The 72,089-nt window shown below is 42.8% G+C and overlaps 3 protein-coding genes and 1 long non-coding RNA gene across 5 annotated transcripts; 3 read left to right on the top strand and 1 right to left on the bottom strand.

Annotated features, from left to right (window-relative positions):
- Positions 1 to 27,495: 27,495 nt before the first annotated feature.
- LOC117263742 (uncharacterized) lies at positions 27,496 to 44,579 on the top strand. The gene is made up of 4 exons (XM_078175514.1): positions 27,496 to 27,979; positions 37,592 to 38,760; positions 41,903 to 42,140; positions 42,956 to 44,579. The coding sequence occupies exons 1-4, from the start codon at positions 27,745 to 27,747 to the stop codon at positions 43,948 to 43,950; spliced, it is 2,637 nt and encodes an 878-aa protein (XP_078031640.1). The 5' UTR covers positions 27,496 to 27,744; the 3' UTR covers positions 43,951 to 44,579.
- A 2,991-nt stretch (positions 44,580 to 47,570) lies between these two features.
- Positions 47,571 to 56,048, top strand: LOC117263726 (uncharacterized). The gene is made up of 2 exons (XM_033637344.2): positions 47,571 to 48,100; positions 54,639 to 56,048. Exons 1-2 carry the CDS (start codon positions 47,866 to 47,868, stop codon positions 55,643 to 55,645), a joined length of 1,242 nt encoding a protein of 413 aa, XP_033493235.1. The 5' UTR covers positions 47,571 to 47,865; the 3' UTR covers positions 55,646 to 56,048.
- On the bottom strand, positions 54,457 to 59,988 carry LOC144467445 (uncharacterized). The gene is made up of 2 exons (XR_013493644.1): positions 59,739 to 59,988; positions 54,457 to 54,830 (listed from the first exon to the last, which is right to left on the bottom strand). It is a non-coding gene; the product is annotated as an uncharacterized LOC144467445 (long non-coding RNA).
- A 7,218-nt stretch (positions 59,989 to 67,206) lies between these two features.
- LOC117263723 (uncharacterized) lies at positions 67,207 to 71,492 on the top strand. 2 transcript variants are annotated; one of them, XM_033637341.2, is made up of 3 exons: positions 67,207 to 67,359; positions 67,532 to 67,714; positions 69,240 to 71,492. In XM_033637341.2, the coding sequence occupies exons 2-3, from the start codon at positions 67,537 to 67,539 to the stop codon at positions 70,769 to 70,771; spliced, it is 1,710 nt and encodes a 569-aa protein (XP_033493232.1). In that variant the 5' UTR covers positions 67,207 to 67,359; positions 67,532 to 67,536; the 3' UTR covers positions 70,772 to 71,492. The 2 variants fall into 2 exon arrangements, with proteins under 2 accessions (XP_033493232.1, XP_033493231.1); XM_033637340.2 differs by having other exon boundaries at positions 67,207 to 67,714.
- Positions 71,493 to 72,089: the final 597 nt, after the last annotated feature.

Here is a 72,089-nt window from a genome sequence, read left to right as displayed (position 1 = left end):
GTCAACAAGGGGCTGGAGATCAACACACAGGGAGGGTGTGTGACGTCATGCTATACTCCAGATTAGGGATGCACCGAATATTCAGTAACCGAATATATTCGGCCAAATATTGCAAAAAAAACACACATTCGGTATTAGATGGAATAAGTGAAAAGCAAGGCCGAATAATAGCAGCGCGTTTTGATAACGCAATCAAACAGCGTGCGGTGACGGACGGAGTAAAATGTCGGCAGTGTGGCGATATTTTACTCCGTCCATCACCGCACTTGCATTTGCGACTAAATATGTTTTGTGCGAGCAAAATAAATCATTAAGCACGCTGTGCAAGTACAGATTTCAACCAGCAGCAGCAATACGCAGCGCAAGATAAGGCTTACCAGCAACGGAGAAGTCCGGCTCCAGTAATGTCCTCTTCTTGGCGTCATGACTGCCCAAAAGTACCTGGACAGCCGAGCTGTGGCGGCACACAGGTATGTGACGTGTCAGAGGAGAAATTAGCCGTTCACATTACTCTTTGTGGCAGGAAACGGTCCACAAACCTCACCGCACTTTAGGGACTGTTCATTACTTATGAAGGGACTGTCAGAGGAGGAGGGTGGCTGGTTGATTTTTATTTTATTAATTTATTTTATTTTGATCCCCCCCTATGTTAATCACTTATTGATGCTGTTTTTGAAGTATGAATAAGTCAATAAGTAATTTATTCCATTGAAATATCAGTGATGTATTATAGAAAAGTGATTTATCTTTTAATAAATGACAAAAGGCACATCTGCCTCATTTTCGTTGTGGTATCGTGATACTACTCAGAACCAGAGTTGGGTATAATGCGTTACAAAGTAACGCGTTAGAGTACTTTGATTACTTTTTGCAGTAACGAGTAACCTAACGCGTTAGTTTGCTGTTTGAGTAATCAAATACTTAAGTACATTTTCAAACAAGACATCAGTTACTTCTGTTACTTTTAGAACGCTGGTCCTTCAGCTCCGAAACAGCAACGGCTGTTGTTTGGTTCTAATAACGGAGATAACATTAAACCTGTCAGTCCGAAAGAAGCCATGTAGCTTGTGGCTCACTACGTGGTCGGAGAAATGCTGCTGTTGACTACGGTGGAGTCTAAATAGGTGGAGTAGGACTCGCTGACAGACATATTTCAGACACAGGACTTGCATTATGCCTGGTACATGCTACACGCTGGTAAGGCAATTTGGTACTCACCAATTATCCCCGGTCGTCTTTTACAGCATGTGTGATGTCATCGGGTTATTCTTGTCCTGTTTTTACTACTTTCACTATTATTTGAGTCACTGCCAGAACTGTGTCTGTTCATGTGCCAGCCGACATGTTGTTGTAGTCACCTAAAAGCGTCAGCAGATGGCAGGAGCTACATTTGAAGCGCCATATGTAAACTATCAAGCTACTGTATCTTCCACAGGAAGTTCTGACAAATGTCTCAGAATAAAAGTCTATTTAGAAAATGGAGGTATTCTCTCAGCCGAAGTTATAAGGGGCTTTTAATTTGAAACAAGTGTTGAGTTTGAAATGACGGTGCGATATGTTAACTTTACAAAGACAACGGAGCGGATAAAAAGTAAATATATAAACACACAGAGGGATTAATAAATAACGGACCGTCTATAATATAGTTTGTTTCAAATGAAGCTGGGAACTTCTGCAGTTGTGGTGAGTAAAAGCCCCGCCGCTATTTGTTAATGTTATTACTTTATGTCCGACCATGAGGATGTACCATTGTTTGCTAGCTTGATGCTAATGACAGTACGTTAATTCAGCGGGTTGACAAAGTGCCTCTGTTGTTTCACACCATCATTTCCCCCTTTTACTCTGTGTGGTAACATCCCTAGAGGAAGTATTAAAAATGCTGGGGTGTTGTTGTCATACAGTTGACTACAGCAGCAGATCGTTCTGTGTTTCTACTGGTCAAAGTGACTGCTGTGATGGGAGAATTGGATCTCAGTGAAGGGCAAGTGGTCCATAACTTTAATTTTGGAGACAAAAAAATGTAGGCTTGGCGCCCTGTGGTCCATTGCCCAATAGGAAATGTAGTATACTCAAAAGTATTTTAAAAGTGCTTGAGTTACTTTTCTCAGGGAGTAACTTTGGAAGTACTTTTAAAGTAATTGAGTAACTTTACTCAGGGAGTAACGCAGTAAAGTAACTGTTTACTTTTTTAGAAAGTAACGCAGTAACGTACTTTGATTACTTTTAAAGTAACCCTTACCCAACACTGCTCAGAACCGTGATACTTTCACTGGTATTGTACCGTGGGTCCCAATTTTGGTACCATGACAACACTAATCTGGAGGGGGTTCATCTGCAAAAACTAATGAAAAACTAAACAACGGTATTCGGTATTCGGCCGAGCTTTTAATTTTATTCGGCTTCGGCTTCGGCCACAAATTTTCATTTCGGTGCATCCCTAATAAAACCCATAAAACAGGTCTCGAAATACCAAAATTAAATTGTTTTTACCCGGTTTCTGTAGAACAAAAGAATTATACTCAATTTTCAAAAATACAAATACAACAGTAATCAGTTTCAAGAAAGTATATATTTTTTTCACCAAAGAAAAAAAAATGTTCCGTTTGTTCAGTCAGTTCAATCCAGTTCAGACAAAAAACTCCACTCTGGAATTTCTAAATAACACACAGTTCACAGTTCAATTCAGTTCAATCCACATAGTTCGCTAAACAAAAGAAAACTCCACCCCAGGTTTTCTCGTAAACAAGGATGTACAGAAAATCCACTGTTCGCTCTGACTCAGTTCAGTTTCAAAACAATAAAAAAACCCGGCCCGAAGGTTCCAAATAAGGAATAATGAAACGGAAAGTAACCCCCAGCTTTTGCCAATTCAGGGGACTGTGGGTGAATGCCGTAACGCTCCGGCGTTGTTTCGGGCGTGGAGGCTCTGTAGGATCCCTTGATATCCGTGCCGGAATCTCTGAGGTGAGGCCGATGGCCGGATGGATGATATTCCACGGGGAAGCGCACCTATTTCATGGACTTTGAGCGGTGTAAAATGCCGTGGTAGGCCGAATGCACAGAGGACTTCTGGCTCATTTCTCACTCGCTGGCGACTCTCGCCATACTGCCAGGAGTGGCATAATGTAGGGGCCGGTCTACCTGGGCTCAGCTGATTGAGCCATCCCACTGGTGATAGCACCAGTGGGTGTGTCTGGAGGTACCTCAGTGTCTGGAGGTGAGCAAGCCATCAGCTGACTGTCTATAAAAAAATATATATTTATAAAATATATAGGATCGCCACACTTTATACATTGGAAAGCGGAGGCAACAGTGAACAACATAGTTGAAAAACCTGGCCATTGTTGTTGTTGTGATTCCTTCCATCTTTTATTACCGATTCTGATTTTGTAAAAATAACGTGATCGGTGCCAATACCCGAATTGGATTGGGACATCCCTACTCGTAATTACATATAGACCAGGAGGGGCTGGCACTCAGCTATAAATGCACAACAAACTTTCAATCTCATTTTTGATACTGCATGTCACTATTTATTACACGTTTTTCAATCTTTTAACTTTTTGTGTAAGAAAGTTTGTACAAACTGGTTCCTTTTCTTTCCTTTTCTTCTCCTCCTCTGTCCTCCTGGTCCTGACATTACTTCCTGTCCAGCCATTGAGGAGGCAAACTGAATCACATCTGATCAGAAATCAGTTTGTCTCCTTTTTAATTATTATTTTTCCCCATCACCCCCCTGCCCTCCCTCCTCCCTTACAGCGTGATATCATCTGTAAGCGGAGCCTTCATCCCCATCCACCTCATCCCCTCTGGTCAGACCTCCACCCAGCTGTCAGTCAAACAGCTCACCTCCCCCACCCCCCTCTCCTCTCTCCCCGCCATGAGCATCAAGTTCCTGGGGCCCCGTCTACAACCTGACCGGGTGAGCACTGATGATCAGCTTCAGATTTTTGTTTACAGTCATGTGTTTATTATATGATTCAGTCAGTGGAGCTGAATGAGAAACTAACTGGAGATCAGCTGATGTTAATGATGATGATGTCTTCTTCCTCCTCAGTGTCCAGCCTCACCTCTATTGGCCAACCAGCTCTCGGCGGTCCTCTCCTCTTTGTGTTACGGCCTTCCTCAGGCCTGCCGCTGTCACCAGACGTCTCCTCTGGCCATCCAGTCATGGATTCGGCTGCAGGAGCATCACCTGTCGGACAGGAAGTGGTGCTGGAGGACGGACAAGCTGGCGGAGTGGGTGTTGAATCAGAGGGAGCAGCAGTTTAGTCTGAGCGAAGACGTCCTGCTGCAGACGGCGAGGACAGCTCTGGGAGAGGACAGTCAGCTTGTGGACTGTTACAGCTGGATCGTGGACTTCATGCTGAGACACGAGCTCAGTTTGCAGCCCACAAACAACAGCGACCAACAACAACAACATTACCGAGGAAGACTGCCGAAGAGTGTCAGAGACAACAGCCGCACGTTCATACACTCACTCTCCACACAGGTTAGTTAGTATTTACCACTGTGTTTGTCAGTTCATGGAGACCTTCAAGGTAGGAATAACATGCTATTATTCCACCTCGCCATTCTGTATAAAAAGGTAGAATTGTGGAATGGGTGGGGGGGCAGAAGTTGTCACACCTTTAAGCAGGCATCAGAGGTAGTAACAGTGTCGCAACAATATCTGTATAAATAGAACAGCCAGCAGGACAGGGGAGTGACATTTGGACAACGTGTCATGTGGGTAATGACGGGGAAACCTGGAGGGGGCTGATTGGGAGGAATGGCCTGCCTGTTCTGAACCCGAGTGGTGCTTTGTTTTTGGACTTCTGTGCGAGCCATGGACTGGCCATAATGAACACCATGTTCGAACACAGGGAGGTTCATAAGTGTACCCTGTCCATGGGGTCTTCAACTCCCACCTCCAGCAGAATTTCTTGTGCATCCTGGGGGAGGTTGGAGACATGGAGTCTGAGTGTGCCATGTTCAAAGCCTCCATTGTGGAGGCAGCTACTAGGAGCTGTGGTCAGAAGGTTGTCGGTGTCTGTTGGGGCAGCAACTGAAGAACCTTCTGGTGGCGTCCTGCGAGGGGTGCCAGCTGGGGACTCCATAGTTCTAGTGGGGGACTTCAATGCTCACGGGGGCAATGACAGAGAAACCTGGAGGGGGGTGATTGGGAGGAACGGTCTGCCTGATCTGAACCCCGAGTGGTACTTTGTTACTGGACTTCTGTGCCAGTCATGGACTGGCCATAACGAACACCATGTTTGAGCACAGGGAGGTTCATAAGTGTACTTGGTACCAGAACACCCTCGGCCAAAGGTCAATGATCGATCTTGTGGTCGTATCAGCACATCTGTGGTCGTGTGTCTTGGACACTCAGGTGAAGAAAGAAGCAGAGCTGTTAACTGATCAACACCTAGTGGTGAGTTGGATCAGATGGCGGGGGAGGCTGCCGGACAGACACGGTAAACCCAAACGTGTAGTGAGGGTAAACTGGGAACTGTCCATGGGGTCTTCAACCCCCACCCCTCGGAGAATTTCTTGTGCATCCCGGGGGAGGTTGGGGACATGGAGTCTGACAGGTACTGGTTAGCCAGAAGGGCTGCAGCTGTGGCGGTCGCTGAAGCAAAAACCCGGGTGTGGGAGGACTTTGGGAAGGCTATGGAGAAGGACTTTTGGTTGGCCTCAAGGAAGTTCTGGCAGACCGTTAGCCGACTCAGGAAGGGAAAGCAGGGCTTGTCTCAGGCTGTGCTCAGCAGAGAGGGAGAACTGCTGACCCGAACTAGCGACATCGTCAGGCGGTGGAAGGAGCACTTTGAGGACCTTCTGAACCCGGCCATCACGTTCACTGAGAACGAGGCAGAGCCTGAAGACTCGGGGAAACTCTCGCCCATATCCCTGGCGGAGCTTGCTGAGGTAGTTAAAAAGCTCCCCAGTGGCAAGGTGCCAGGTGTGGATGAGATTCACCCTGAGATGCTGAAGGCTCTGGGCACTGTTGGGCTGTCTTGGCTGACATGCCTGTTCAGTGTCGCATGGTGGTTGGGTACGGTGCCTGCAGAGTAGCAGACCGGGGTGGTGGTCCCCATTTTCAAAAAAGGGGACCGGAGGGTGTGCTCCAACTATCGGGGTATCACACTGCTCAGCCTCCCGGGTAAAGTTTACTCTTGGGTGCTGGAAAGGAGGCTCTGACCGATTGTCGAACCTCAGATTAAGGAGGAGCAGTGCGGATTCCATCCTGGCCGTGGAACAGTGGACCAGCTCTTTACCCTAGCAGGGGTGCTGGAGGGGGCGTGGGAGTTTGCCTATCCAGTCTACATGTGCTTTGTGGACCTGGAGAAAGCTTACGACCGTGTCCCTCGGGGGGTCTTGTGGGGGGTCTTGTGGGGGGTACTGCGGGAGTATGGGGTTCCAGGCTCGCTGCTACAAACCATCCGGTCACTGTATGACCAAAGTAAGAGCTGTGTCCGCGTACTCATTCTCGGTGGGTGTTGGCCTCCGCCAAGGTTGTCCCTTGTCACCAATCCTGTTAATGATCTTCATGGACAGGATCTCAAGGCGCAGCCAGGGGGAGGAAGGGGTCCGTTTTGGGGACCTCAGAATTGCATCCCTGCTTTTTGCAGATGATGTGGTTCTGTTGGCTCCATCACACCGTGACCTCCAGCATGCACTGGAGCGTTTTGCAGCCGAGTGTGAAGCAGCTGGGATGAGAGTCAGCACCTCCAAGTCTGAGGCCATGGTTCTCTGTCGGAAACCAGTGGATTGCCCTCTCCGGGTTGGGGGAGAGTTACTGCCTCAAGCCAGGGAGTTCAAGTATCTTGGCGTCTTGCAGAAGTAGAAATAAAAAAACAGAGCGAGCTTACCGGAGCGAAGGGAGCTTAACGCACAGCTCAAACCCAGTCACCGTATTGCAGTGAGGAAGAGCAGACACCACGCTTTTCAAAGTCCCCTCCGAAGCTGCACACAACAGGAACGGCCAACGCCGCTGTAAAGCGAAGGGTCATGGCAGCTGTGACATCATAATACGCTTTAACAGTACAAAAACATTGCAGCACCCATGCCTACCTTATGAGTCCCAAGTTTGGGTACAGAAACCGGAGCATGACACACACAAAGCACGCCAACCGGAGCACGCCACACACAGCCCTCGCCACGTAAACGCCAGGTAGAAGTGAGCGCGCCCGTGAGGGGAAGACCAAATAACACAGGTGCCACAACTGCACAATTAGGCTCCGACAACTGGAAATTAGGCCCAGCTGATGCCAATTAAGGGCGGAGGTATAGCAGCGCTCACCCTGCCACACATGGAATGTTGGAAGAGAAAAGCACCGTAGTAAAGTAACGTTAATGGGATAACCTAGCTAGATGTAAAGTTAAAACTAGCTGGCTAGTGCAGTTAATAACACAATCTCTGTAAAATAACGTTAGGTGAGAAAAGGTATTCATTATAGGAATGATTTTGATAACCAACTTGCTCAGCTAGCTACCCATCAATTGTGTGTGTCATCATCTTACCCAAACATTGGAGTCTCAGCTCCCAAATAATGCAGCGCATCTGTGCCGGTGAATCCACCATGGTGGATGAATGATTCAGTTGAATTCGACTCCCAAGACAATCCTCACCTAGCTGTCAATTCGATTGAGACTGGCCAATAGGAATGTGGCTCCGTCCATGACATCATTTTCACAGCGAAAGCAAAATCCTGACACGAGAGCAAAGACTTAGGTTTTGAGAGAGACAAGAAAAATGTTTTGAGAGAAACTTTTTTTTTTGAGAGAGAGAAAATGTTTTCACACTGAAAGCAAAAAATAATATTTGAGAGTAAAAAAAAGTTTTTTGAGATAGTTTTTTTTTTCCTCGGAAATCATTTTTTAAATCTCACATTTTTTTTTTAATATTCTATGACAAAATATTTTCTCTCAAAACTTTTTTTAGTCTCAAATATTATTTTTTGCTATCAGCGTGAAGACTTTTTCTCTCAAATATTTTTTTCTCTCATATCATTTATTTTCTCGCATGTAATAAAGACACAAATATAGCTCCATATACAACAGGAAATACTTTCTCCCTAACCTGATATGAAGTGTGTGCTGCACATACGAGCATTTTTGATGATCGCCTCTGTCCAGTCCTTTCGTCTTATCGCATTTAACCATAGTTAACCATAGTAGGCTCCCAATAACACAAGACCATATTTTAAGACTCTTATGTAGTCTGCAGCCCTGTGGTGGAGAGGCAGGTTTTGCTTCCAGCTAACAAACTGACGTCATTGTGACATTGGCCCTAAAAGGGTCTGTATGTCACACTAGAGACTGACGCTGTTGTGTTACATGTCACACCCGTCATGCCTCTTTTGATTCCACGATGGCAGCATGCTGTCTAACATCACACACTGGAGCAGAATGGCGCAGCTGTATGGCTCTGTGTGAAAATGCAAAGGAGACATAAAGAAGGTACAGTAGTGGCTCTACAGCGCCACCTGTGTGGCAAGGGCTTAAAAGTACTAATACCACAGTTTAGAAATACTTTGTTACAAGCATATATATTTCAAATTATCATTTTGCGCAACAAGATTAATCTTTTTGTTTTTAAAGACTTAATTTTTGATACAAGTGGACTAAAATTTTTATTTACAACTTTAGAGAAGTATTTCACTGCTGAAAAAATGGCCTTTTCCGAAAACTGGGCTGTCTGCAGTAGAAAGAAATACTGACGTTGCAACATGAACCGAGATGATTGTTTTGATTGAGAGACCCCTCCCAGCAGAAAATTACATGTACAAGTGATTTTTACCGATTGGTCTTCAGATCCAGAGCCGACGTATTCCTCCTCAACGTGTGGGTTCCATGGACGAGTTCTCCATCTTCATTGACCCGGAGTGCTTCTTAAAGCAGAACCCCCTGGCCCTCCAGCTCTTCGGCTCACCTGAGCAAGAACCCGTGTTTGACATCATCCTCTCCGGTCTGTTCGAGGGGACGTTCCTGCCACCCCTGCTGTTCTTCAGAGGAACCCCATCACACGTTCCTGAAGGGTTCCCAGAGAACATTCTGCTGGAGGCTCGACAGGAAGGATTCACCGACCAGGAACGCCTCGACATCTGGATCGACAAGGTCTGAGAAGCAGTCTGCTACATCCATCCATCATTGTGAGTTTCATCTCTTTCCTGTTGGTCACATAACATCATGTTTATCGCTTTGTAGGTGTGGCGCCCCCATTTGGCCTCACAGAGTAACAGTGAGTCTTTGTTGATGGTGGACATCCATCATGGTCACCTGACAGACGAGTTCAGGCGCAGTTTGACCTCCGTGTCCACAGGCGTTGCCTTCATCCCGTCAGGTTGCTCCTGTCGTTTGCAGCCAATTGACGTCTGTGTGATGCCTGTGCTCAGAGACTTCCTACAGGTACATGTCTCAACTGTCTGAATCTGTCTCATCTGTCTCACCTGTCTGAACCTGTCTGTACCTGTATCACCTGTCTGAACCTGTCTGTACCCGTCTCACGTGTCTATACCTGTCTCATTGGCCTGAACCTGTCTCAACTGTCTGCATCTGTCTCATTGGTCTGAATCTGTCTCACCTGTCTGACCCGTCTCACCTGTCTGAACCTGTCTGGAACTGTTTCACCAGTGTGAATCTTTCTCACCTGTCTGAATCTGTCTCACCTGTCTGAACCTGTCTCACCTGTCTGAACTTGTGTGAACTTGTCTCACCTGTCAGAACCTGTCTCACCTGTCTGGAACTGTTTCACCAGTGTGAATCTTTCTCACCTGTCTGAATCTGTCTCACCTGTCTGAACCTGTCTCACCTGTTTGAACTTGTCAGAACCTGTCTGACCTGTCTGTACCTGTCTGGATCTGTTTCACCTTTGTGAATCTGTCTCACCTGTCTTTACCTGTCTGAACTTGTCTGACCTGTCTGAACCTGTCTCACCTGTCTGGATCTGTCTCACCTGTCTGAACTTGTCTGAACCTGTCTGACCTGTCTGTACCTGTCTGGATCTGTTTCACCTGTGTAAATCTGTCTCACCTGTCTTTACCTGTCTGAACTTGTCTGACCTGTCTGAACCTGTCTCACCTGTCTGAACTTGTCTGAACCTGTCTGACCTGTCTGGATCTGTTTAACCTGTGTGAATCTTTCTCACCTGTCTGTACCTGTCTCACCTGTCTAAACTTGTCTGTACTTGTCTTACCTCTCTGAACTTGTCTGAACCTGTTTGACCCTGTCTCATCTGTCTGAATCTGTCTCACCTGTCTGAACTTGTGTGAACTTGTTTCACCTGTGTGAATGTGTCTCACCTATCTGAATCTGTCTCACCTGTCTGAACCTGTCTCACCTGTCTGAATCTGTCTGACCTGTCTGACCTGTCTGTACCTGCCTGAACCCTCTTGGGGGGCATGCTATTTTGTATATATTTGATTTAAAGGCATCAATCTGGTGAATTCTGAGAGCCAAGTTATGATGGCAGAATATGCCTAGATTTCAACATCTTTGTGCTTTTTATGTGTGAAAATGTTCTATTTTTACTGATAAAAACACTAGTGGTATGTTATGGTGAAGGGTTACTTAAAATACGGCTAAGGATTAGTGGTTAAACATCTTTCAAAACTCTCTCTCACACGTCACAAACACAGTTACAGATACGCAACATAATACAAAATACGCAATACAAAAAGAAAACGAAAGGTAAGACTCAATTTAATTACACACAAACAGACACAAATTACTGCTTTCTTCCTTCCCTTTCTCCCTCACGATTTGCAAGTACAGCACCCTGAATCAGAGCATTCAATTTTACGCAGCTTTGAAAACAAGATTTCATAAGCCCTCTGGTAGTTTGCCTCAGGGACAGGCCCATTTATGGAAACCCACCGGATCTGTCGCAGGCGCAATCCAGCCAAGGTGCAAGTGCTGGAGCTAATCGCAGCCATTCAAGTCAATGTAAGCTGCTCCACCAGAAGCACCGCGGCGCATCCTAGCCATGGCCTAGAAGTGGCTTGGCACTCTGCTCCGCTTAAAATACATGCGGGGTCTATTTTTGATGGATGCCACGCGACAGCGCATCAATTTGCACAGACCAAATGAGTCAAACAGGAAGTCAGGCACAGAAAAGACGAGAGTATCCGGTCAATTTTCAAAATAAAACACTCATGAAAACTGGGTGGCCCCAGGCCTGAAGTCAAACACGAAGGGGGGCCCAGAGGAGATTTCCGCGGATTATCATGTGACATTATGATCTCGCGATCCGCCAATTCCAGCCACTCGCGTGCACGCCGCTATAGTTCCAGAAGGCGCCCCAGCCGGTGCGCTGCAGAGTGACGTTCATTTACCAGAGGCATTTTTGGAGAATATGGCGGGCCGCCATAGTCTCATCAATGTATGGGAAACACTGGAATCTGTCTCACCTATCTGTACCTGTCTCTCCTGTCTGAACCTGTTAGTGTGATGTACTGATACTGATGTTTAGTCTCTCATCTCATCCTTCAGGCCCAGTGGACTCAGCTGGTGTCTGAAGGAGGTCTGGATGGTCTGGGTCTTGATCAGCTGGCTCTGACTGTGGCCTGTTGGCTCAGTGAAGTTTCCTCCACACTGAACTCAGAGAAGCACATCCTCCGCAGGTCTGTACACCACTTAACATATTCATATACAGAACAATTATAATTTTTTTTTACTTTACATCTTGATGTTTTTGTGAACTGTCGAATGAGTTAGAGTCTTAAATAATAACTGGTGGCATATAAAAGGCCGGAAACAGAGTAAAGTCAGTATCATGTTAGGATAGTTTCAGTATAATTTCCTTCCAGGAAAGGCAGAGTCTTGTCTGATAAAAGAAAATAAAAAGCTGATGTTTTCTCTGCTTTTTGAGTTAACTCTAGACCAGTTAACTTAACCATACAATGTTATTTTCTGCCGCTAGGGGTCTTTCAAGCAATTATGTCATTGCAGTCAGTTTCTGTTGTTTGGAATTCCTTCAGTGTTCATCATTCAGGAGATTTTTACTGGGAGCCGAATTATCTCTTCCTCTCCAGAACAAACGGACCAGGTGATTTAAACCAGTAAAAGCACTACACAAAGCAGTTCCATATTAAAAAATGAGTGTTTCTCAGATGCTGCTTGGTATGGCAGGGACTGAGGCTGAGCTGCTGCTAACATTTGCTCAGCTTGCTTCTCTGAAATCTTCAGAAGCCTGATGACTAAAATCCTTCATCCTTTCAAAACAGAGTTAAAAATGACCAAGATCTATAAAGTGTGTTGTTAAAATGTGGCTTTAAACTGGATGAAAAGTTAATGTATGATTCGTTTTAAACTTCAACGCTAATGCACCCGTCCTGTGCGCTGTGGTCTACCGTCTGCCTCAGCTCAATAAGGATTTTATAAAGGACTTCACAGACTTTGTAGCAGGACTGACAGTGAACTATGATCGGTTTTTAATTGTTGGGGACTTTAATATTCATGTTTGCTGTGAATCCCGTCCATTGTTGAAAGACTTTCTGAATCTCATTGACTCTTTTAATCTTACTCAGTCCGTGTCTGGTCCGACACATGAGAAGGGACACACTCTCGACCTTATATTACTTTGGTTTGCAGATAATTGTCAGTGAGATTTGTGACACACATATTTCCGATCACTTTGCTGTTTTATTCAACATTTTATTGCCTCACTCCCATGTCAAACCGTGTGCCACGGACCGCCAAGTGCACACAGTTAACTCCTTAACTGCCTCTGAATTTTCTACAGCATTCAATCAATCTGTGCTGCATACGCATGATTACTATAGGAGTCTTACTCCTGATGAGTTTTTGATGGCGCCGCTCCACTTTAAGGTGTGTATGTAGACGTGCCGAAAGAAAGCGGAAGAAGGATCATCTCCAAACAGTCTGTTGGAGTATCAGAAAGCTGTTAAAGCTGCTAAAAGTCAGTTTCTCTCCAATCTTGTCAGTTATTAGCCATAAACCTCAGATTCTTTTTAATACATTGAATACTCTTTTAAACACCTGTGACCACAATGGTGTTGTTCCTTGACTTCAACTGTGTGAAGATTTTTTATTGACAAGATCTTTGATATTAGGTCTTCTCTTTTGCTGTCTGTATCAGATCCTGCTGTCTCTCCCATATGTCCTGTTGTTTTTTAGAGTTTTGAGCACGTCTCTCTAAGTCTTAACTAATATTGTTCAGCACCTCAGACCTTCCTACTGTCCTCTCGACAGCATCCCGCCTCATCTTTTTAAGGATGTTTTCCATATCATTGGGCCCTGTGTTAAGGATCTGATTAATTCATCTTTGTTGACTGGCTGTGTTCCAGCTGCATTTAAACATGCTGTGGTCTAGCCCCTCATTAAAAAACACAGTCTTGACCCCACAGTCTTATCCAACTTTTGGCCCATCTCCAAGCTTCCTTTTTTTCCTAAGGTCTTTGAGAAGCTGGTATATGAACAGCTGCAGTCTATTATTGATCTAAATGGCATTTCTGAGAAGTTCCAGTCTGGTTTTAAACTATGCCATAGCACAGAAACGGTGCTTTTAAGAATTTAAGATGACCTTCTTTTAACAGTTGACTGGTAACTCTGCTGTCCTGGTCCTTCTGGATCTGACAGCTGCTTTTGATACAGTTGATCACAATATTCTCCTGTCATGCTTAAATACTTGTGTGGGCATTAGGGGTACTGTTCTGAAGTGGTTTTGATAGAAGCTTTTCTGTCCAGCTGTCTCCTTTTTTTTCAATATACATCCTACCTTTGGGATCTATTTTTAGAAAGCACATCTCGTTTCATTGCTTTGCAGATGATGTACAAATCTATCTGCCATTAAAAACAAATGATCGAGCCTCTGTCCAGGTTTTATTAGACTGCCTCAATGACATTCGGTCCTGGATGGAAGTAAACGTTCTCTCCTTGAACAAAAATTAAACTGAGATAATTTTATTTGGCCAACAAAACCTCTTGGATGGCTTTGACAGTGCCATTGGGACACTTAAAGGAAGTCTTACCTTTCTTGCATTTCACACAGCACTTAGAAAAAATTTGAACATCCACAACTCCCGCCTCCCTCCAAAATCCCATCCTCCTCCTCCTACAACTCTACCTCTCTCCAAAGGCCTACTCCCCCTTCCTCCATTACGTCTATGATAGATGTAGGCGTTGGCAAGGTAACGATAGATACACGGAAGAGGAGAGCGAGTGTAACGTTACAACCAAGACAGTCAAACGCAACCCCGGAGTTTTAAAACTCAACCGGAGTCAGTGATGACTGATAAGATAAGATAAGATAAGATACACCTTTATTGATCCCATAATTGAGAAATTCCAGTGTTACAGCAGTCAAGGAGAAAGATAACTAGGCATGCAAATAAGTACAAAAATACAAGAGATGGCGATAAATAACAATAATAATAATAATAATAATAATAATAATAATAATAATAGGAAGTGGATAATAATGAGCAGCAGTGAATGAAAATGACCAGTGGATAAAGGGAGCACATCTAGTGCAAGTGATTGTATGTGCAAAACAGCAGACAGCTGTGGTGTCCATAAAGTGTCCATAGTGTCAATAAAGTGTCCATGGTCCAGTCTACTGTGAGCAGTGCTGGTTATGTAGCCTGACAGCAGCAGGCAGGAAGGACCTGCGATAGCGTTCCTTCACACACTTTGGGTGAATCAGTCTATCGCTGAAGGAGCTCTCCAGAGCTTTTCTCTCCTCCTGCAGAGGATGGGAGTCATTAGTCCTCAGAGATGACAGCTTGGCTGTCATCCTCCTTTCTCCCAACACCTGCACAGAGTCCAGAGAGCATCCCAGGACAGAGCTGGCCTTCTTGATCAGCTTGTCCAGTCTCTTCCTATCTGCAGCCGAGACGCTGCTGCCCCAGCAGACTACTCCGTAAAAGATGGCTGATGCCACCACAGTGTCAAAGAAGGTCTTCAGGAGCGCCCCCTGCACTCCAAAAGACCTGAGCCACCTCAGCAGGTAGAGTCTGCTTTGGCCTTTCTTGTATAGTGCTGTTATGTGATTAGTCCAGTCCAGTTTATTGTTAAGATGAACACCCAGGTACTTATAAGATGTCACCATCTCAATGTCCTTTCCCTGGATGTTCACCAGTGTTGGGGGAGGAGTCTGCGACTACGGAAATCCACCATCAGCTCTTTGGTTTTCCCCACGTTGATCTGAAGGTGGTTCCTCAGGCACTAGTCCACAAAGTCCTGGTTCAGTTCTCTGTACTCCCTGTCGTCCCCATCTGTGAAGAGGTCGACTATGGCAGAGTCGTCAGAGGACTTCTGCAGATGACAGGTGGGGGTGTGGTATGAAAAGTCTGCAGTGTAGAGGGTGAAGAGGAACGGTGCCAGCACCGTCCCCTGCGGGGCCCCCGTACTGCAGACAACCAAGTCCGATACACAATCCTGGGTCCTGAAATACTGTGGCCGGTCCATGAGGTAGGCCAGGATCCAGGATGTGAGGTGATTAGCCACCCCTATGTGCTCCAGTTTGTCCCTCAGAAGCGCAGGCTGTATGGTGTAGAAAGCGCTGGAGAAATGATTCTCACAGAGCTTCCGGGCTTCTCCAGGTGGGAAAGAGCTTTATGCAGGAGGAAGATGACGGCGTTGTCCACCCCAATGCCAGGCTGGTAGGCAAACTGCAGCAGGTCCATTGAAGGGCCTACTGCGGGGCGGAGATGAGACAGGACCAGGTGCTCCAGAGTCTTCATGAGGTGCGATGTTAATGCCACCGGTCTGAAGCTGCTGAAGTCCTTAGGGTGCGGAGTCTTGGGCACAGGTACCACGCAGGATGTCTTCCACAGCTGTGGTACTCTCCCCAGCCTCAGGCTCAGGTTGAAGATGGTTTCAACTATCCCGCACAGTTGGTCTGCGCAGGACTTCAGGAGCCTGGAGCTGATGCCGTCTGGACCTGCAGCCTTCCTCGTCTTTATCTTCCTCAGCTGATCTCTCACCTGACAGGTAGTGAAGGACAAGCTGGAGCAGGGGGGCTGTGTGCTGGGGGGTGGAGGTGATGAGGTGGGGGGAGGGGTGGGGGGTGGTGAGATGTCCGGGGGAGCGGGGGTGGGGGAGGTGTCGAAACAGTGTGCCAGGAGTGTAGGTGGGGGGGAAGGTAAAGGTGAGGATGAGGGGGGTTGCAGCCGTGATGTCTGGGCCAGGGGAAGGGCAGACTGATCAAATCTATTGATCTATTGAACAGATTCAGATCATTCCCCCACTTCTGGTCGCCTCTGGCCTGGGAGTCTGGTTGTTTGTGTCCTGAGATGGTTTTCAGACCTCTCCAGACTCCGCTGACGTCGCTCTGCTGCAGCTGTTCCTCCATCTTCTTTTTATATCCTTCCTTTCCCCACCTGATGTTTCTCCGTAGCTCCTTCTGCACGGCCTTCAGCTCCTCCTTATTTCCAGAGTTAAAAGCTCTTTGCTTCTCCTACAGGAGAGCTTTTAACTCTGGAGTAAGTCCCCAGAGATCAGAAGGAGGGCCTGAGGGTGCTGTGTCTGCAGCCTACTTGTAACAGAGTGGAGAATGTCACAAGCAGACTCAGCCTTTGCAGATGGGGGGACATACACTGCTACCACAATGACATGAGAAGACTCCCTGGGTAGATAATACGGTCTCGTGCCAACAGCCAGCAGCTCAATGTCCCTGCAGCAATGCTGTTCCTTGATAGTGATGTGCCCAGAGTTACACCATCTATCATTCACAAACACAGCCAGCCCCCCTCCTTTCCTCTTACAGCTGTCCGCTGTCCTGTCGTGTCTGATGAGCTGGAATCCATCCAGCGCGGCGATCGTGTCCGGTACTTCCGCGTTCAGCCATGTCTCGGTAAACACCAGCACGCTGCTCTGCTGGTATTCCCTCTGATGGCGAGTCAGCGCCGACAGCTCATCCATCTTGTTGGGGAGCGATCTTGCGTTCCCCATGACGACGGACAGGAGGACAGGTTTGTACCGTCTCCTCCGTTGTCGGCGCAACATCCCCATCTCCTTCTCCGCAGCTAGCTGGGAATGTCATGCCTCTCCTCGGGCCACACCGCGGTGTGACGCAGCGCTAACAGCTGGTCCCGGGTGCATGGGCGTGGTAGTGGGGGGAAAAGTGGACCTGACTACCCAGGGCCCGAGTAGGGAGAGGGGCCCATGAAAATCCTGATTTATTTTTTTTTTTGTGATGTTTTTATTTCGAATGAATTGGGCCCTCCAATTAATTGGTGTCATAATTTATTTCAAATATATTGATAACATCAACTGAGAGAATGAACTTTATGTCACAGTCCTCCCACATATTGGACATTCTGGGGGCCCCCTCTTGGAGGCGCAAAAAGGTGTAGTCCGCCCGACAGCGATCGGCGACAAGTGTAACATCAGTGAGCCCAGATTGAATGACCTGGGGGCTAGACATCATGCTGCCCAAAAAGCATAAATCGGGGTATCAAAAGAAGAAAGAGAGGAAAGAAAAAGAAAGAAGGCAGAATGAGGGGAGGCAGCTGTTGACTGCTTTCTTTCCCAAAGGTGAACCGAGTTTGCTTGTTGTGCAAAGTCCAATTAAAGTTAAAGTAGTCCACTCCAGACAGCTGCTGCTGATGTTTGTATGCTCACGTGAAGTCTTTAGCTTAGCTAGTTGCCAACCAGGCTGCTTGCGGCTGTAAGTATAAAGACAATTATGGGCCAGCTAAGGTTAGTTGTCAACATTAACCAGTTTCAGAAACAAACAGTGGCGCTGGCGCAGCCGCAGCAGCTGGAGCAGCAGGAGCAGCAGTGGCCAGTCCTGGCGGCTCTTCTGAAGATGAGGCTGAGATTAGAGATGAGCAAAGACAGGGTGAGATCGTTGTTCAAGTAGGCTATTCAAGGGCGAGCTCCCCCCTTACCTTGGTATGTTGGTTCGCGAGGGAGAGAGAGAGAGAGAGAGAGAGAGAGAGAGAGAGAGAGGGAGAGAGAGAGAGAGACAGAGAGCGCTTCCCGACATGAGTGTTGGTTCACGCACAGAGAGAGAGAGAGAGAGAGAGAGAGAGAGAGCGAGCTGCTGACTGGTAGAATTGCTGCCTAAATGCGAGTTGTTTACCTTAAGTTTAAAGTAAGTTAGCCTTTTGGTTCAGTCCGTGTGCTATAGCCTATTGTCTACTAACAGCAGAGCTGAAAGTGAAACTCCGTGCTGAGACTTACTAAATGATCCACCTAGCAATATTTCTGCTGCATATATCAACATGTAAATAGCCTACCAATATCACTGTAGGCTCAAGTGCACACTAGTAATATATTAATTGAGCAATAAAGCAATTTATTATTTTTGTCTGGTAAAAAGCCTTAGCATTGCAGTGCAGTGCTATGCTTAAAAGCTATTGTAATGCTCAATAAATTCACAATGTTACCAAAGCCAATGAATAATCATGTTAAATAACTGTGATCTCAATATCAATCAAAAATAATTGTGATTATGATTTTTGCCATACATTTTTGCCATAGATAGATAGATAGAGAGAGAGAGAGAGAGAGAGGTGTAGGTGGTGAGAAGAACATAGAAAAACAATTAGCTATTCGTCTCAATCTGGCTGAAAAATGGCTTAAAACATTTTTGCCTCTGCAACTTGCTGACCATGATGAATACTGTGTGTTATAGCAAATAATTAGGCTAGTCTAAGCATCTATTGTAGGAAAGCATATCTGATGTTTACTTCACATTTGACTTTTAATGAACATATTTGCAACCTTTCACATTATCTTTGTACTTGTTCTAAATGGTAGATGTCAAGCGCTGTCAAGCGCCCTCTTGTGGATACTTACCAGTTATGACTGTTTGGTTGACAGCCTTAGAGCTCAGCCCATAGCAACACAAAAATGAGCCCCATTTAAAAGACAATTTGTCAACATAATGAGCAATGCTTGGCCATATGTTTTTAGCAGTTTATCTTGCACTGAAATGGCTCTAGAAATACAAAGTGAGCTTGCTTTAAAAAGTAGGTTGGGTTATTTGTATGTTAAGAGGCTAATACCAATTCTTTATTCTTGTAGATGTAGAGAGTTCTGCATCAGTTCTTTATGCTTTTTTAATTTTAAATAAATACCCTTTTTTTTTTTTTTTTTTTTTTTTTTTGCTCATGCGCCTTGTGCACTGGCATGGATAGAGGCCCACTGACATTGAGAGTGTACAGGGCCCAGAATTTGGTGCTACGCCCCTGCCTGGGTGTAAACAATGAAGGCACGGCTGGGCGCCGGGTCCCCGCACACAATCGTATCCATAGCAAAATGGGAGAAAGACTGCTATAAAGACAGCGATCTTTGTCTCCATAACAAAACAGAACATAAGTGCTAGCTAGCCAAACTTAAAAAACTCAAAGTGAGAAAGTTAAATGAAAAGAAATTGAAAAAAAGCTCAGCGGTGTGCAGGAGCTGCTGTAACAGACGTCCGCACTGGGGGCGCCATCTTAGAATAAGGTTACAGTGCTAACGTTAGATAGTAGTGTTAACGTTACTGGTAAGTGGAAATGCACAAGGAAGTTAACATTAATGTTTCAGAGGCTACGCTACAGTAGGCTAACATTAGCCATTAGCAACTGGATGCTGTGTTATCATACATAACGTTATGAACTGAACTGAACTTCTTTATTTGTCATTTTTATGCACAGCACAAAAACGAAATGACATTCCGCATACCCCAAGCAAAAAGAAACATAACATTTAAAAACAATTTGTGCAACATGTAAGAAAGAACATAATGTTGTTAATTTTGGTTATTTTCATTAATTTAATTATTAATCAAAACTTCAAATTAATAGTTTAGCGTATCTTATGAGACTGACATCTTTAACTGGCTGCCAGTTAATAACCAAAATTAACAGTAAAGCCTGAAGGAGCAGAGGTTGACTATTCACTCACTCTTGTGCAGACAGCAGGTATGATTCCAAAGAATTATATTTATTCACAAAGTAAGCAAAGCAAAACAAAAACACACAAACTCTAACTAACTATATACCAGCTTGGTATGTGTGTGTTTGTGTGTGTGTGTGTGTGTGTGTGTGTGTGTTTGTGTGTGTGTGAGAGAGAGTGAGAGAGAGAGAGAGAGAGAGAGAGAGAGAGATGATCAAAGAGCCGTTTGGCCTACAAAACAAAATGGCTGACAACAGAGAACTACCAGATGGCTGAATCAAAGCTGGCTTCAGATCGGGGGAGGTGTTTGTCTGACCGTGTGGTCAGGACAAAGACAAAGGAAAAGAAGCAGGAACTTTGACATGCCTGTTTGGTAGGGATGTAACGGTACACAAAAATCACGGTTCGGTACGTACCTCGGTACACAAGTCACGGTTCGGTTTTTTTCGGTACAGTAATGAAAAAAATAGACAACTATTAAATATCTTTTACTTATTGGTAACCTTATTAAAACATATCACCACAGCACTTCACTCTTTTTACACAATTTTTGAATGAAACAAATATAAAATCCTGCTTTTTCACATTGTTTGAATGAAAATAGAAATATAAAAGTGAAAAATAAAATCCTGCTGTTTTTTTAACACATTTTTTGAATGAAAAACATAAATATAAATTTCTGCTTAAACAATTTTACTCAATTAAAATAAAAAGTATAGTGCAGCTGGTCAGCTTTAAAGCCTGCACAGATTCAGTTTTACTAGGAACTTACTTAGCTTTCCCACTTTGTTAAAGTGCAGTAAACAAAACATGCTTATATCTAAAGTGCAGCTTAAACAATTTTACTCAACTCCAATGGTGTTGGTTATTTCTTTAGCGCGATGGTCAGGGAAACGCTCTTTCTTTTTAAACGACGACGATATCGTAGTTTGCACCATATTGCTTTTTCGAGTCGTGCCGGTTAACGGTAAAACTCGGGTGGTGTCGCTTTAGATGCGTTAGCATGTTAGACGTGTTTCCAAGTACGTACCCAACCGCTGTTCTGCAGTGTCGGCACACTGCTTTTGTCTTGTCCACTTGTTTATTTCCATCTTCGTATTTTACCCTGAAACCAAACTGTTCCCAAACGGAGGACTTAAAGGGAAATTTCAGTTTATTTCAACCTGTCTCCTATCGTCCTAAATTTGTTTCAAGTGACTAGCGACATAAAAATAATAGTTAGCATGTTAGCCATTAGCCTAGATACAGCCAGGGCGCATTAGTAGCGTCTAGGGTTGGGTACCGTTCATAATTGAACCGATACGGTACCGGTACCGGTATCTGGAATTCTGTACCGGTACCAAACGGTACCTTATTTCGGTACTTTTTAACCATATGGGCCCTAGGCCTTTTGGGGGTATTTTTATTGCCACAGTCATTATAAAGGCTACATACACATGCTATATCTTGTTTTTTTTTCAGGTCAATCAGGGCTAACCAGATTTGCCATCATTTCATGTTCTTCTATGTGCCTGTATTTTATATTAATTTTTATATCAATGAAAAAAACAAATCTGTGTGCCTAAATTCTTACATTTTTACATGTATCTCACCATAGCAAGTTGGAAAATGACATATTCTGCCATATATGAAGAGGGGAGACTCTGGAATCTGGCAATATAAGAACCATGATGCTGGGACATTCTGTCACTTCACAGTTGTCCAAAACATATGGTTTGTGCCAAGCGGACATGTTTGCCAGTATTTTTTCGTTATTGCAAGAAATTCCATTGACTCATTCACAAGTCAAAAATGTGTTTCATCTGAAAGAAACATGCAATATTTACATCTAAGATCATAGAAAAATAGTCAACCAAGTGCAATGATGTCCTCCAAGATAATATTTGTTTCTCAGTTTCAGTTATATATTGGGGAGACATTTTGGGCATTGGTGGGGGGGCACGTGTCCCCCTCAATGTATATGGTGACTACGGCCCTGTCAGCATGCATTAGGCTGCAGTTGTCTGGGTGCGCAAAGGTGAAGTGGCTGGTCTTGTCATACAAAGTTTGATGGAGTGTCAACTGGACAATATGGAGATATTTGCATCTTGAAAGCCGGACTACAAATGTGGATAGACAGGGAGAAACACATGCAAGCCTAAGACGTGGTAAGATACGATATTCCTCACTATATGAAGTGACTGATAACGAGATCTGTATAATGGATTGTAAAGAAATTCGTCAGGTTTTTATTTTGTAGACAATTGATCTGTATTTATAGCATGATGGGATGACAGCACAATGATGTGAATGGTCCTGCGCTTTCATGTGATATGCGTGGCATGTCTGTGCGAGCCTGCGTTGGCGAGTAATCCATCCAAGAGTAATGCGTGTGCAAAGCTGTATGAAAGCTCTGTTATACATCATTTTATTGTAATTTTTCGCTGTGAAAACATTGGATTACCGACAAGTGCTTGGCCTTGTCGGAAAGCTACAATTTTGCTGTGTCCGCTGATATGCGTGGCTTCTCGCTATGACGCACAGTCACGGAGAAAATCCACAGAGAAGAACGGGTGTGAATTTGGACGCACTATGCGTCGTTCGGGCCCATAGTCTAAACTTCTCAGTTTCAACATTTTATTGAGAACATTTAGGAACAGTGCTGCATGTTAACTTTTGTCTGCACATTGTTTTTGTCGCCACTGTTGCTGAGTCTGAGGTGTGAGTCATGCGCTCCCGCTCCGCCTCCACCTCAGGTACTGAAATTTGGCACCGTTTCATATTAAGTGAATCGGTACTCAGTAGTACCGACGTGAATCGGTACAAAGTACAAAAAGTACCGAGTTTCGGTACCCAACCCTAGTAGCGTCAGACCTGTTAAAACGTAAGTGAACAGGCATACCTTCAAGTGCAAAGTTAGTCCACTAAACAAGCTTTTTTTCCACAAAGACCACCTCATATCATTAGGTTAAATGTCAGAGAACATATAGAAAATGACATGTAAACGCGTTGTCTTACCTTACCGGTGTGCTGCCATGTTTGTTTATCATCTAGCTCTGCTTTCCAAAGCGCGGCCGAAATATCGCGAGAACAAGCAGCGATCTCATAGCGTGCCTGAACAAGCAGCAACAGCTGGAAGGATACACTGACGAAGAGCTTCGTGAAATTGAAGAACGGAGGAGGAGAGCGAGAGAGGCGCAACAGGTAGAGGATGAATGGCTGCTGCAAGGCTGCGTAGCTCTGGGGATTGGTGGTGTAACGTTACCTGTGAGGAATGCCTCTGTTGCAAGGAATGGGACCGGTTGCAGCCTTATTGTCAAGGTCTGGATGTGGCCGAGGACAAGACACCTCCTCCTGGAGTAACGTTAGTATCCAGCTGGGCTTTATCTAGAGCTGGCGAGATATATTTCGGCCGCGCTTTGGAAAGCAGAACTAGAGGGATAAACAAACACGGCACCACACCGGTAAGACAACACGTTTACATGTTGTTTTCTATATGTTCTCTGACATTTATCCTAATGATATGAGGCGGTCTTTGTGGAAAAAAAGCTTGTTTAGTGGACTAACTTTGCACTTGAAGGTATGCCTGTTCACTTACGTTTTAACAGGTCTGACAATACTACTGCGCCCTGGCTGTATCTAGGCTAACAGCTAACATGCTAACTATTATTTCTATGTCACTAGTCACTTGAAACAAATTTAGGATGATAGGAGATGGGTTGAAATATACCGAAATTTCCCTTTAAGGTTTGCGGGTGGGTCTTCAGGTTCGTCAGGCTCACTTGCCATGTTGTCAAAATACGAGAATGCGCTGCACAAAGTGAAGGTGTAGATTTACGGTCAGACTCGGTCCGTCACTCAATTATGTCCGTCGGGGAACTAGATATTTTTAATGGTTCGGCTCGCAAAAACGGAATTAAAATAAAACAAAATAAAATAAAATAATATCCTGAGCCCAATAATTCGATACGGGGTTGTGCCGAACCGAAAGTTGCGTACCGAACGGTTCGACACAAATACATGTACCGTTACGGCCCTACAGTTTGGGTGTAGCTCTGTTGAAAGCCTATTTGTTAATGAGTCTATGTGGATGTGATTTGTTTTGCAAACAGTCTGGATTAATGCAGAGATTGTTCAGCTGTGTGCAAGAATCTGTTTGTGAACAGTATTAGCAAACTTAACACTTAGCTTTGGCAAAGCCAATTAATCAATGACCTAACTGCAAACAATCACAACAAATACTCAGTAAACAGCATTAAATCACATACATCAAGTTAAACAGTCTTGCTTAGCCTGTAAAGCTGTGATTAAGCTATGCCCAGTTGTTACATTACTGATCCTTGAATGGATGGGAAGAAGAGTTGCTTTGGTGGTGTGCTGCTTTGTTAGCTGGCAGAGGAAGGTCGGAAAGAGCTGTGGTTGCAGATGCAGTCTTTGTTGTGTCCTTTGTTCCAAAGGTGGAACTCTGAGGAAGCTGGTCGCTCGAGGTCTTTACAGAGTTAGATGCTGGGTGCTAACTCACTTGGTTCTTTTTGTTGCTAGAAAGCTAGTTGCAAACCTTGTGCTTGCAAGTCTAACTTCTCTGGTTCAGGTTTGCCTCAGCCTTGAGCGTGGGCAAGTTGTGGTCCAGGAAAAAGAGAGTCTGTGAGCAATTGCCCCACCTTTGATAGTTCAGGGCAAGGAGCAAGGGCCCGAGCATCTGGGCTGTTCTAGGCCCAGCAGAAAGGTGGGCCTAGAACAGCCCAGATGGAGGTGTGGGCTGCTCCACAGTTCCCGAGTAAGAGGGAGATCTGTCTGAAGGGAGCAGACCTTCTACAGATGCCTGTGACATCAGAGTCACATGTCACTGTAAAAGTGCTGTCCAATCACATTTTGAGACTTGAGTTTCACTGAGGTGTGAGGTGAGACCTCCTGTGGAGATGGGTGTCACATAGTTCTCTTTGTTTGAAGACAAAGAGCATGCAGAGGAAAAAGCCTTCACATGTCCCGTTTAGATTTTAACAACTGGCAAATCATCTGTGGTCCTGTGAATCCCAACACGGGGTATAACCACTTCTTTTTCTATCCAGGTACAGTATATCCACCTATCAGATAAAAAGCCATTGTAATATATAGGAGAGTATGCCCACTCCCTCATCAGTAACCTACCTATCTACCTAGGAGTACACCCACCTCATCAGTTACCACTACACCACTGATTTCAGCTGTGCGATGACTCTTCCTGCAGATTTTCTTTTTTCTCCGGCTCTGCACTAACAGCTGTTTGTTTCGCCATGGTAACTCCACAGGTCGTTTGCCTCAGTGTGTAACCTACAGCAGGTGGAGGATCGACGGGATGCAATGAAGATGATCACAGCCCTGACTGAGGCTCTGGTCCAGCCTCTTGAGACCTCCGGACCTCCACCTCAACCAGAACCACAGCTGGAGCTGCTGCTAGTGATGGAGGAGGAGGTGATGGAGGCAGAGAGGAAGGAGGACATGGAGCAGGACCCAGAAAAGGTGGTGCAGGACCCTGAGGAGGTGGAGCTGTTGATAAAAAGCCCGTCTGCTCTGCATCAGGTGTTTAATGGTGACAGTGAACAGGAGTCGTTTCATGGTTTCATGGACGACTGATTAGCTGCTTCTTCTACTGATGTTACACTCAGTGATGAAGAAGCTTAGAGGCAATAAAACATTGTCATGCAAAGTGTCCGACATCACAAGATTTATGGTGTAACATTAAATATGTTGGTGAAACAACCGTGAATAAGTTGTTTGTGCTTTAAATGCTGCTGAGACTTGAGACAGAGTAAGGAGCAAACAGTCTTTGTCTGGGATGAACTAGTAGAATTAGATTTCTGCCTGATGAAGAAGAAGCTATGAGGTGGAAATCTGAGACACATCAAACTTCCAGTCCAAACAAACACGTTAATGTCTAGAAAGTTTCCCTTCTGACACTCAGTGGTCGACAGCATCTGGAGGACGTTTTATTTTTTGAAATAATCATCAGGAATGTACAGGAAGTTTTTTAATGTCACTTTGGTTAAAAGATTCATTTATCAGCTGTCTAGAAGTTCAAATATCTGACAGTTAAATGCTCACAGATGGTTTATTGAATGGATGACCTCTGACCTGTTGTTTGGTTTGTTAATGGACATTTTTGTACACTTTTATAATGGATTATGAATTACTGCGATACTTCATAGTAAAATAAAGAGACAATTTTCAGACAGTGAAGTTTTTTTTCTGTGGAGTTTGATATGTAATAACTGAATAATCAGTTCTGTTCACAGTGAATGGATATAAATATACAGAAATAATTGCATAAAGTTTGTATCGTATCTTTGAGGTGGTTCGAGCATCTGATCAGGATGCCTCCCAGACAACTCCCATTATGGGTGTTCCGGGCACGTCCCAATGTTAGGAGGCCCTGGGGCAGACCCAGAACACGCTGGAGGGATTACATATCTCATCTGACCTGGGAATGCCTCAGGATCCCCCAGGAGGAGCTGGAAAGTGTTGCTGGGAAGAGAGAAGTCCAGAGTACTTTGTTCAGCCTGCTGCACCCTCGACCCGGCCCTAGAAAAGTGGATGAAAATGGATAGATGTCATTCAGCTCTGAGAAGACACACAATCAAATATAAAAAGGGGAAAAGGTAGACAATTGCTGGTAGTGCAAAAAATCAATCTCAGAATGCTTTGGCTATAATCTGACAACCATTTAGCCTCTCAGGGCAAATATTTCAGATTTTCTGGTCTAGCCAGTGGATTTCCGTGCGAGGACTTCCTCTGTTGTTCAGTGCTCATTGTTTACTGTCCGATTAGCAACATGAGACTTCCAGATAGCATTTTTGCCAATCTCTATCTCTAACAGATATTTGAATATGAATGCAGATAGAAGAAAAAGGAAAAAAAGATAAATCCTCGTCAGACATACCCAGTGGGTCCTGAGATTACAATTTGTTTAATGCTTTCTGCCTTCTCTGCTCTTAACATGGACTGTTCATATGCCACTCACTCCTGATTGGTCAGTACTACTCAGACTACAAACAAAAACCAGAATGCTTCTGCTTACAAAAAATCTTGTCGCTTGTCCCTTTGCCTACAAATTCTGCATACATACATATGTAGATATCCGTTTAGAGATTATGCTGCATAAAATGCAAAGTATACTATCAAATTGTATTGCTGTCGTGTCAGATAATATAAGATGATGACACGTTTAGTTGTACATACATGTATCGAAAATACAGCAAATTAAATGAGAAGTTAAAACACTGTGCAAGAGAGATTAGAAGCCAAAAATGGCTTATGAAGACACCTCCTCTATTAAATAATAACAATCATACATAAAAAGAAAAGGATAAAAATTAAGATTACATAATTGAATAAGAGCTCCAGACTAATAAGTACTACAAAATGATTCGAGATGTACAATTTCCAACAACAAACCAATTACAAATAACTCAATAAAGTGTTCAGAGTCCTTCTCAGATGTTTTTTGGATAATGATGATGATTGTATGATGGAAGGAGGCTGTTCCAAAGAGATGGTCCTCTGTATTGTAATGCGTATAAATACATAACACTAAGATTAGGTTTTAGAAACAATAGTGGGTGAATTTGTGTCACTGTCTTTCCACAAGGTCTTAGGTCTGTTACGATAAACAAATATGGGGACTTTTATTTTGAAGTTCAGAAATTCAATCGCGCCGGAAGAGGTTGTCCTCACTCTCAAGATGGCGTCTTTGCCCCTTTGTTTTTGTTGTAGAGAAAGAGTGTGTGAGCTCTAGCAGCAGTGATCAATCAGAGCCGCTGTATGTCCGAATCTTTTTCCTGAATGTTTTTCCATCTCCCGGTAGCCTACAAAGCTATTTAAGTCAGCTTAGCATGCTAGCTGGAAACAGACTGACGGGGACGGAAGTTAGCAACACAGCGCCTGTCAGAGTGACTGATGGAGAGCAAGCGGTGTTTTGACGTGGAGACAAAGTCTAAAATGCCTAAAGCCCAAATGCTGAGAGCGTTGGTGAAGCAGCGACTAACTGCGGCTGCTGAAGAAATATTTGGGCTGTTTGAAAGAACGATAGCAGAGTACGAGGAGGAACTTTCTAGATCAATTGAGGAGAACGAGCGACAACGGAAACTACTGGACGCTGTTTTCAGCCCTCAGCTTCAGTTACACAGAGCAGGTTTGTTACCCTCACTACTTCTTCTGTTTAAACCATACAATGCATAAAGTGACCTCAGACCAGCCGCCATTAAAACAGGAGTACGGCTTTATTCTGAACTTTACGGTAAATGAACGGCGTTCAAACTTTATTCAAATCTTTAAGACAAGGTACAATACGATACAAATAGCTGTATCAACGTGAAAGTACAGGGAGTACAGTGTTACGGAGAAGTAAAAAAAAAACTATATATATCACATAAAAAGATAAAAAATTAAAAAAACAAACACAAGCAGACAAAAAATGTGCAAATTATATAAAAAAGAACTAACAGAGTAAGTAAGTAGATATATAAATAAATAAATAACAAAACAAATAAATAAATGAATAAGAAAACATATAGCAGGGACACTATATTATCTGGCAATATGGCCTACAATATCTTTTAGTAGGCTGGATGTCTTGAAAGCTTTTTTGTTTTTAGGTACTTTACATACAGAATCAATAAACTGAAGAAATCTGGCTTTATGAATATGATATTTACCCAACAGACACAGCAATTTTATCACACTATCAATTTTCTTATTGTTAGACTCGACACTCAAAAACAAGACCATACCTTCTGTAATGGTGACCAAGACCTTCTGAGACTCCCAAAGTAATAAAGATATTTGATTCCAAAAATTAGAAGAATGTTGACATCCATGAAATAAATGAGAAAAAGACTCCACCTCTTCTTTGCAGAAGGAACATAAAGGTGACACATCAGGTCTAAACTTGTTAATGAATTCATTGCAAGGATAGTATCTATGCAAGAGTTTGATATGAACTTCTTTAACTTTGTTGGGGACAAGAAATTTGTTAAATTCAGTCCAGACATTCCTACTGATGTTAGGAAACATCACTCTCCACCGATGAAAGGAGTTGGGATACTGACTATGAAGAGAAGTAAAAACACTCCTAATATGAGCATTATTACAGGAACGTTCCTCAAAAGCCCTTCCACCAAGCCACAGGACAGGAATCATTCCTGAGCAAGGTTCATACAGACAAGACGCTTTAATTAGAGATAGCAAGTTAGTAGGTATACTTTTAAGTACTCTGGAATGCAAAGAACGAGAAATTTCTAATCCTCTTTGTTGGGTGAATTCTTCATAGGTAGCTAGGTCCCCAGTATCATTCAGAAGTTCAAAAATAAACATAACACCTTGGTCATACCAGTCTTTAAAAAATATGGTCTTATTTTTGTATACAGCATGTTGATTATTCCATAATATACATGTGTGTGGAGAGACATTGTGCTTAAAAGCGATTTTCCATGTGTCCAGGGCTTGTTTATGGAAATTGGCAAGCTTAACAGGCAGTTTACCTGAGATAAAATTACATGAAAGCAAAAACTTTAAACCACCACATTTATCAAACAGAAAGTTGGGGATAAAAAACCAAGGGGCATTATTGTGTACTAAACAAAGTTTTAACCAATTGATTTTAAATATACTATTAATAGTTTGGAAATCTAAGACATTGAGACCACTCTCTGAGTATTGTCTAATAAGTGTTTTCCTCTTTACATATTCAGTCTTGTGCTTCCAAATGAATTTAAATAAGAGTGAATCAATAGCTGCACATGTTTTCCGATCAATATATAAAGACAAAGCTGGATACACTAATCTAGATAAACCTTCCGCCTTAGAAAGTAAAACACTACCCATAACAGTAAGGTCTCTTTGTAACCAACAATTAAAAATAGATTTAGATTTATCAATGTTTGGCAGAAAGTTTTGAGAGATCCTTTCATCTGTAGATTTGCTTATCGTAATTCCCAGATATTTCACCACTTTTTTTACCGTTATACCATCAATTAACAGAATGTCAGAATCATGTACAGTCCTTATCTCACACTTATTCTTATTAATAGTGAGGCCAGAAGCAACTGAAAACATTTGTAAGGCATCCATAACAATAGGGACTTGAAGTTCATTTTGAAGAAACAGACAGGTATCATCAGCCAGCTGACTAATGGTGAGAACGTTGTCACCTATCTTAATACCTTCTACATTCACACAATTGACAATAAACAAATTAAGAAGTTCAGCAGCTATCAAAAATAAGAAAGGCGAAATCGGACAACCTTGTCTTATCCCACATTTTACATCAAAACGCGGAGAGGTACCATGTGCTCAAGATACACTGCTATTAATATTAGTATAGAGAGTACTTATGATATTCCTAAAGTTTTCTTTAAACCCAAAATACTGTAAACCTTCGAAAATGAAAGAGTATTTGACAGTATCAGAAGCTTTGTAAAAGTCCAAAAACAAAATCAATGAATTTTAATCAAATAAATCTGCGTAATCTAAAATGTCTAGAACAAGCCAAATATTATTAGAAATGTGCCGACCTTTCATAAAACCCAACTGAGTTACAGAAATAATTTCCTCTAAACATATTTTTAATCTATTAGCATACAGTGCGGCAAGTAATTTGTAGTCTGAATTAAGCAAAGTTATAGGTCGCCAATTATCAAGATAAAGAAGATCTTTATTTGGTTTAGGAATGAGAGATATTAAGCCTTGCTTCATAGAGACCGTTAACTCATTATTTTTGGCACAATCAACAAAAGCTTCCTATAATAAGTGTTGTATATCTTCCCAAAATGTTACATAGAATTCATAAGGCAATCCATCTGGACCAGGACTTTTATTTGAAGGCATCTTTGTAATAACAGACTGTAATTCTTCTAGTGTAATTGGACCTTCACAAAGCTCACAATTTTCTCTGGAGATTTTAGGAATAAATGGGGATACTCTGTCAAAAAAGTCACGACAAGCCTGAGGGTCAAACAAGGAAGTGTATAATTTCTGATAAAAGTTAGAGATAAATGAGACTATTATCAATATATAAAGCAGAGATTTTCCTTGCTTCACCACGTTTTTTCTCTAAACTAAAAAAGAAAGAAGGATTTTTTTCTCCATGTTCCAACCATCTGGCCCGAGACTTTATGAACGCCCCCTTCGCTTTTGTTTGGAAAAAAAGATCTAATGTTTCCCGTAAAGAGTGTAATTTGACTTTGTCCTCATTACTTGGAACAGGAATGTTTAATATATCATTCATCTCTTTTATATTATCAGCATAAGCCTTGTTTTTATCTTTGGATTGTTGTTTTCCAAATCGTATTGAAAAACTTTGACATTCAAATTTGAGTAACTCCCACTTTAACATAGGAGTAAATTCAGACATTTATTGGTATTTAGCAATAATTTGCTTAATACCCAACCGATAATCTGATTGCTGTAAAAAGGAAGAATTCAATTTCCAATATCCAGGTTTGCTGCGACCAGTAAAATTTGAATTTGAGAAAGAAATATCTATTCCAGCATGGTCAGTTAAGAGAGCCGCAGTAATGTTACATGTTTGGACCAAGGATGCTAAATTGTCAGAAATAAGACACAAATCTAAACGAGATTTTTGTGTTAAATCTGCTTTAAACCAGGTAAAGAGGTTTGTTTCATGCAGGTGTAAAATTCTTAGGGCGTCTAATAATGATAGCTTACCACAAAAAGCATATATAACAGGGTTAAAGTTATCTTGATTTCCTCTTGCAGGGTATCTGTCTATACATAAGTTTGAAGCCTCATTAAAGTCCCCGCCAACAACCACAAATGCTGAAGGAAATTTGTTTCTTTCTTGCAGAATCTTGTTAGCCAAAAAATTAAGGAGTGTGATGTTAGAGTTCCTTGCATTAAATCCATAAACATTTACCAAAATAAATATATTATCCCCAGATTTAATTACTACCAAAGCCCATCTACCAGCATCAGAAGCCTCAGTATACAAAATCTCGCCATTAAATTTCGGATTGAATAAAATTAAAACCCCTCCTGAGAAATTAGTACCGTGAGAAAATATAACTTTGCCTCCCCACTGATTACACCAGAATGCTTCATCTTTTGAAGAAGAAGGAGTCTCCTGTAAAAAATAAACATCCTTATTTTGATAACTACAAAATAAAAACAAAGCTTTTCTTTTACTTAGATCTCGTACTCCCCGTACATTAAGAGAAAAACATGAAAAATTAATATCAAACATACGTATAAAACACTACACGAAACACAGGTGAACAATGCTACTTAAACAGTAGTAGTAGTTATGCAAAAGATTGAAAAATGTTCAAAACTTGAATACACAAACCAAAGGCTTAAAGTTAAGAGAACAGTTTAGAAACTGACCCCTGTAAGCCATATATTTAAATCATGTTACAAACAAATAGAAAATTATAGATCCCTAGATCCATTTTTAGTAAGAGAAATATAAATGCAATTGCTCTCAAAGGCAGGTTAAGGAGCTATCCTCTTTTCTTTTTCTTTTATTTTTAAATAAAAAAGTCGATACCAAAAAAAATATCCTCAAACCATCTTGTATAAGGAAGAGCAAATAAGATAAAGAAAATATGCAGCTTATCATATAGCCTACATACTTCACAATCAATTTTTTCCAAGTAGTTCATTCTACCTACTCATGCAAATCCTTCATGTCAAGTCCTCGGCTGAAATCTTCTTACCAGCAATAATAGCAAAAGGACCGCTGAAGCCTGCTCTCTTGTTGTGCTTCCTCGCTTCCTCCACCAGCGGCCACAGCTTCGCTCTCGCCTCCCTTACTTGCTGAGTTAAGTCTTCCGATATCTTCACGTTCTTCTGCTTGAGGACCTCAGAGTTTTTAGCGTCTGCCCAAACTTGATCTCGGTGTGCTTGGTACAAAAACCGAACTATGATGCGGCGTGGTGGATGCTGTCCTTCCTTCCTCATCCGTGGTCCCAGTCTGTGGGCGATATCCACCGTCTTTTGAAGAGAGTCGGCGAGACCAGGAGAGACACAGGAGAAGAGATCAGTCACCGTCATTTTCACATTTTCGCCCTCAGACTCAGGAATCCCAGAGATCTTCAAGTTCCAGTGTCTGGAGTATGCATCCATGTCGTTCACTCTTTCCTCTAGCTTCTTATTTTCAGCAGACAAAGTTTTAATCTGGAGCTCCAGGGGGTCCACTTTGGATGCCAGCTCCCCCACCTTCTTCTCAGCAGCTTGCACTGAAGTAGAGAGAGTTTGAATGCTCTTAAAGTTAATTTCTATGGACTTCTCTATGGAGTCCAGCTTCTCCTTGAAACCGTTCTGCGAGTCAGCGAGCTTGTTAATTGCCGCCAGCAGGACAGAGTTGGTGGTCTCTGTCTCGCGACGCGGTGCTTTTCTTTGTGGGCTAACGTTAGGACTCGGAGAGTCTTCCACATTATGTTGTTTGGCACCGTTTAAGACTCTCCGCGGCCTCCATTGCTTCCACTGCCGTTTCCATATCCTCCCACGTAGTCGACATATCACCGGAGTCAGTCATTAGCGGTTGGAGCCTTTTTGAAGACAGCTTTTGTGATGCCGAGCTAGCAAGCAGACAACTCCAATGGTTAGCAACAGTGTTGGCTCGTTGCAGGCAGAGTCCGACAGAAAAAGTCCTTAAGCAAGCAAATTCAAGTCTTGAACGAAAAAAGCTTAGGCAGCACACAGAAAAAGCGTCTTACAGCGGCGCCATCTTGGCTCCTTCTTGTCTCACATTGTGCACCAGCTCCACTACTTCCTGTAAGGAAGTAGGTATGAGTATTTCCTGTCCTATACTATAAGTGATTAATCAGGTGTGCGGCACACCCAGCACACACCTGATTAATCATTTAAAGGGGAACTAAACCCCCCTCTCTGGGCATTACTCCGCCCACAGCTTGATTTCAAAAAAATTCAGAAAAGATAGGCGGAGCTGAGAGAGGGAGAGGAGAGGGCTTCCCCCGGAGGTCAGGCCTCTTTACCCAGTCCCTCTCCTCCACACTTTGGCTTATTATCACCCAGCCCAGCACTGGTACCTTGGAGAGCGGTCCCTCGCTGCGGGGAGAGGGGAGAGGGGAGAGGGCTTCCCCGGAGGTCGGCCTTTTTACCCGGTCCCTGTCCTCCACACTTAGACTTATTTTCATTGTGCCGATGGTGGCTTGGAAAACCCCCCCTTACTGTGTCACACGGGCAGAAGGGAAGGCGGCCGGAGCTCAGCCGGTCCCCTTCTCCACACTTTGACTTATTTTATCCTACTTGGTTCTATTTCTCCCTCTCTGAGAGCCTGGGCTCACCACGCAGCAGCCCACCGCATCCATCCACCCCTCCCTCCCTCGCCGCCCCGCACATATACTCCCGAGCCTCAGCGCCTCTCTTTGACCAACTAACCTAAATACTATAAACACACTACTAACTGTAAACCTACACTAAAATCCACTATGCTAACAATACAGTTCGACAAATTACTAGCTATTCTCTCTCCTCTACTACTCTCTCTGCTCTGATCCAACTTACTCGCTATCAGTTTGATAACTGCGGACAGAATGGTTTTATAGTAAGGGGAGGAGTAAAGGGAGGAAGGCAGGCTTTAGCGTGGACGGTTAGTGACGTCATTCGCCCCGAAAAAGAGTCATTCGCCTCCAATGTAATGTAATGTAAATTCAAATGTAGTAACCAGGTTTCAAGCTGTAGAGGGCACTCCATAGAACATTTTTAAAATAAAATGTAGATTTTCAACAGTTTGCACTAAACTGTCAAGATTTTGAGCAGGATCAGTCAGTAACACTACTATACAACCAGAAACAATGATTATCAGCTGAAAAAAATGGTTTTAGGGTTTAGTTACTCTTTAATCTAATAGTATAGGACAGAAAATACTAGGTTAGTTCGAGATGAGCCAGGCCTGCACAGATTCGATCACCGGCGATCGGCGCACAATGCATGCTGGTTAGTTTTGTGTCCGACTTCATCCCGACTTGCTCTGACGTATTACAAAAGTGGACGCCGATAAAACCGCGAGAGCGAGGCGGCCACAGTTTTTAGAGCCAGGCGCTGCAGTTGCTCCCCACCGACTGCACCGCCTGGCTCTCACCTGATCTAACAGCTGATTGGTTTAGATGTCGACTCAACAAGATGACGTTTTAGATAAACTATTCATTTTTGTTGAATTTTAGAGATTAAGATTGTATTTGTTTGATTTGAAGGTTCATTCTGTGAACAGAAAACATGTTGTGTGACTGATGGTGAAGTTTAGTTGTCAGAGACTAAATACATTCATCATAAACTATATAGAGTCTACTGTATATTAATATTGGACGGTTTAAATTATTGAAGTATTTAGCAACATAGAGACTGGTGGTCAGTGGGATGTGAGGATTCTTAAACTAACATGTACAGATGTGAAACCCTGACTGTATCTGAGCGAGCCTTAATGAAAGCTGTTGTCTTGTATTTTTTTTCCTCTGAAAATATGAACCATACAGTCAAACACAGTTTATTCAGCCTGTGTAGTTGAGGGGACAGGTCAAACTGATATGATGCTGATTTACAGGAGAATTCATGTCAAATGGAGGATAAACCATGAACATAAACTACAGATCACCTGTAAAGAATTTTACTAAATTGATCATAATTAAAACAACTGGAGACTGAGAACAAACTGATATATGGGTCTGATCACTTTTTTAATAAATTGACATCATTCCAGACAGGATGTTAGTGTGTCTGTGACTTCCTGTACGGACTGAAGGCTGCTGGAAACTGTTGGGAAACTGTCTTCACGGTGGCTTTTTGTCTCCGCAGCTTTTCGTCACTGTCCCCCACTGTAGTCGCCTGCTCTCCTCTACTTTCCAGGCGAGGTGCAGTTCATCTCGAACGAGCCTATTAATGAACTGTTTGTCCACTGTCTTGTTTTGTTTTGGGGTTTTTTACCATTGGTGATGTTCAAATATAAGAAGGCAAATATCAAATACTTATCAGATAAAAAAAAACACAAAGACAACAAACGAGACAAAAAAGGCACAAAATAGAATTGATTAAGCATAATAAACTTTAAATTAACCATAAATTACTCGTTAGTGAACATAATGTAAACAAAAATGATCAGATATTAAAGCTGCAAGCAGCGATGAATGGGCCCTCACACCTCTGCGCAACTCGGGGGTGCTGTCAGGATGCCGGCTGATGTGGCAGTTCATTTCATTTCTGTGAAAACCAGACACTGCACGCAGGATTGAGGTGGCATAGCCGAAGCTGTGCATTCACACCAAAAGCGTCATGAGCGCCAGCGGTCGCTCAGGTCGCTGGCATCGCGCTGCCTGGCAGCAGCTCCAGCAGGCGCGCGTAGCGGCCAAAGGGGCGGGGCCGGCTGCTGCAGATATGTCCATCAAGGCTGACACGGCTGTTCACTTTACAAGGATGAACAAATATATCATTTATGTCTTCACTTTGTATTATCCATGACTTTCATTGCACAATTAAAATAACGCTAATAAACACAGTCAATATAGCCTTTATGAGTCTTTTATAATTATGATTTTACTCTCCTGTTGGCACGTAGGACCACTGAGAAATGTAATTGGTGGTAAATAAGCGGGAGCTCATAAATCGCACTTTCGGAAGCCTCCTTTGTATTGCATTGGCGTATTTGCTGAGGAAACACAGGGCCCGGAGCCGTCGGGCCGTCTGGGTCCACAGAGTCCTGCAAACCCGGCAACTCCACGGTGACTTTCACCGGCTCGTACAGCTCCGGGAGAGCCCAGACCTCCGTATCCGAATCCCGGTCTGCAATTGGCTGCTGCTTCGGCAGCGGCGCTGCTCATTTGCATAAAGTTCAGCTTCTCTCAACTTCTACTTGACGCTCTGGTCGCTGGCATTGCGCCACTCGCTGCAGCCGACGCCCCTGACGCCCTTCGTAGCAAGCGTACATTGAAAATGAATGGCTGCCGGCTGCTTATGACGCTCATGACGCTTTTGGTGTGAGTGCACAGTAGTGTGGGCAGTGGAATGAGCTATTTCACATTTTGTACCACTTCTTCTTTCCACTAGAGGGCACTGGAGAACGCACTAATGATACGTCATGTTTCTGTAAATCAAACATAGACCACAGCATGTAAATTTCAGGTACATCAAAAGATAAGTGTCTGAAAAAACATACTTCCTGTTGCCAGTAGGTGGCACTATGTGTATGACCAAAATAAAATCATATAGATGTGTTCAGGGCGGGACTATTATCAAACCTGTGAAGTGTGGTGCAGATTGAAACATTTATGCGAAAGTTATAGGAATTTCATGTGGTCATGGCGAGACATAAATATTTGATGCCACGCCAAGACCACACCGTTCAATGCTGACCAAATCTTTTAATAACTTTGATCACAAAGTTGTCTAGAGGGTATACACCAGTTTTGAAGTCAATTGGATTATGTCTATAGGAGGAATTTGTTAAAATGCGTAGCATGGAAATGCCGAAAATTGACTGGGAAATTCAAATCTGCCGACTTCTTTTTGGGTTTCGCCTGTGAGTCCAAGAGGCTTTTTTGTGCATCAGTGTGCGATACATGTGCATACCAATTTTTGTGCATGTCGATGAAACATGCTGTGGGGCTGCTCTTTAAAGGGCGTGGTCAAGCCATTTTGCCATGCCCATCCACAAAACTATTCTCAGTGGACTCTTTTCAGTGCAGCATGTGTTAGCTTGTCCTTGTATCTGTTAGACCCCGAGTTAGCACAGTTTTTCTCAGTGTGTATTTGTGTATCTCATTATTCTCCACAGACGTCCAGCAGCTGTTGGTGGTTAAAGAAGAGGTTCCTCCTGAGCAGCAGGAGTGGAGCTCCAGTCTGGACCAGGAGGACCCAGAGCCACCATACATTAAAGAGGAACAGGAGGAACTCTGGAGCAGTCAGGAGGGAGAGCAGCTTCAAGGACTGGAGGAGACTGATATCAATTTCACATTTACTCCGGTGAAGAATGAACACAAGGGTGACGAGATACCTCAGTCCTCACAGCTTCATCAGAGACAAACTGACCAGATGGAAACAGGAGCTGATGGAGATGACTGTGGAGGAGCAGAACCATCCAGGAACTCAGATCCAGATACATATTTGCAACCAGTTAGTGAAGATGATTCTCTGGACTCTAATGAGACTGAAGTCAGTACTGATGATTGGGAGACCAGAGACCCTCAATCAGGCTTAAACTCTCTGAAAAATGATAAAGTCTCTGTCAGTGGTTCAAGATGTACTACTCGTGAGAAACTGTTTAGTTGTTCTGAGTGTGACAAAAGATTTGGCCACAAGGAGAGTCTGAAACAACACATGAGATCTCACGCAGGAGAGAAACCATTCAGCTGCTCAGTGTGTGGTAAAAGATTTTTGTGCAGGGCAAATATGAAGACACACATGGTAATTCATACAGGAGAGAGACCTTACAGCTGCTCAGTTTGTAAGAAATCTTTTACACAGGGTGGAAGTTTACAGAAACACATGAGGATCCACACAGGAGAGAAACCATACACCTGCCCAGTGTGTGCTAAAGCTTTCAGTGACGGTGGAAATCTGAAGATGCACATGAAAATTCACACAGGAGAGAAACCATACAGCTGCTCAGTGTGTGGCAAAGCTTTCAGTGAAAGAGGAAATATGAAGATGCACGTGAGAATTCACACAGGAGAGAAACCATTCAGCTGCTCATTTTGTAGGAAACCTTTTTCACAGAGTGGAAGTTTACGGAAACACATGAGGATCCACACAGGCGAGAAACCGTTCAGCTGCACAGTGTGTGGCAAAGCCTTCAGTGACAATGGGAATTTGAAAATACACATGAAAATCCACACAGGAGAGAAACCATTCAGCTGCTCAGTGTGTGGAGGAAGATTTATACAAAAGATACAACTAACACAACACATGGTACATCACATACAGGGGCGACGCCAGGGATTTTGGGCCCCATGAGAAGATACCACAATAGGCCCCACCACAGGCTATGGGAACCTTGAATTAATACTCTCACTAGATCTCATTGTACTTTTTACTTACAGAATGACAAGACGTTATGTTATGTCTCTTTTCCTAGTCACACACATGCTGTTTGTTAAGTGTTCTGCTGGGTATTAAGAATTTCATCCATGCTGTTGGCTCAGATTAAACTTGAAAATGAAGAAGGGAGACTTACAGTCTGATATTTGTTATGAGGGTTTATAGTTTTCTTTTAGTTCCTTTAAACAGAGCTACACCCAAACAGGCATCTCAAAGTTCTCGCTTCTTTTCCTTTGTCTTTGTCCTGACCACACGGTCAGACAAACACCTCCCCCGATCTAAAGCCAGCTTTGATTCGGCCATCTTGTTTTGTAGGCCAAACAGCTCTTTGATCACCACACCCGCCTTTGTCTTTCTCTTCTTTCTCTCTCTCTCTCTCTCTCACACACACATACACACCAAGCTTGTATATAGTTAGTTAGAATTTGTGTCTTTTGGTTTTGCTTTGCTTACTTTGTGAATAAATATAATTCTATGGAATCATACCTGCTGTCTGTTTAATGTTGCACAAGAGTGAATGAATAGTCAACCTGTGCTGCGTCAAGAACTCCGAAATTCTTCAGGCGTTACTGTTAATTTTGGTTATTGTCATTAATGTAATTATTAATCAAAACTCCAAATTAATAGTTTAGCATATTTTATGAGACTGATATCTTTAACTGGCTATCATTTTCCCTTTCCACGAATGGTGCCCCACGAGGGGATTTAATGTTAATTAAGTCACGTTATTTAACGTAATTAATTATTATTAATAATATTAATTATTTCCGATAGCCAGTTTACAACTTTAATGGTGTTTCCTTGGTGAGGCCTAATATTGTTGTTTCTAACAAAATTGGTGCCTCCGTGTGACACCCTGAATTTATGTTCCCAACAATATTAAATGACTCTGATGGGGATTAGTGGCATAAAACTTGATCGGGACATCCCTAGTATTTATAGTTTGACATGAGAAGAATCTCCGAAACAACTTTAAATTGGATCATTCGTAGTGTTTCCTGGTTTATTAAACTGCTGTTTACGCAAGAGGTGACAACTGACTATACATTTATGGAGTACTGAATCTTTAATGTCTCTCATTGCATTGTATTTAATGTTTTGCTATTGTAGCTTTTATGTCAGTGTGGGGGTGCATAATTCAGACTTGTATTGATAGATTACTGGAAATTTCTTGGACTCAGTAATGTTGTTTCCTGTGAACATTTATGATGCAAATCTCACACATCAGCTAATGGTAGAAACACCTGATTATTATGGGTTTAACAGCTCTGACAAACGTCCAGTCTCATGTCGCCGTTTCATCTTTCATGTCATTGTCTCTTTGTGTGCCATTACACACCGACTAATTATGCGAATTAGAAAATGCATGATTTAGTTATTGCAAAAGATGAATTTCTTGACATCAAAACATAAATTTAAACTCTGAGATCACCTTTCTTAGTTGTCTAAAAGCCAAAATATAGCTATTTCCGAAACATTTTTTTACATACCTTATGCTAATTATGCTAATGAGGAAAGGATGCATAACTGCACCGTGGTAACAAACGGATTTCTGGAAGTCACAAACATGGAGTTAGACTTGTTATTTCAACTTTAAAAGTTAATCAGAAGCAAAATTATGGCCATTTCTGTTTTTGGGGGGATCAATTTGTTTATTATGCTAATTATTTAAATTGCCAAACATGCAACTCTTAGCCACCAAGCTAATTCACATCTACTAAACCTGACCCTAACACTTCAATCACAAAAGTTCATAGGAAACAACATTGCTAGGTTTCATGTAGGCCATAACAAATAAAACAAAAATAAAACAGAAAATAAGACAATTCACTAATGAGAAATTTAAAGGAGTTTAGTTATGTAGAAATCTAAAGGCCTGTGCCTGACAAAAAGTTGCTCGTACATTTAGCGCCTGTGTGAATCTACGTGCAGGCGGCTCTAATCTGTGCTCATCATTCAGAAAGGGAAACTAGAGGAGTTCAAAACACCACTTAGCCAGTGAGCACATTAACAACACGACCTAATCACACAATTGACTGTTTCTTCTTTAACAGTTCAATGGCTAAAAAAATGATCTCATCTAATATAACACGTCTTTTAAAATCTCATGTCTTCTTGACTTTAGTTGTGTGTTTACTTTCCTCAATCCTGTTTCTCTTCTGGTTCACTGAGCAGAACTGCCAATCTGAATGATTTCTCTCACCAATGGACTCTGCCACCTATTTAACGTGCCGAGGGGAAAAAAAAACTGCTATACGGACATGTCAGTACACAATCAGCTTCTGTCGCCCCTTGGCCTGGAAGCTGACGCCCTGACGAAAATGCTAAGTTAGCGATTAGCTAATTTTGTGCAGGTAGCATGGATGACCTTTGACTGAAACAGAGGTACTGACAGTTGTCTGGTTTATTAAATTTAGTCTGTGAAGCAGGAGGCAGAATTGTCAGTGATACTGTAAAGAGGGGCTGCTACTGTCAACAGTTTCACATACTGTATTATTGCTTTATTACTATCATTTCGTACTGTTGTGAAATGTTTTGAAGCTTTTGTTTCCAAGTTCAGCAATGAAAGTTTAAGTGGAATTTAATGCCATTCTTTTGGAAAATTCATTTTTAATAATTTATCTTCCTGCGCATTTGTCATAGACTGTGAAAATATAATAATAATAATAATAATAATAATAATAATAATAATCACAATAATTATGGTAATAATAATAACAGTAATAATAACAATAATGATGATGTTAGCTTCTAACACTTTTGTAGTTTTATTTTGAAGTTCAGCAGCCGATCTGCCCCGGAAGCTGTGTATTTGTGTCTTCACACTGTTTGACGTCGAGCAGAAATGTGTCTTTGTCAGAAAGTGTGTGTGAGCTCCAGCTGTAGTGATCCATCAGAACCTCTGTGTGTCTGACTGAACTTTTTCCTTAATGTTTTTCCTCTGACTCATCTCCCGGTAGCCTACAAATCTATTGGAGTTAGCTTAGCATGCTAGCTAGAAACACACTGATGGGGACGGAAGTTAGCATCAAAGCGCCTGTCAGAGTGACTGATGGAGAGCAAACAGTGTTTGGATGTGGAGACAAAGTCTAAAATGTCTAAAGCCCAAATGCTGAGAGCGTTGGTGAAGCAGCGACTAACTGCGGCTGCTGAAGAAATATTTGGGCTGTTTGAAAGAACGATAGCAGAGTACGAGGAGGAACTTTCTAGATCAAAAGAGGAGAACGAGCGACAACGGAAACTACTGGACGCTGTTTTCAGCCCTCAGCTTCAGTTACACAGAGCAGGTGAGATACTGTCACTTCTCTGTTTAAACCAGGGCTGAAAACTGTTCATCTGCTGAGTAGGCCTCCTGTATGGTGACCTTGGGTGTTTTGAAATGCGCCTTTTTAAATAAAATGTATTATTATTATTAAGGAGGTTGGAGTCATCGCTCCTCAACCTCCAGAAAACTGAGTTTAAAACGTTCAGCAATCCAAGCCTTTGATCTCACATTTTGTCTATCTCTTTACTTTGACAACCTCCTCTCTCCATATTAAAGAGGCTTGGTCTAAGGATACAGGTGAAGCGATTTCAGATTAATTATGGGCGAGGGGGTTACAAAGGATTAAAACATGTTCCATTATTGTTAGACTCCAACTTATTTAGTTTGAAGTCATTCATCATTTGCATTTTTCCAAGGCCAAATTGAGCATAATATTCCCTACTTTGTCTGCCACATGTGAAGTGTCAATCAGGTGTGGGGACCTTGGGTCACCTTCTCTGGTCTTGCCCTAAACTCAGGAATTTCTGGGTGGACATTCTTCAATTGTATAGTAACATGTAGCCAACAGTTAGTCCCTGATTCTCTCACTGTGATACTGGGCTGATGATTATTCTTTGATCCTTCCCCCTGCATTACAGCAAGCTCTTACATTTGGTATAGTCATAGCAACGAGGGTTATTTTGTGAGAATGAAGATCAGTCTCTTCACCGTGAGCATAAAAAAATAAGGTAACAAAAAAATGCCAGGTGAGTACATGGGAAACAGTTTCTCCTGCTAGACTATGAAAATTACAGTTTTTTCTCAGTGTGTATTTATATATCTCATTATTCTCCACAGATGTCCAGCAGCTGTTGGTGGTTAAAGAGGAGGTTCCCCCTGAGCAAGAGTGGAGCTCCAGTCTGGACCAGGAGGACCCAGAGCCCCCACACATTAAAAAGGAACAGGAGGAACTCTGGAGCAGTCAGGAGGGTGAGCAGCTTCAAGGGCTGGAGGAGGCTGATGTCAAGTTCACATTCACTCCTGTCTCTGTGAAGAGCGAAGATGAGGGTGAGGAGATACCTCAGTCCTCACAGTTTCATAAGAGACAAACTGACCAGATGGAAACAGCTGATGGAGAGGACTGTGGAGGAGCAGAACCAGCCAGGAACTCAGATCCAGATACACATTTACAACCAGTTAGTGAAGATGATTCTCTGGACTCTTCTGAGACTGAAGTCAGTGCTGATGAGACCAGAGACCCTCAGTCAGGTTTACATTCTTTGAAAAACAATCAAGTTCCTGTCAATGATTCAAGAAGTAGCGCTGGTAAGAAACCATATAGATGCTCTGAGTGTGGGAGAAGATTTCTTAAAAAGGGAAGTCTGAAGCAACACATGAAAAACCACACAGGAGATAAACCTTTCAGCTGCCCAGTTTGTGGTAAAAGATTTTCAGTCAAGTCACGAAAGGTGACACACATGAGAATTCATTCAGGAGAAAAACCTTTCAGCTGCTCTGTTTGTAAGAAGTCATTTGCGTGGAGTGAAAATATACATGCACACATGAGAACTCATACAGGAGAGAAACCTTACAGCTGCTCCATTTGTGATAAAAGTTTTAGACAAAAGATAAATCTGACCCAGCACATGACACATCACACAGGGGAGAAACTGTACAGTTGCAGTGTTTGTAACAAAAGATTTGCCTGGTCATCTCAGGTCACAAGACATAAATGTGTTGGTCGTCAAACTCATGAGAACAGAGAGGCAGAGCCTCCAGCCGACAGCTTAACTGAACAGATAGAAAGAGAAGCTGATGGACTGTGGAGGACCAGAACCAGCCAGGAATTCTGATCCAGATACACAATTGCAAACAGACACCATCGACGAGACTGGAGACTTCTGAGACTGATGGCAGTGATGACTGGAAAAGGACAGAGAACCTCAATCAGGTTTAAGCTCCTTAAAAAACAATGAAGTACCTGTCAGTGACATGGACTGTAAAACTGGAAAAGATTTGACCACAAGGGAAACACTGCAGACTAGAGTTCACACAGCAGAGAAACCATTTAGTTGTTCAGTTTGTGACAAAAGATTCTCTCAGTTCTATAATGTTAAAAAAACATGAGTGTGTTGGTGAGAGCAGCAGTAATAAATGAAGCTGCAGAGATGCAATTGAGACATTTTTTTAGAGCAGGATTGAGCTCCTGAGGGCAAGACCTGGTTCAAAACCAATCAGCTAAAAACTGACAGACTTAAGGCTGATACAGACTCCACAGTAAGTCTTTTAAAAGAAGATGAAGTTACACAAACATTTAAATTTTTGTCAATTTGCGTCTATGTTATTTTGACATTTTTCTGGGGCACTGTACTTTTTGGTATTACATGTCTGAACTGATTCAACTTGTTTAACATTGTCTAAAGGGATTTCATATGTCCTGGGCAGCTCTGTGGTTTGAGATAAATTATCAGCAGTGCTGAAACTGATGTAAAATATTTAACTTTATCATTATTCAGTAGCTTTTTCTTTACAGTTTGAAGTCATTACCTCCTTGTTCTTGCTTTACAGTAGAAATTGAACATGGTTAGTTTGTGTGTAAGGTAAAGTGGAACAAATATTAAAATATAGTGGACACTTACACTGATATAGGTTTTAGGTGGCTAAAATACATATTTGCAGCGACTCTGTCCACAGCTGCAACTGACATTGCTTAGCTTCTGTGCTGGTAGATTTGGTTTATCGGAGATGAGAGCAAAGCAACAAAGTACATAAAATAAGCACAGCAGAACCGTCAGATGAGTTGGATTGTAGTGTTTACCTATGTTTCTTTAAATGTTACAGTTTTGATTTTGGCTGAAAATGACAACAGAAATCAACTTGTTTACCAATTTGACATATCTCTGCAGTTGTAATCAACTGCTGGTTGTCTACCCGGGAGTGACTGTTGTTAACGTGATGTCCAATTAATTCGGTCTATTGAAGTACAACCTTAAACTGCAGAAAATGTGGTGACACTGGCTGAACTTTTTTATTAAGCGATACAAACTTATCCTTTCCAAAACAGTCTCCAAATTGTATATGAGTTTTTGAAAATGTGATGGAAGGAATACTTTGTATGTGAAATGGAAATGGAAAGCAGAACTGAATGCTAATCTGTCAGGAGATGAGTGGCACTCCATCTGTAGCACGCAGTAAACCTCCACCAGCACAAAAAATGGAGAGAATTTGGCTGGAAGAATATCATTAGATTTTTTTTATCACACCGTGTACAAAATTCAAGCAATCAGGTGAACAACAGCACTGCTGGAGACTCTGTGGGCACGTGAATGCCAATCACTCACATATACTTTGGTCATGTATAAAACTTCAAACATTCTGTGATAGGATTATTCTGATCCTTGAGAGAGTTACAAGATCCCAAGGGACCCACGGATTGTGTACTTAGGATTAATACTCGAGGACATTATTCATATGAAGGACACTTATCTGTTCAAAATCCTTATAGTGGCATGCAAAAAGGCACTAGGAACTGGCTAAAACTTGACCCTCCAAGTCCGCGACAGTGGTTGAACATTGTAAAGGAACTGTAGTCAGGGTATATATATGGGGTCACATAATCACAGAGCAAGTTCATAATTATATAGGCTTATTTTCCATTTTGATATGAGTCCATAACCGGTCCCAAGGAGATACTCCTTTCTCCTGATCGCCATTTATTCTACTGAGCATACATTAATAAGATGCTATTTTCACCACCAGATTAACCTTTTCTTTTTCTATTCTGGGGCCTTTGTTATCTTCAGTGTCTTAGAATAATTTGACAGACAGTTATTAGACCCACAATAATAACAAAAAATGCACACTTGGACACAATTGGTATTTGCGACCAACCCCCAGTAAACACAGCTTTGGACTTCAAGGGATTTCTGAACCAACCACCAACTTAAATTTTTTAATACTCTAATGCAGAGTGGTCTGACCAAACTAAATTCCCATATACAGTGCAGGAAAGCTCCTATTTCACTTTTACATTTCCAACAGCTATTGTAATTTAACAACTTAATTCGGTAGAGTCGTAATGGTGTATGATAAAATCTGTGCAGTATCTTATGTTGTGTGAGCTTCCCCCTCATTTCTTTCACATATTTACCACATCCTGACACAATTTCAGACCATATGTCACCATCATTTTCTTCCCTGAGGTCCCTTTGCCAAATCATTTTCACATTAAGAGATATATCACACAGGAGGGAGTTAGTTACTTTATAAAATTGAAGGGTAGGTATGTCAAATAATTTTTAAAGCACTGGGGAGAGACTTGTGTTTTTTATTGTGGCTCAGGGGAGGGGCATACAAATTTAAATGGCTGTATTTTGTATTTACTGAACTGCAGATTTTTAAAGAAAAGAAGAAAAAACTGCTATTTGGAAGGCATGTTTAAAAACCACCAAAATTAAAATATTTATAGCCAGAAACTGTAAAAACAGAAATTATCATTGGCTTCACAAATTTCCAACAGTCCTTGGACACATCATGTCCCACAAATGCTTTCGTCAGAAAAAAAACACAACAAAAGCTGAGCTTAAAATAATGATATTTTATCAAAATGACGATATTCTACATCTCATTTGAAATTTGGCCCAACATAAACTGCTTGAATGAACTAACCAGCCGCATGACAAGAGTGAAAAACTGAGGCTTTTTTCAACTCCAGGATTTCATTTTTAACTTTTAACGTTTAAACATCAAAGTGTACGTTTTTAAATCTCCTAACTAATTTGTGGTGGAGGGAGGGTCATGCATTTTCCCCAAATCAGTCATGGAGGCTCAAGGAAAAAATATTTGTAACTTCGTAGACGTACAAAAAAATAAATCTAAGACACAACAGCATGTCAGGAATTAAGAAAATTATGAGATTCAGATTAAATTGGCTAAGATGTGCAAAACCACTCTGACACTCTTTTAGACTAATGATAGAAAAAAAAGTAGAGGTCCACGAATATGCAAGAAAACTGCAAACAGTCATGGTGATGAGACTACCCCCTGAAAATCTGCTGGTTGCTGCTAGAATTATACTTTGGAAAATCATGATTTTAATCATTAAGACCATTTTTTGATCAGCAAATTTGGCTTTAACTGTATTAAATATGAACATTCAAGATAGAGAGATAGATAGATAGATACGTTATTCATTCCCATAGGGGAAATTCTTGTATCTTAGTAGATCACATAAAAAAATAAATAAATAGGCCATAATTAAAACATAAAACATAAAAACACTTTCAAGAACTCAAATGGGAACTTGTTAATGTGCAACGTAACTTCACCATTTAAGAACATTTTTTGATAAAAGTTGGTCAGTATTACATTTTCTACGCTATAACTGATTTAAAGACCCACATTATATTTTGTGGTCAAAGCGTGGACACTATAAAAAATTCTGGAGGCTTTATTTTGAAGGGCGAGGGGACCCGGAAGTGATTTTCTTGCTGGCGCCGAGTGTTTATAGCAAAATAGCGTCTTGTACACTTAGCTCGGAAATATTTTTACATGCTATGTCGTGAACGAGGCCCTTCATTGTAAGTGAGAAAGTGTATGTGAGCTCCAGCTGTAGTGATCCATCAGAACCTCTGTTTTCCTGAATGTTTTTCCTCTGACTCATCACCCGGTAGCCTACAAATCTATTGGAGTTAGCTTAGCATGCTAGCTAGAAACACACTGATGGGGACGGAAGTTAGCAACAAAGCGCCTGTCAGAGTGACTGTTTGATGGAGAGCAAACAGTGTTTGAATGTGGAGACAAAGTCTAAAATGTCTAAAGCCCAAATCCTAAGAGCGTCGGTGAAGCAGCGACTAACTGCGGCTGCTGAAGAAATATTTGGGCTGTTTGAAAGAACGATAGCAGAGTACGAGGAGGAACTCTCTAGATCAAAAGAGGAGAACGAGCGACAACGAAAACTACTGGACGCTGTTTTCAGCCCTCAGCTTCAGTTACACATAGCAGGTTTGTTACCCTCACTACTTCTTCAGCGAGTCCTCTTTTTCTTCTTTGGTGTTTTACAGTAGTTGGCATCTTTCAAGTTGTAGTACTGCCTCCTCATGGTTTTATCCGACCGTTGCTATCCTGATCTTCTACAGTCTTCTGATAAATTCTGTCGCTCTCAGAAACCTAAAAATCACCTTTCTCCACTCTCAAGCACGTCCTTAACCCTGGCCTCACTTCGTCTACCTTCTGTAATCCTGCCATCATCACCCTTCTATCTTCCTCATACTTCCTGCAAGAAATGAGAACATGCTCCCTTGACTCCTTTACACACCGACTGCAATAACCGATTGGATGTTTCCCTATTACAAAAGCGTGCTCTTCAAGTTACTGTGACCCATTCTCAATCTCAGTCTACTTTGTTTTGAGCTTCATGTAAATGCCTTCCTTTTGTCCCACTTTCTCAATATTGCTGCCACTGATTGATGATTTAGCTCAAAATAATGCTTTTCCCCTCTGATTTTGAAAGTTTGACATCACTTTCCACATTTCCTCTCTTAACTGCCTCTTTTGCCAACTTGTCTACTTTTTCATTACCCAGGATTCCTGCATGTGTGCTGGCCCTTGATTGGTTAAACCTTGATTTTGTAAGAAGTTTTTCAAACACTAGATGTCTTGGTGTTTTTTCTGATTTAATACTTGGCAGTGCTGATACTGAGTCACTGCAAATGAGAATTGTACTTGTTGCTAAATCCTCCATCCACCCTAATGCTGACAGTACTGCAAATAGCTCAGCGGCATAGACACTCTAATCCGATAACCTTTTACCGATCCCAGTCTGGTGACTAGGAATCACCACTGCTACCCCTGTTGCCTCTGTTAGTGGATCCTTTGACCCATCTGTAAAAAGCTGAATATAATCTCTGTACTTCCTCTACTGTTCCTTCCCTACCGTTCGTTTTATTGCTGCCTCACTCTGTTTACACTGTACATTACGCCTTAAGGCTAGTTCACATTACACGATTTTCACCCCGATTTTGCGTCGCGGAGACTATCGTAATCTTTTGTGTGTTCATACCTGGCAACGTGTGTTTCTGTCATCTGGAGTCTCGCCAACTGCATTACAACCTGTGTGTGCACACCACAAGATTTCTCCACTGAGCCCTCGCCGACTGAGCCCAGAGAAACAAGCAACCAGGGCTATGGAAACAAGCCCAAAAGAAGCGATATATATATATATATATAGCGATATATATATATATATATATATATATATATATATATATAGTACAGGCCAAAAGTTTGGACACACCTTCTCATTCAATGCGTTTTCTTTATTTTCATGACTATTTACATTGTAGATTCTCACTGAAGGCATCAAAACTATGAATGAACACATGTGGAGTTATGTACTTAACAAAAAAAGGTGAAATAACTGAAAACATGTTTTATATTCTAGTTTCTTCAAAATAGCCACCCTTTGCTCTGATTACTGCTTTGCACACTCTTGGCATTCTCTCCATGAGCTTCAAGAGGTAGTCACCTGAAATGGTTTCCATTTCACAGGTGTGCCTTATCAGGGTTAATTAGTGGAATTTCTTGCTTTATCAATGGGGTTGGGACCATCAGCTGTGTTGTGCAGAAGTCAGGTTAATACACAGCCGACAGCCCTATTGGACAACTGTTAAAATTCATATTATGGCAAGAACCAATCAGCTAACTAAAGAAAAACCAGTGGCCATCATTACTTTAAGAAATGAAGGTCAGTCAGTCCGGAAAATTGCAAAAACTTTAAATGTGTCCCCAAGTGGAGTCGCAAAAACCATCAAGCGCTACAACGAAACTGGCACACATGAGGACCGACCCAGGAAAGGAAGACCAAGAGTCACCTCTGCTTCTGAGGATAAGTTCATCCGAGTCACCAGCCTCAGAAATGGCAAGTTAACAGCAGCTCAGATCAGAGACCAGATGAATGCCACACAGAGTTCTAGCAGCAGACCCATCTCTAGAACAACTGTTAAGAGGAGACTGCGCCAATCAGGCCTTCATGGTCAAATAGCTGCTAGGAAACCACTGCTAAGGAGAGGCAACAAGCAGAAGAGATTTGTTTGGGCCAAGAAACACAAGGAATGGACATTAGACCAGTGGAAATCTGTGCTTTGGTCTGATGAGTCCAAATTTGAGATCTTTGGTTCCAACCGCCGTGTCTTTGTGAGACGCAGAAAAGGTGAACGGATGGATTCCACATGCCTGGTTCCCACTGTGAAGCATGGAGGAGGAGGTGTGATGGTGTGGGGGTGTTTTGCTGGTGACACTGTTGGGGATTTATTCAAAATTGAAGGCACACTGAACCAGCATGGCTACCACAGCATCCTGCAGCGACATGCCATCCCATCCGGTTTGCGTTTAGTTGGACGATCATTTATTTTTCAACAGGACAGTGACCCCAAACACACCTCCAGGCTGTGTAAGGGCTATTTGACCAAGAAGGAGAGTGATGGAGTGCTGCGGCAGATGACCTGGCCTCCACAGTCACCGGACCTGAACCCAATCCAGATGGTTTGGGGTGAGCTGGACCGCAGAGTGAAGGCAAAGGGGCCAACAAGTGCTAAACACCTCTGGGAACTCCTTCAAGACTGTTGGAAAACCATTTCAGGTGACTACCTCTTGAAGCTCATCGAGAGAATGCCAAGAGTGTGCAAAGCAGTAATCAGAGCAAAGGGTGGCTATTTTGAAGAAACTAGAATATAAAACATGTTTTCAGTTATTTTACCTTTTTTTGTTAAGTACATAACTCCACATGTGTTCATTCATAGTTTTGATGCCTTCAGTGAGAATCTACAATGTAAATAGTCATGAAAATAAAGAAAACGCATTGAATGAGAAGGTGTGTCCAAACTTTTGGCCTGTACTGTATATATATATATATATATATATATATATATATATATGTATATACAGTACAGGCCAAAATAAAAAATAAAGAAAACGCATTGAATGAGAAGGTGTGTCCAAACTTTTGGCCTGTACTGTATATATACTGTATGTATGTACAGTACAGGCCAAAAGTTTGGACACACCTTCTCATTCAATGCGTTTTCTTTATTTTCATGACTATTTACATTGTAGATTCTCACTGAAGGCATCAAAACTATGAATGAACACACGTGGAGTTATGTACTTAACAAAAAAAGGTGAAATAACTGAAAACATGTTTTATATTCTAGTTTCTTCAAAATAGCCACCCTTTGCTCTGATTACTGCTTTGCACACTCTTGGCATTCTCTCCATGAGCTTCAAGAGGTAGTCACCTGAAATGGTTTTCCAACAGTCTTGAAGGAGTTCCCAGAGGTGTTTAGCACTTGTTGGCCCCTTTGCCTTCACTCTGCGGTCCAGCTCACCCCAAACCATCTGGATTGGGTTCAGGTCCGGTGACTGTGGAGGCCAGGTCATCTGCTGCAGCACTCCATCACTCTCCTTCTTGGTCAAATAGCCCTTACACAGCCTGGAGGTGTGTTTGGGGTCATTGTCCTGTTGAAAAATAAATGATGGTCCAACTAAACGCAAACCGGATGGGATGGCATGTCGCTGCAGGATGCTGTGGTAGCCATGCTGGTTCAGTGTGCCTTCAATTTTGAATAAATCCCCAACAGTGTCACCAGCAAAACACCCCCACACCATCACACCTCCTCCTCCATGCTTCACAGTGGGAACCAGGCATGTGGAATCCATCCATTCACCTTTTCTGCGTCTCACAAAGACACGGCGGTTGGAACCAAAGATCTCAAATTTGGACTCATCAGACCAAAGCACAGATTTCCACTGGTCTAATGTCCATTCCTTGTGTTTCTTGACCCAAACAAATCTCTTCTGCTTGTTGCCTCTCCTTAGCAGTGGTTTCCTAGCAGCTATTTGACCATGAAGGCCTGATTGGCTCGGTCTCCTCTTAACAGTTGTTCTAGAGATGGGTCTGCTGCTAGAACTCTGTGTGGCATTCATCTGGTCTCTGATCTGAGCTGCAGTTAACTTGCGATTTCTGAGGCTGGTGACTCGGATGAACTTATCCTCAGAAGCAGAGGTGACTCTTGGTCTTCCTTTCCTGGGTCGGTCCTCATGTGTGCCAGTTTCGTTGTAGCGCTTGATGGTTTTTGCGACTCCACTTGGGGACACATTTAAAGTTTTTGCAATTTTCCGGACTGACTGACCTTCATTTCTTAAAGTAATGATGGCCACTGGTTTTTCTTTAGTTAGCTGATTGGTTCTTGCCATAATATGAATTTTAACAGTTGTCCAATAGGGCTGTCGGCTGTGTATTAACCTGACTTCTGCACAACACAACTGATGGTCCCAACCCCATTGATAAAGCAAGAAATTCCACTAATTAACCCTGATAAGGCACACCTGTGAAGTGGAAACCATTTCAGGTGACTACCTCTTGAAGCTCATGGAGAGAATGCCAAGAGTGTGCAAAGCAGTAATCAGAGCAAAGGGTGGCTATTTTGAAGAAACTAGAATATAAAACATGTTTTCAGTTATTTCACCTTTTTTTGTTAAGTACATAACTCCACATGTGTTCATTCATAGTTTTGATGCCTTCAGTGAGAATCTACAATGTAAATAGTCATGAAAATAAAGAAAACGCATTGAATGAGAAGGTGTGTCCAAACTTTTGGCCTGTACTGTATATATATATATATATATATATATATATATATATATATATATATATATATATATATATATATATATATATATATATATATATAGATATATATATATATATATATATATATATATATATATATATATATATATAGATATATATATAGATATATATATATATATAGATATATATAGGAGAAAGGCGACATTTAGAGAGCAAGCCCAAATGAGCAACTCTGCTTTAGAAACAAGCCCAAAATAACGCAACTCGCAACTACCAATATTTGTAAGCGACTAACTTGGCTGAATTGAAAAAAGATGCCTGCTCTTTTGCTGCCCCTCCCTGCAATTGCTTAATGATTCCTTCTCTAATTAAATTACCACACTCACTCATGCCAATGGAAACCCTGACATCTATACTGTCCCACCTTAGTGCAGCCTTGACCATCCTATCTGCTGCCTTGTTTCCCTCTATCCCAGCATGGGCCGGGACCCAGAAGAACCCCACTCTACAGCCCTGCCTCTTCAGCGTGTAAATCTGTGTCTGAATTTCCCCCATCAGGTCCGGTCTGGTTCTTGACCTCCCCCCTGCTGAGTCTGAACTTATCCAACGTTATTGGACAGGACAGCGTGGAGTGGGGGGATGACACGCAGCAAAGGGCCATGGGCTGGAGTCGAGTAGGCGGCTGCGTCTAACATGGGGAACCAGCACTATCCACTAAGCTACCGACGCCCCAAGCCTTGTTAATTTTGACAGCTATCTTAACTTTAGTCTTAGTCTTGAGACAAAAATGCTTGTTAGTTTTAGTCACATATTAGTAATTTTTATTCTTCACAGTTTTAGTCAACAAAACTTTGTGACGTTTTAGTCAACTTTTAGTCATCATGTTTTCTATGTTTTTTTGTTTTTTCATCTCTAAACTAATCCAGTGAGGCTAATTCATGTATCAGAAATTAGAAACAAGGTGACAGGTTGCTCTACTGCTCGCTCTGCTGCTGTTCAGAGGCTACCGAGCAGAGCTAACACAAACAGCTAACAGCCACAGCTGTAACTTACAAACTCCACAGATCCATTCAGCAGTTCCACCATCCACTGTCAGACATACACGGCTGATTATTTACTGCTGAATTACAGCTCACAACTCGCACCAACAGCTGACACTGCTCAGCTCTGAGTGTTTTTGCTGGCTAGCAAAACATCCTGGTGCCGACTATTTACTGGAGTTTACAGCCTGTTGCTCATGCCGCATTTGAAGATAATTACAAGCACAGCCGTTCTCGGCATTAAATGTCTGCAAGTCCACCATCCAAGTCATTTTGTCAGCGAAAATGAAACATTGATTATGTTTTATTTTTTATTATCAAGATCTATGCTAAGCTTGTCATCATCTCATTTTCATCATGGAAAAAATTTAAACTTTTTGTCAGAGAAATCAACACTGGTCCCAGGCCTTGTTGATGAGGCCAGCTGTAGTCAGGAACTGTTTCCTGACAAGAGTTTTTGTGTTTTAAAGAGTTTGTGTCCAAGCAGGAGGGATCAGTCACAATCTTCCTGAAGATGTTCGAGTCCTGAAGGCACTTAGGTTGAAGGTTTTTTTTTTTCATTGCCAAGTAATCTAAAGGGGTGCGTTTTTTAACCTTACCTTAATCTTCACACAGACGTCATCATTAAACAAAGTCCAATGTTCAGACAAAAAAATCAGATCAGATAAACGTACCAAATCAGAATCCATTTTAATCTGAATCTTCAGTTAACTGCAGAAGTAGTTTGTTCACATTTCAGTTGTTTATCAGCTGAACTTCTAGAACATACTGAAATTGTTTGCACTCATTCATTATTATTGGTTTAAGTATAGTGGTGGTCAGTAATGTGTCTGTACATCATTCTGTCCTGCAGAGGTCCAGCAGCTGTTGGTGGTTAAAGAAGAGGTTTCCCCTGAGCAGCAGGAGTGGAGCTCCAGTCTGGACCAGGAGGACCCAGAGCCACCACACATTAAAGAGGAACAGGAGGAACTCTGGAGCAGTCAGGAGGGTGAGCAGCTTCAAGGGCTGGAGGAGGCTGGTATCAAGTTCACACTCACTTCTGTCCCTGTGAAGAATGAAGAAGATGATGCTCAGTCCTCACAGCTTTATCAGAGACAAATTGACCAGATGGAAACAGGAGCTGATGGAGAGGACTGTGGAGGACCAGATCCAGATACACATTTACAGCTATCTAGCAGTGAGAAGACCCCACAGCATCACCAACAACAATCTGAAGTCAGCGATGACTGGAAGGAGACCAGTGAACTTCAGTCAGGTTTGAACTTTCTGAAAAATGACAGACGGGATTCCTGTGAGAGACTATTTTGCTGCTCTGAGTGTGGTAAACGATTTAACCAAAACTCAAATCTTAAGACACACATGAGAACTCACACAGGAGAGAAACCTTTCAGCTGCCCAGTTTGTGGTAAAAGATTTGGTCAGAAGGCGCACATGCAGAACCATTTGAAATGTCACACAGGAGAAAAACCCTACAGCTGCTCACTCTGTAATAAATGTTTTTCACGGTGTGAACATTTACAGTTACACATGAGAACCCACACAGGGGAGAAACCATTCAACTGCAGCATTTGTGATGAAAGATTCACATGGCTTTATCAGTTCAAAAATCACAAGTGTGGCAGTGACTCATCTCAGCTTCATGAACTCTGGAGCTGTCAGGAGGGAGAGCAGCTTCAACGGCTGAAGGAGGCTGAGATCACCAAGTTTCCTTTGACTCCAGTTTCTATGAAGAGTGAAGACAGTGGACAGAAAGCTCAGTCCTCACAGCTTCATCAAAGACAAACTGAACAGATGGAAACAGATGGAGAGGACTGTGGAGGACCAGAACCAGCCAGGAACTCAGATGCAGATGCTCTTTAGTTACATGGACTGATATATAACTCATTCATTGGACTGTTCTAGTGATGTCATCCTGAATTCTTAAGGTTTGTTTGAGATGAGCTGCAGCTGGCCTTGTAAGACGTAACCGATCGGGGCGTTATCAAAAAGCATGAAGTCCAACAGCTCAGAGTTTGTTTGACTCGACATGCAAAGGTAGAAGTAGCTGAGAAAGTGGATGCAATAGCCTCTGTTACTGTATGGAGATGAACACAGTCCATGACAGTATCAATATATATGAGAAATATGATACTATTTGCTGACTGGTCACTTAAATTGTACAAAAGACCTTTGACATTATGAGTGTTTTTGTGCTAATACCAGTAAGTCAAAAGCTATGTAAATAAAGATATAGAAACAAACAAAATATAATTAATAAATAAAAGTGTAATGGTGTGTTCACATCAAACATGATGCGAGCGCCTTGCGTGGCAAGATTACATGCAGAGTCAGTGCTAAGATTGGAATATACACCCATCAGCCAAAACACTAAAAACCACTGACAGTTTACGTGAACAACATTGATCTTCTTGTAACAATGCAATGTTCTGGCGGGAAACCTTGGGTTCTGACATTCATGTGGTTGCCACCAGACACGCTCCACCCACTTGCCATCGACAAGTGCCATTGCCATAAGGGGGTTGGTGGAGTGCATCAGGTAGCATTTACATGAATGCCTGGATCCAAGGTTTCCCAATGGAATATTGCACTGTAACAAGATGATCAATGTTATTCACTTCACTCGCCAGTGGTTTTAATGTTTTGGCTGATCTGTGTATGCAAACATGCTGGGAGATGTGAAGACACGAAATTTGTCATAGTCACGCAAGTTGAAATTTCAGCTTGAGCGAGAAATTTGCGTGCACGTGTCACAAAAGCCTATCAGTAACATCCGCCATCGCATGATTACGGAGCTGAGGTTAAGTGCATTTGGAGCCTTTTAACACTGTGGTTGTCTTGTCCTAGGTCCTTATGAATTCTCTTTCAAATTTGTCTTGACCTCATGACGTTTTCCATCAACGCCAAGGAAAAGTGGTTAGGAAAAGAGATTTTTTTTGTACTATTCGACCGCAGCCATTAAGTACAATCAATAGGCTCATTCAGTCACCCCACAACATGCCAGTTAGATTTTTGTCTGACTTGATTCCGACTTGCTCGGACATCATGCAAAAGTGGACAATGATATTAGGTTCGTTCGAGATGAGCCAGTCCTGCGCAGATTCGATCACCGGCGAACGGCGCACAATGCATGCCGGTTAGTTTTGTGTCCGACTTCATCCCGACTTGCTCTGACGTATTACAAAAGTGGACGGCGATAAAGCCGCGAGAGCGAGGCGGCCACAGTTTTTAGAGCCAGGCGCTGCAGTTGCTCTCCACCGACTGCACCGCCTGGCTCTCACCTGATCTAACAGCTGATTGGTTTAGACGTGGACTCAACAAGATGACGTTTTAGATAAACTACTCATTTTTGTTGAATTCCAGAGATTAAGATTGTATTTGTCTGATCTGAAGGTTTATTCTGTGAACAGAAAACATGTTGTGTGACTGATGGTGAAAACAAACTGATATATGGGTCTGATCACTTTTTTAATGAATTGACATCATTCCAGACAGGATGTAAGTGTGTCTGTGACTTCCTGCACGGACTGAAGGCTGCTGGAAACTGTCGGGAAACTGTCCGACTTCACCGCAGCTTTTTATCACCGCCCCCTGCTGCGGCCACCTGCTCTCGTCTACTTTTCAGGCGAGGCGCAGTTCATCTCGAACGAGCCTAATCTCACAAGATTGCGAATCAGTGCGCATGCGCCCGTGCGTGCAGCCTGTTGCAGTTGCTCCTGCTTGTTTAATCAGTTTTCTTACTTTTTTGCTTTATTAAGTTTGGTATTTGTGCTTGCTTTTTTGTGATTGTCATTTTGAAACTGCGCCCTCTCCAAACATGCTGATTGAGAGAGTTGTGCTCGTTTTCCTCACCCTGGAATTACTTATTTCATTCGGACCCGGCACCATTGCGCAACAACTTCATGGCCGCATTGTTTACTCCAGAGATCAGCTGATCATACTGAGGCCGGCCGGCTTGGCGGCCGGAACATCGGAGATACCAGCTGAACTGTGGAGGAAAACACACAGAGGATGACTGGGAGGAAGTAAACAGCAGCGGAAAAAAGCAGGGTTGAGACAACGGAGGCTTATGGAGAAGAGAAGATATAAGCCGTGTCTCCCCTCTCTCATCATGGGCAACGTGAGGTCGCTGGCAAATAAGATGGACGAGCTGACAGCGGTCGCCAGGAGTCAGGAGTACCGGGAATGTAGTCTGATGTGCTTCACTGAGACATGGCTTCACCAGGACATTCCCGACACGCCCCATAGCAACAGACTGGCCCATGGTTTCGTCCTACCGCCGCCATTTTGGACTGTCAGCAGACCGCAGCAGACCCGCTTGCAAAAACACACAGACAAACTGAAGTATATTTCCATTAATTATGCTTACAATGCTACTCACCTCGTGATAGCTTGGTCACAGCTGCTTTTTCACGTTTTTGTAAAGCAAAATATAGACTTTAATGAAAACAAAACGAAGAAAAACGGCCGAGATGGCATCTCTACATATTACATCCACTTATGAGAAGATTAACTTAATTACTCCTTCAAAATCACCCCATAAGCCAATCTACCAAAAAAAATCAAGAAATACTAAAAAAAAAAAAAAATCAATATTTTAACTAGAAACACATTAATGGCGACGTCACATAGTCAGGAATAAAGATTTATTTACAGTTTGTACAGTAAGGGGCCAGTAATAATAATAATAATAATAATAATAATAATAATATATAAACTATTTTAAAGGGGCAATAAGCAAAATCGTTTCACTGCTAGGTTTGCTGTTGTGCACTGCCTGTAGAGCAAAACAAAGTGTGTCATGAGCACTCCTCCCTCTACCTCTGCTCTCCAACACCCCCTGTGGCTGTGCTGCGTTCCGGCTCCGTCACAGATCCGGCACTCCGGAGCCCTCTGCAATAGATACGTAGGACTTCTATTTTTGCCGGACGCCGGAGCACAATGCAGCAATTCAGCACAGAGCAGATCGTGCGGGGCAGGAAGTCGTGCACAGAAACACGATAAAACATCCGGTTAATTTTCAAAATAAAATACATAGTGTTCACAGCGGATCATATTTCCCTGCAGTACACCTTAAAAACTACATAATGGGCAGAGGCAGGTCTGAAGTCAACAGGTCAGAGGTTTTCAGACGTTATTTCACCCCGTGAACACCATGGACGAGGAGATATTACTCATGGCAGTGCACCGAGTCTTCCGGCGGAGCTGCACCGCACCGCACAGCAAATGCAGCCGGTGGGTGTTGACGGACGGCGGAGCACGCAGCGGATAACCAGCGCTGCCGTTCCGCAACGGACACGAATCCAGTGGAAATCCGGCGTAACGCTCCAACTCCAACTGAGCCGGGAGCCGGGCTCACGGTCTCACGGTGAAGAGTTGGAACATTAGCATGGCAGCCCATTAGTGCTAACGTCCCAACGCTTCTCCGCCAGGCTCAGTGAGTCGGAGCCGAGAAGCGTGGGGACGTTAGCGTTAGCAGTAGTCGGCTACCATGCTAACGTTCCGGGAGCCTGCTTCTCGGCTCCGGCGAGCTCTAGCATGGAGCCTGGCGGGCTCACGGAGAAGAGAGGAATGTTAGCGTTAGCTCCCAGAGTTAGCACTAGAGCTACTACGGCTATTGGAGTAGCTTGCAGCTATGGAGCGCTTCTACCAGCTCTTCTAGTCACTGAGCCTTGCCTCCATTTCAGCAAATATATTGCATTTATTACAGGGACCATCATCATTGAAGTAGGCAGGGGAATAGCTAAACACAGCCCGCCAGGCTGCCCGCCGGGCTTACAATGCTAATTGCAAATGTTAGCTGGGCTGCCGGGCTACTCACCTAACACAACCGAAACACCTGACCCATTGCTGGGACCGAGCCACTAATAACTCAAGCTCCGGACATTAACCCATGCTACGATGCCTAACGTTACTGTAACACTAATTAAAACAGACATTTGACTTTATGTTGTACCTGTCCAGGAGAAGAAGAGCTAGCTCCAAGTCAGATTGTAGCCCCTTTAGCTCTCGCAGTGCTCTCCACCTTGGAAATGCAAGGCCAATGTTAATCCAAGTCCTGTCCCTTTCTTTATCTGACAACTTCTTCACCAACAACCGCTGTTTCTTTTGGTCGTCTTCAGGTGGACGTTCTGCTCTCTGCCATTTAATTTCGAAAATACGTGCTGCCATTGCTCACTGGCTGTAGCCTTTTATAGGGAGGGAGGGCCAAGGGCTCCAAGAGGAGGAGGAGGAGGAGGAGGAGGGGGGGGCGGGGATTCACATGAACGTACATGAACGCGCAGCCGGACCGGCTTGTAAACAGGGGGCTGGAGATCAACACAGAGAGAGGGTGTGTGAGGTCATGCTATACTCCAGATGAAATTACACCTCTAGTTCTTCACATAGCAATTTTTTAATTCCTTCAATCTAGAAATGATGAATTTCGCTTATTGCTCCTTTAATATGATATATTTTAATGCTAAAGCAGTAATTAGTTCTGATATAAATGGTCCAAGAGGCCATATATAGGCCTATATATATATATATATATATATATATATCTTCCCACGAAAACTGCCATATTAAATTGATAGTAAAACACTTTAAAACCTACACCTCTGTCGGGATCCTTCGGGAAACGGTGGAAGGCCAGGTGCAGTGTGTTCCACTGATAGTTGTTGCAGTTAATTGCACTACACTGTTTTCTTTTACTTTTTTTCTCCTTTCTCCTTGAAATCTTGCATGTTGTCTGGGTGCAACCAGAGATATTGGATGACGGGAGATACCCAACTGTAGGCTTATTCAATTTTAAGAAAACGGTTACTCTTCCTGTCTCCTAAGTGGGCGTGGTTAGCTCTCCGTCCAATCAGAGCCTGTTCTCCCTCACCCCCCCTCCCCACCACCGTGTTGAACAGAGGCTCTGTGGATGTCTGTGTATGCGGATCGAGAAGCAGGTGGAATGAAAATACATTCTTCCTATTATTGCAACCTATTGCTGCACAAAGCTTGGGCATTTTTTATTTATTACTAGCGGTAAATAACTGTTTGTAAACTAACTGTGATTTTACCGCCTGTTTATCAAGATCACGAGATCTCGCGAGAACTTGTTTTCTGAGACGGACAGGGCTCAAACAAAGTTAACTTTCTCTTGATCTGTGCGGATGAAAAATGCAGCTTTAGTGTCAGAATGTTGGTAAGATGTGTGGCTTGTGGAAAATGAACCCAATATTTACTTTAGTGACTACTGGGCGAAAGAATTGACCATAAATTGTGATCACGTTCATTTTCCTCATTGACGACAATACATTCAGAGCTGCCGCAAGTCTCCTACGGGGGCGTGGCGCTGACGTCACTGAATCAGGAAGTGAGCTGAGTTGGGTATCTCGCTTCATCCAGTATCTCTGGTGCAACAGTCTAAACTCAACAGTCCAAAATGGCGGCAGCGCTACCGCAGCGCACCTAGTGGCTGTTGACCAAAATTCAACGGAGCTTCGCCTTTTGGTATCCGTGCTCTTTGTTCGAGATGAGCCAGTCCTGCGCAGATTTGATCACCGGCGATCGGCGCACAATGCATGCCGGTTAGTTTTGTGTCCGACTTCATCCCGACTTGCTCTGACGTATTACAAAAGTGGACGGCGATAAAACCGCGAGAGCAAGGCGGCAGCAGTTTTTAGATCTCACCTGATCTAACAGCTGATTGGTTAAGATGCTGACCCAACAATATGACGTTTTAGATAAACTACTCATTTGTATTGAATTTTATAGATTAAGATTGTCTTTGTCTGACCTGAAGGTTTATTCTGTGAGCAGAAAACATGTTGTGTGACTGATGGTGAAAACAAACTGATATATGGGTCTGATCACTTTAATGAATTGACATCATTCCAGACAGGATGTAAGTGTGTCTGTGACTTCCTGCATGGACTGAAGGCTGCTGGAAACTGTCGGGAAACTGTCCAACTTCACTGCAGCTTTTTGTCACCGCCCCCTGCTGCGGCCACCTGCTCTCGTCTACTTTTCAGGTGAGGCGCAGTTCATCTCGAACGAGCCTAACGTAACTGTTTACATCCCCCCCTCTGCCAACCCGACGTCGGCATGTGACGTCATTCACTCCACCATAGCCCGCCTGCAGACTAAACACCCGAGTGCCTTCATAGCTATCTCGGGTGACTTCAACCATGTCACCATGGAAACAACATTGCCCACATTTACACAGTATGTGAGCTGTCCTACCAGAGAGGAGAGAACACTGGACTTGCTGTATGCTAACGCCAAAGATGCATACAGCTGCTCCCCCCTCCCCCCTCTGGGTAGGTCAGACCACAACCTGGTGCACCTCAACCCCTGCTATGTACCACTAGTCAAGAGCCAGCCTGCAACCATGAGGACAGTGAGGAGATGGTTGGAGGAGACTTATGAGACACTGCAGGGCTGTTTTGGTGTGACAGACTGGCAGGCACTCTGTGAGCCACATGGGGAGGACATCGACGGGCTCACAGAGTGCATCATGGACTACATCAGTTTCTGTGTGGACTCCACTGTCCTAGCCAGGACTGTCCATTGTTATCCAAATAACAAACCGTGGGTAACAAAGGACATCAAAGTCATCCTCAACGCAAAGAAGAGGGCCTTCAGAGCTGGTAACAGGGAGGAGGTGAGAACAATACAGGGAGAGCTGAAGATGAAGATAAGGGAGGCTAAGGAGAGGTACAGGAGGAAGCTGGAGAGGAAACTCCAGCATAACAACATGAGAGAGGTCTGGAGTGGAATGAGGACCATCACTGGCTTCAGGACCAACAACAACAGAGGAATTGAAGGCAGCATGGACAGGGCCAATGAACTCAATCTGTTTTTTAGCAGATTTGACACTGCTGGACCTGCACATACCCCCCCCCCCCCCCCCCGACTCTTCTGCTGTCTATCTTGGTCAACCATCTCTCACTCTGCCCTCCTCCCCCACTCCTCCCTCTCACACCACAACACCCTCCTTCTTGACCCCCCCTCCTCCTCCTCACACCTCCTCCCCCCGTGGCCAGACTGACTGCACTCTCCATCATGAGGACTACACCCCTTCCCCACGTGTCGTCACCTCCACAATGTGCTTCACTGCTGACCATGTGAGAAGACAGCTGATGAGACTCCACTCAAATAAGGCTGCAGGCCCTGATGGTGTCAGCCCCAGGGAGCTCAAAGCCTGTGCCCCCCAGCTATGTGGAGTACTTCAGCATGTCTTCAACATGAGCCTGAGTCTCCAGGAGGGTCCCCATCCTGTGGAAGACATCCTGCCTCGTTCCTGTGCCAAAGACATCACGTCCCAGTGACTCCAAGGACTACAGACCCGTGGCATTGACCTCCCACATCATGAAGACCCTGGAGAGACTCGTTTTGGAGCAGCTCCAGCCCATGGTCAAGCCACTTTTGGACCCCCTCCAGTTCACCTATCAGCCCTGACTTGGAATTGAGGACGCCATCATCTACCTGCTGAACCGTGTCTACGCCCATTTGGATAAGCCAGCGAGCACTGTGAGGGTCATGTTATTTGACTTCTCTAGAGCGTTCAACAACATACAGTACAGGCCAAAAGTTTGGACACACCTTCTCATTCAATGCGTTTTCTTTATTTTCATGACTATTTACATTGTAGATTCTCACTGAAGGCATCAAAACTATGAATGAACACATGTGGAGTTATGTACTTAACAAAAAAAGGTGAAATAACTGAAAACATGTTTTATATTCTAGTTTCTTCAAAATAGCCACCCTTTGCTCTGATTACTGCTTTGCACACTCTTGGCATTCTCTCCATGAGCTTCAAGAGGTAGTCACCTGAAATGGTTTCCACTTCACAGGTGTGCCTTATCAGGGTTAATTAGTGGAATTTCTTGCTTTATCAATGGGGTTGGGACCATCAGTTGTGTTGTGCAGAAGTCAGGTTAATACACAGCCGACAGCCCTATTGGACAACTGTTAAAATTCATATTATGGCAAGAACCAATCAGCTAACTAAAGAAAAACCAGTGGCCATCATTACTTTAAGAAATGAAGGTCAGTCAGTCCGGAAAATTGCAAAAACTTTAAATGTGTCCCCAAGTGGAGTCGCAAAAACCATCAAGCGCTACAACGAAACTGGCACACATGAGGACCGACCCAGGAAAGGAAGACCAAGAGTCACCTCTGCTTCTGAGGATAAGTTCATCCGAGTCACCAGCCTCAGAAATCGCAAGTTAACAGCAGCTCAGATCAGAGACCAGATGAATGCCACACAGAGTTCTAGCAGCAGACCCATCTCTAGAACAACTGTTAAGAGGAGACTGCGCGAATCAGGCCTTCATGGTCAAATAGCTGCTAGGAAACCACTGCTAAGGAGAGGCAACAAGCAGAAGAGATTTGTTTGGGCCAAGAAACACAAGGAATGGACATTAGACCAGTGGAAATCTGTGCTTTGGTCTGATGAGTCCAAATTTGAGATCTTTGGTTCCAACCGCCGTGTCTTTGTGAGACGCAGAAAAGGTGAACGAATGGATTCCACATGCCTGGTTCCCACTGTGAAGCATGGAGGAGGAGGTGTGATGGTGTGGGGGTGTTTTGCTGGTGACACTGTTGGGGATTTATTCAAAATTGAAGGCACACTGAACCAGCATGGCTACCACAGCATCCTGCAGCGACATGCCATCCCATCCGGTTTGCGTTTAGTTGGACGATCATTTATTTTTCAACAGGACAATGACCCCAAACACACCTCCAGGCTGTGTAAGGGCTGTTTGACCAAGAAGGAGAGTGATGGAGTGCTGCAGCAGATGACCTGGCCTCCACAGTCACCGGACCTGAACCCAATCGAGATGGTTTGGGGTGAGCTGGACTGCAGAGTGAAGGCAAAGGAGCCAACAAGTGCTGAACACCTCTGGGAACTCCTTCAAGACTGTTGGAAAACCATTTCAGGTGACTACCTCTTGAAGCTCATGGAGAGAATGCCAAGAGTGTGCAAAGCAGTAATGAGAGCAAAGGGTGGCTATTTTGAAGAAACTAGAATATAAAACATGTTTTCAGTTATTTTTACCTTTTTTTGTTAAGTACATAACTCCACGTGTTCATTCATAGTTTTGATGCCTTCAGTGAGAATCTACAATGTAAATAGTCATGAAAATAAAGAAAACGCATTGAATGAGAAGGTGTGTCCAAACTTTTGGCCTGTACTGTACGTCCAGCTCTACTGGGTGACAAGCTGACAGCAATGCAGGTGGTCAGCAATACCGGGGCCCCGCAAGGGACTGTCCTCTCTCCCTTCCTCTTCACCCTCTACACCACGGACTTCAGCTATTGCACTGAGACCTGCCATCTTCAGAAGTTTTCTGTTGTCTCTGCTATAGTTGGATGTATCACCAAGGGTGATGAGGATGAGTACAGGGCTGTTGTGGATAATGTTGTCACATGGTGTGAGCAGAACCATCTGCAGCTCAACGTGGCAAAGACAAAGGAACTGGCTGTGGATCTGAGGAGGACCAAGACACTGGTGACCCCTGTTTCCATCCATGAGGTCAGTGTGGACATTGTAGAGGACTATAAGTACCTGGGGGTACACACTGACAATAAACTGGACTGGGCTAAGAACACTAACGCTCTCTACAGAAGGGCCAGAGCCATCTCTATTTTCTGAGGCGACTGAGGTCCTTCAACATCTGCCGGACTATGCTCAGGATTTTCTCTGAGTCTGTGGTGGCCAGTGCTATATATATATATATATATATATATATATATATATATATATATATATATATTTATTTATTTATTTACGTTTATGTTTGTTAATAATTCCTGTTTATTTAACTATATATATCTGTAAATACTACTGTTTAAATTTCTTATATTTTCACGTATCTTTCCTTTCTTGCAAGGAGCACCTGTAACATAAATAATTTCCCCTCTGGGATCAATAAAGTATTTCTGATTCTGATTCTGATTGAGGCGGCCTAAGTTGTAGAGCCAGGCACTGCAGCTGCTTTCCATGAACTGCAAGACCCAGAGCATGATGGGAAATGCCTGGCTGTCACTTGATCTAATAGTTGATTGGTTTAGATGTTGACTCAACACTATGACATTTTAGATAAACTTTTCACTTTTGTTAAATGTCAGATTTAGATTTGATTTGTCTGATTTGAAGGTTTATTCTATTAACAGAGAACATGCTGTATGACTGATGGTGCCGTTTCGTATTCAGCCTAAATACATTCATCTTAAACTATACATAGTAGTCTGTTGTACATAACATTCCTCTGTGTTTGATTAGAAGGTTAATATTTTTCATTTATTTATGTAATTGGATGGTAACATGTCTGCTCAGCAGATTTACATACAGCAGCAAACTGATATGATGCTGTTATACATGACATGTAAAATGGAGGTTGCACCATGAACCTGTAAAGCATTATATATAATAGGTCACTCGGTCATTATTAAAACAACTGGAGGCTGTGAACAAGCTGATATATGGGTCTGATAACATTTTAATAAATTGAGCTCAGATCTAACAGGATGTGAGTGTTTCTGTGACTTCCTGTATGGACTGAAGGCTGCTGGAAATGGTCAGAAAACTGTCCAACTTCACTGCAGCTTTTTGTCACCACCTCCTAAGATCAGCTGCCTGATCTTATCTATTTTCCATGTGAGGGGCATTTCATCTTGGACAAGCCTGTCATATTACTCACCCCTAATCTGTTGTCAACATTTTTTTTATTTTTATTTTTTTTACTTTTTTATTTAACCATTCATACAGGTAATGTATGACATAACAGGGCAAATATCGAATACTTATCATCTGTAGTGAACACAACACCAGAGATACAAAACACAAAGACAACAAACAAAACAAAAAAAGTCACAAAATAGAATAAATTAAGCATAATAAACTTTAAATTAACCATAAATTAAACATTATTGAACATAATGTAAACAAAAATTAAAAGATATAATAAGGCTTCAATATCACCATTGTAGAAAACACATACATTGTTCTTTAAACTTAATCTTAGTCTTAAAAATTCAAGAAGGGTAAAAATCATTCATTATTTTGGAGTGGATTTCTTTTGTTTTGGATGGAGCTGGGTATTTGAAGAACTTTGTTCTTGGATACTGTTGATTGGTTAATAGATTCAAAATATTATTTCTGGAAGATTGGTATAATCGTTTGTTAAGATGGGTCGAATTAATTTGTTTGAACATCTTTTTTCAAGAAAATGAAACCCCTTCATAAAAAGCGCGGGTAGATGAGGACTGAGCATGCAATAATGTGTTTTGGCTAAGACGAGAAATGCTTTGGGTACGGCCTTGAAAAGACAATTAAATTCTGTGAGAATGCAATATTTGTTGTCAACATGTTAAATCATGTCAAGAAAATCTTTATTTTGAAAAGCGAGAGGACCCGGAAGTGTTTCATTTGCTGACTATTATAGCAAAATGGTGTCTGACTTGTTCAGCTCGTAAGAGAGTCCATTTGTTGTTAGTGAGAAAGTGTTTGTCAGCTTCAGCAGTAGTGATCAACAGGGCCTCTGTATGTCTGAACGGACTCTGGCCTGAATGTTTTTCCTCTGACTCATTACCCGGTAAGTTAGCCTACAAAGCTACTAAAGATAGCTTAGCATGCTAGCTAGAAATAAGACTGACGGTGACGGAAGTTAGCAACACAGCATCCTGTTAGAGTGAATGACGGAGGGCAAACGGTGTTTTTTTGACGTGGAGACAAAAGTTTCTGTCTTTGTGTTGAAATGTCTAAAGCCCAAATGCTGAGAGCGTTGGTGAGGCAGCGACTAACTGTGGCTGCTGAAGAAATATTTGGGCTGTTTGAAAGAACGATAGCACAGTACGAGGAGGGGCTTTGTCGATCAAAAGAGGAGAACGAGCGACAACGGAAACTACTGGACGCTGTTTTCAGCCCTCAGCTTCAGTTACACAGAGCAGGTAAGATATTGTCACTTCTTCTCTGTTTAAACTGACCCCAGACCAGTACAGCAGGAGAGCGGCTGTAATGAACTATTTTGGTTTAATGAACAGGCCTTGTTGTCATGTCTTACTTGCTCATATATCTAATATTTATAACGAATGGCTTACTTTAAATATAGGTCTTCTTTACTACATTATTACAGAACAATGCACCTTTTATTTAGCTTTTTTTGTACACATGCTCGAGTTCACCATGTCCCCATTGCAAAGTGATCAACCTCTCGAAGAACCACAAGCCATAAATTGATAAAATAACCACAGTGTTACTGCGTTGCAGACTGCAAAGCAATAAACACAACTAGTGATCACTTTAAAGTCCACTGTAATGCAACTGCTGCTGGTATTTTGATTTAGGAGGTGTTTTTAATGTTTTATCCAAATTGTTGACAAGTGTGAGGGGCAGAACATAAGAATACTATGACTGTAATACTACTGTTACTGTTACTACTACTACAAAGAAGACATTTGGTGTTTCTCTAAGTTAAGGATGGGGCTGCCCCCTAATAATCGACCAAATGCTAGTGGACCAGAAAGGTTATTAGTCTGCAAGTTGATCATTTTAGTGCAGGGCTATGCACAGCTTTACATCTGTCCCACAGTCGATAGGCCTACACACTTATAAGCGGCGCCTGGAAGAAGATCAGCTCTGCACTCAGGATTCCAGGTAAATAGGCTATAAGATGCTTGTTATGGTTGCTTAGCAAACTCAGACACAACCTGCTGCCGTGCTCTTGTAAGCTGGCACAGAAAAGGCACAAGAGTAGCACCCAGTGCTCAGCCTCATGTTTTCCAGGCGGTTAAAGACATTATGTGTACAGACCCTAATTTCCAGGGCTGGTACCTGTGGTTATTCCACAGGCTGATTAATAACATGTCGGGCAGGAAATCCAAAGTGTGGGATCATTTTGAGAAGGTGAAGGACGAACCCAAGGTGATATGTAAACTCATCTTCAGACTACAAACATGACGTATCATCTGAAACATGGAAGTAGCTACATGCCCGTTAGCCACAATCATTACTGCTTTGCAGACAGCGTCATTAACAGGCGGCTCGCTCAGTGTGTGATGTGCACTTGTAGATAAAATATAGGCCTATATTAATGAAGGTTCATTAGTACGGTTTTGTATTTCTCTGTAATGTAGCAGAGTGTTAACAATGTTACTGATACTATTCTTTCTCACACCTTCAACTCAACTTAGGTTTGTTTGGGGGCATGGCTCAATGGCCTGCAGGCGGGCACTGTGTGCATTATCAAGGTGTTTTGAAGTAAAGGCAGGAATGCAAATGAGGCCTTTCAGGCAGATGAAGAGCTGCGTGTCTGTGGGGAGAGAGAGTTCCCTTTAGCGAGGACTCTTTTCTTACTTTGCAGACCTTATAGATGCATAAAAAATGCTACATAATACACTAAGGAAGAGGGAAAAAACCCAAAAGCATAATAAGTCCTCTTCAAGGTTCACATTAATGGCTATTTGTTTGTTTCAGCTTTACCTTTAGATGTCCAGAAAGTAATTGTTGGTGAAGAAGAGCAGCAGAAGTCCCGTTCCAGTCTGGACCAGGAGGACCCAGAGCCCCCACACATTAAAGAGGAACAGGAGGAACTCTGGAGCAGTCAGGACGGAGAGCAGCTTCAAGGGCTGGAGGAGGCTGATATCAAGTTCACATTTACTTCTGTCCCTGTGAAGAGTGAAGAAGATGATGAAGAGAAAGCTCAGTTCTCACAGCTTCATCAAAGACAAACTGAACAGATGGAAACAGGAGCTGATGGAGAGGACTGTGGAGGACCAGAACCAGCCAGAAACTCAGATCCAGATACACATTTACAACCAGATCCTGAAGACAAGACTGGAGTCTCTTCTGAACCCGAGACCGATGACAGTGGTGACTGGAAGGAGACCAGAGAACCTCAGTTAAGCTTAAACTATCTGAAAAGTGATGAGGTCACTGTCAGTGGTTTGAGATGTAATGTTGGTGAGAAACCATTTAGCTGCTCTGAGTGTGACAAAAGATACGGTACCAGTGAACATCTGAAGGTACACATGAGATCTCATACAGGAGAGAAACCTTTTAGCTGCACATTTTGTAAGAAATCCTTTGCTCACAGTGGAAGTTTACACACTCATGAGAAAATCCACACAGGAGAGAAACCTTTTAGTTGCTTGGTCTGTAAGAGATCTTTCATACAGAGTGGGAGTTTACAGACACACATGAAAATCCACACGGGAGAGAAACCTTTCTGCTGCTCAGTTTGTGGGAAAGCTTTCACACAAGCATCAAGTCTGAAACAACACATGAGCATCCACACAGGAGAGAAACCTTTCAGCTGCTCAGTGTGTGGTAAGTGTTTCATAGGAAGTGGACATTTGAACAGACACATGAGGAATCACACAGGAGAGAAACCGTTTAGTTGCTCAGTTTGTGGTAATACTTTCACTCAAGTCTCAAGTCTGAGGCAACACATGAGCATCCACACGGGAGAGAAACCATTCAGCTGCTCAGTGTGTAATAAGTCTTTTACACATAGAGGAAGTTTACAGTTTCACATGGCAGTCCACACAGGAGAGAGACCATTTAGCTGCTCAGTTTGTGATAAAAGATTTTCACGAAAGGGACATTTGACACAACACATGTGCATCCACACAGGAGAGAAACGATTCAGCTGCAGTGTTTGTCACAAAAGATTTGCCTGGCGTCCACAGGTCAAAACACATAAATGTGTTGGCCACCAGTCCTCACACCTTCATCAGAGTCAAACTGAGGACAACAGAGAGGCAGACCCTTCAGCCAGTAGCTCTACTGGCCAGATGGAAACAGAAGCTGATTTAGAGGACTGTGGAGGAGCAGAACCATCCAGGAACTCAGATCCAGATACACATTTACAACCAGTTAGTGAAGATGACTCTCTGGACTCTTCTGAGACTGAAGTCAGTGCTGACGATTGGGAGACCAGAGACCCTCTGTCAGGTTTACATTCTTTGAAAACTGATAATGTCTCTGTCAGTGATTTGAAAATGTAGTACTGTTGAAAAACCATTTAACTGCTTAACTGGCTTCTGATAACAAGCCTGGAGACACTTCTGAACTGGAGACTGTGATGATGATTGGACAGAGCCCAGCGGAACTCAGTCTTTATGAATTTTGTGAAAAAGTCCCTGTAACTGATATCAAATGAAATGTGTTGTGAGTGTGGTGAAACCATAGAATGTACAAAATAATGGATGTAGCCACCAGGACATCACCCATTGGTTTGTAGACTCCTGTTTTGAAGCCTAGAGTTTGCCATTTTGGATTTATGGAGCCAGAAGAGATCGTTTTGGAGGAGAGAGTGGAGCTGTGGATGAGTGAGGGGTGGGTCTAACACATAAGCCCCATTTCCACCAAGCATTACAGTTCAGTTCAGTTCAGTTCAGTTCACTTCGGTACGCATTTTTCCCATTTCCAGTGTGGAAAGTTGTGGATGGTACCAATAGAACCGTTTTGTACCATCCCCATTTTTGGTGCTAGGTACCCTCTGTTGGAATACCTAGCACACTGACCTGGTACTTAAAAGGTGGAGCTAGAAACGTTGTAGTCTGTTGATTGGTCAATAGAGGATGGTCACTCGGCTCAGGGCTGAGTTGTGGCTGGATTTGAAGCTTATGTAACCACTGTTTATACCATAGAGAGTTTTACATATATTGGTAAACTGTAACTATGAAATAAAAGGATGTTTTGCTGCCTCTTGCAGCAGCTGTAGACTGTAGAGAAAAAATCTCTTAATTCACTGGTCCGACTGCCACCAACTTTTAAGGTGGAATTTACTTGTAATGTTACTCGATGCATGAGTTGACAGCGTGAATCCATCAGCACACCTAAATTTCAGTGTGACAGCTTTGGTCGTTCCATTAGTTTTTATTGTCTCTCTTGGATGAAATACACTTTTAGTAATGAGTTGATCTTCAAGCGTTTATATCGGGGGCGATTCTAGGATCAGAGGTTTAGGGGTGCTGAGCACCCAGAGAGCTGCCCGGCCAGGCAAAATAAAGGTCACTGTTTTGTACATTTTAACGCAATTTCATTCCCACATTTGTGAAAGAAAAGCACAACACTTTTTGGGAAAGTCTGTGACAAAACCATCAAATCTGATAAAGGTTATTTAAAAGCTGAGCCACAGCAAAAGAGGAATGGATTGGAATCATAAAAGAAACAGATCGTAACCCTAATTTCTGGGGGAAGACAACTCATTTTGATACAGCAGCTCCTTCACTATTCTTTGTTTGTTTTCTTACCTGGTTCTTCCTGATCTTGTACTCTCTTCTCTCCTTCCCCTTTTTCATCTCTCCCTCTTTGGACTGA

This window comes from Epinephelus lanceolatus, chromosome 16 (assembly GCF_041903045.1).
Source record: "Epinephelus lanceolatus isolate andai-2023 chromosome 16, ASM4190304v1, whole genome shotgun sequence".
NCBI lineage: Eukaryota > Metazoa > Chordata > Actinopteri > Perciformes > Serranidae > Epinephelus > Epinephelus lanceolatus.
The sequence above is the reverse complement of the archived record's forward strand: the minus strand, read 5'-3'. Positions and strand labels throughout refer to the sequence as shown.

Bases quoted from the DNA above. Each gene is read 5' to 3' on its own strand.
- LOC117263742 (XM_078175514.1), top strand. From the start codon at position 27,745: ATGGAGAGCAAGCGGTGTTTTGACGTGGAGACAAAGTCTAAAATGCCT. The intron at 27,980-37,591 runs GTTTGTTACCCT...TATTCTCCACAG, and splicing joins GCTTCAGTTACACAGAGCAG to ACGTCCAGCAGCTGTTGGTG. The intron at 42,141-42,955 runs GTGAGATACTGT...TATTCTCCACAG, and splicing joins GCTTCAGTTACACAGAGCAG to ATGTCCAGCAGCTGTTGGTG.
- LOC117263726 (XM_033637344.2), top strand. From the start codon at position 47,866: ATGGAGAGCAAACAGTGTTTGAATGTGGAGACAAAGTCTAAAATGTCT. The intron at 48,101-54,638 runs GTTTGTTACCCT...TCTGTCCTGCAG, and splicing joins GCTTCAGTTACACATAGCAG to AGGTCCAGCAGCTGTTGGTG.
- LOC117263723 (XM_033637340.2), top strand. From the start codon at position 67,522: ATGTCTAAAGCCCAAATGCTGAGAGCGTTGGTGAGGCAGCGACTAACT. The intron at 67,715-69,239 runs GTAAGATATTGT...TGTTTGTTTCAG, and splicing joins GCTTCAGTTACACAGAGCAG to CTTTACCTTTAGATGTCCAG.